General features: G+C 40.3%; 2 protein-coding genes across 2 annotated transcripts in view; both read right to left on the reverse strand.

The window, feature by feature from the left end:
* Positions 1-20,398: 20,398 nt before the first annotated feature.
* On the reverse strand, positions 20,399-53,189 carry chrm4a (cholinergic receptor, muscarinic 4a). The gene is made up of 7 exons (XM_030409910.1): positions 52,636-53,189; positions 30,747-31,345; positions 29,496-29,650; positions 28,456-28,657; positions 28,125-28,211; positions 24,046-24,315; positions 20,399-20,663 (listed from the first exon to the last, which is right to left on the reverse strand). Exons 1-7 carry the CDS (start codon positions 52,688-52,690, stop codon positions 20,418-20,420), a joined length of 1,614 nt encoding a protein of 537 aa, XP_030265770.1. The 5' UTR covers positions 52,691-53,189; the 3' UTR covers positions 20,399-20,417.
* A 13,839-nt stretch (positions 53,190-67,028) lies between these two features.
* gucy1b2 (guanylate cyclase 1, soluble, beta 2) overlaps positions 67,029-72,089 on the reverse strand; it is an 18,038-nt gene continuing 12,977 nt past the window's right edge. The window contains exons 12-17 of the mRNA XM_030410406.1: positions 72,013-72,089; positions 71,787-71,935; positions 71,450-71,596; positions 70,560-70,714; positions 69,473-69,642; positions 67,029-67,228 (exon numbers count right to left, since the gene is read on the reverse strand). The exon at positions 72,013-72,089 is cut by the window's right edge and continues 47 nt beyond it. Coding sequence (XP_030266266.1) covers positions 67,029-67,228; positions 69,473-69,642; positions 70,560-70,714; positions 71,450-71,596; positions 71,787-71,935; positions 72,013-72,089 — 898 coding nt within the window. The remainder of the gene's footprint in view (positions 67,229-69,472; positions 69,643-70,559; positions 70,715-71,449; positions 71,597-71,786; positions 71,936-72,012) is intronic.

Consider the following 72,089-nt stretch of genomic DNA (forward strand, 5'->3'; position numbering starts at 1 on the left):
TTCTTTAGTTGATCTTGGGAAAGCTCGGAGAGGTTTCCTCATGGGATCCTGCTATGGTGCTTTTTCAACTCCAGTCCCTGGACAGGTTATTAAAGCTGCAGTGCATAATTGCCGCCCGGTTGGTGTGTAAAACATCCACTCCACTATGCTCCACCAGCTATGCCAGCTCTATGCAGTACTGATGATGAAGGGGAGAAACTGGAAAAACCTGCAAAATGTTTTCATATGGACACTGATAAAGTATAACACATCATTATGTTTATGATATTTTTATATGTATACATTTGGAAGATTCAGAGCAAGTATATCAATCTTATTCCTACCCCCTCCGATATCCTGTGACTGCATTGGAATCAGCTTTTTCATGATAACAGCATGGTAATCGTTTCTTTGATTGATTGGAAGCACGGAGTGTATCACTAATTCTTGAACATCTAGCCAGTTAAATTGGCTAACGATGTGGGAACACTACCTCACAGAGCTCAACAAGGCTGAATTAAGAATATCTTTAACCAACCCTAACCCCCTGAGATGGTTGAAAACACGTTATGAGTTTGTTTTGAGATATTTGGTTGATCCCTCTGTCTATGATGGTAAGACTGCGAGCAAATTGAAAAGCTTGGAGATGTGCTAGAAAATACACAGTAATACAGTCAGTCTGGTGTTGATAACGGATGTGTCAAACGACCCGTTGTACCTTAAAGCAGACATAGAACAGAGTCAGAACCAGCACGTATCTTATTATAAGGCTTGGGTACTAACACCAACGACAGGACCAGATGCAATTCTGTGCAAAGCTTATTGTCATAATATCACTAATAAATGTACTGAACCAAAAATTCTAATTTGCCTAGTCTGTTGTGGCACCCAACCTCTAATCTCACGGGATTAAATGTCATTTGAGAATTGGTCTGGTGAACTCATACGACACATACGTAAAAGCTTCAGCTGAGGATGGCTGTCTAATAAACTATGTTGTTTCATTCAATTTGGATTGAGAATGCAGTCATGAATTGTGCGCGAAAGTGCGATTCTGACGTGAGAAAAAAGAAACACGTGACTTTGAAAACACCACAGAGCACAGAATGCATATCCAGGCCACCGAGACGCTCAGTGGAACGTTCCATTACCCCCCATTAACTGTTTAAGAACCATGCAGAGTTCATACGCCACAGCAATTCCCAGGTGATGGCCTCGTTTTTTCAGCTCCAGGCAAACGGTCTGCAAACGATCTCCTCCCACTAACTTACAGAGCAGATTTAGATAACAACAAGGCACCGAGTCTGGCCAAAATGGTGTCCACCCTTCGGTGCTGCCAACAGGGGGTGACCCCACTCTTCCCCTCAAACAAGAAACTAGAAAGAGATCTTAGTAGTTTATTAGCTTCTGATCACATCCCTTTCCTTTTATTTCTGACATCTGCTGTATTTTATTGTTTCGTGGTATTTGCTGTACAGGAGTCTGTGAAGTTACTGCTGGTGACATTTTCCTGATCTTGGTTCTTCATAGTAAAACCTTTTAAATCACTAAATAACAGGGCCCTTTTATTGTGGCGTATTTGTGAAAAATTTGCAATGAGCTTAACACCAAATTAGCAGAGCTTTGTTAATGGCTGTGCTTTTAAGGATTTACATCCTTTAACCACTACACAAGACGGGCACATTGTTAGTTAAAGATAAACCTTCAAGCAGGACAAGCCTTTATGATGTCATACTGAACGCAGCATAACACTGACTTTTCTAAGTGCACAATTTTTCGTGAGGCTACGTCAAATTGTCCCTCATATAAGCAGCTATATTGATGGAGGAAACCTGGACCCATGGTTAAGCAAAAAAACCAAAAATAAAATACGTTTCTAAACCACATTCACTGGCAATAGAGCAACACACACGTGACCATGATGTGTCTGGGCCTACAGAGATCCCCGCTGCTCATCAGGACGTGCGAGAACACAGAGGTGGACATTCTGTTTACTAAAAAGTGTTTAGATGCACACATTCAACAGCTGCAGAGATTCTACATTTTAATCATGTTACCCAAGGCTGGCTGTTGATTTTGCTGACTTGAAGATTGATCTCTGCCCAAAGTACCTAGAGCTCTTTGAAATGTAAATTGGGGGTGAGCAGAAGAAAATTAATATTGCCCACTAGAGATACACAAAACCATCAGTTTGAACATGCACTTATTTTACTGAATAATGTTATATTCAACAGACATAGATAATACACTTATAAGAAACAGACATAATAATCTCAAGCATAACATAATGATGTCTCATCTGTTCATCATTTTTTCCAGTTAAGCTCCAGTTAAAATAGGATGGTGGGATAGTTGATTCAGGCAGTTGCGTAGGTTGACAGAAAGTTGGAAGTTAGGAGTAAAACCTGGAATAAATGTGAATAAATTGGAAAATTTAAACCACAATGTTGAAGTCATATGAATTAATGATTAGTCATGATATTATATGTATATTTCCAGTCAAGCAAAAGTTGAGTTATTTCTCTGCAAACCTGAGGCTGTCTCCAAAAGCAAGTCCCTAATCCCTGAATAGCCAATTTTAGAACATCCAATTTTACAACAGAAATAAACATATTTACAACCGAATTTGTGTTAGTGATGTGTTTTGGAGAATATTAGTGAAGATATCAGACAAGGAGTTTGTTTTTTTAAACTTTGTGGACTAGAAACTGATTTTAACTTCACTCTCACCTTCCATAACAAGCCACCAAGGGGATGAAATCCACTGCGATTTACTAAAACATTCTTATCTGTCACACTTGAAAGTATTGGAGGAACTCCAGTTTAATCCACTCACTTAAGTTTAGATGTGTGTACAACCACGAACAGCACGTTGTCCCAGAGCTCCGTAACAGCGTTTAAATCTGGGTCAGCCATTTTTTTGGGTGAATATTTTCACTGTTATTACTGCCTAGCCCACTTAGCTAGCTAACGCTTCCAAAGCCAACCAACAGAAGTATAGCCAATAATTCTTTCCCAGCTACCCAGTGACCTCCCCAGGAAACTTGTGGATACTGTTAAACCAGATTATCACATTTCACAGTGCACAGAGCTTAAATGTTCATGCTTGACATTTCAGCCGTCTCTCATCCCAGATAACTCCTTGACAACTGACCTAACTCCTTCACTCATGAAGGCAGTAGTGAAGGAGTTAGGTCAGTTGTCAAGGAGTTATCTGGGATGGGAGCCACAAGAAGTGGTTTAAAGCCCCTCAAAACACAAGTAAGTGGACCTTGTGACAAAACTGTCATCCGTTTTTGAATTTCAGTCAATTCTGTATCTTCATTAAAATGTACAAATAAATAAAATTCAGGCCTTGGGGGTGATTCAGTGGATCTTTGATCCTGCTGGCAAGTGAGGCAAAGCAAATTAGGTTTAATGATGCCTGTTGGAAAGCCTGAAGTCCTGCTTGAAGATAAAAGCAAAAACTTCTGCTTGTCTTTTTTCCGTTTCATGTTTAAAAAAAAAATGGCTTGAATATATCCAGGCATTTATTATAGGCAGCCAGACTTACAGTGATGAATCTAGAAACATATAGGAGTGAACTACATCGAAATGTAGGCACAATTCTAGTGGCTGTACCTGCAGTTGCTAATCTTTGATTGGCTTTCATGACCACTCTTAATGCTGACTGTATGGCTGATGTCTTGTTTATCATTGAATTGAGTGTGTGTGTGTGTGTGTGTGTGTGTGTGTGTTCTGTTTGGGTACAGTCAGATGGACCCGTTCCCAGGCCATTTCCCACAGAGCCCTGACCCACCAGGCTGATTCCAGAGAACTGGCACTGCCACAGATCGACACCTGCCAATCGAGTTGTTAGAAGTTGCATTTCAGTCATTTTAATACATTTGTTGAAGAGCTACACAATTTTACTTCAGATTTAGGATTTCTAAAAGCTGTATTTGTGAAGCAATTTAGCTGCTCGTTTTCTTGTTTGAAGACAGCCAGCGCATCAGAGGTCCCCTGATGGGTTATTAAAAGCTGTGATGGTGGTGGTGAACAGATAATGATTTCACTTGAAATAACCCTGGGGTGAGGGTCAGCGCTTAATGGTTTGGTTGTGATGAATGTGAACCATTTTAAATGTTGACTTTCCCACTGATACATGTCTGTGAAGGCTGAGGGCTCCACTGCTGCTGGAAGTCACTCTCATCACCACTGAAACTGTTGCTGGAGGGAAAAACGAGAAGGTTTGTCATGATTGTGGACTTTGTTTGGTGTTTTTTTTCTGTATTTCTTGCTTTTGTTTGTTTCTGTGTGATCTAAGATGTCTTGCAGAGGCTGTGCGTAGCTTCCTTGGATGGCTGGAGCTCCTGCCTCTCACACACCTGCAGCCCACCTAATCATCATCATCAAATACTCTGGTCTTCTCTCCACTCGCTGACAGATTGCTTCGACTCGTTGCTATTATTTTCCCAGAGCCTGTGCAACCTCCGAGCTCCAGCTCCGCAGCCGCTCTGCCGCCCAGCCTCCTGTACCTCTGCCACAAGACGAACTCCTCTGTGGATCCACCTGCATCTCACTCACGCGTGCCGCCACCTCAGCCTCTACTGTGCCACTCGCCTGAGACAGAGCCATCATCTACAACCCAATCTCCTGAGCAAACCAATAAATTCCTTTAACCTTTCCCCTGTCTTGGTGTCCACTTTTGGGTTCAAAATACCAGTCTACAGATTAGAGCAAAGTTATGAATTTCTCCCTGTTTTGTCTGTTCTCTCTCTCTCTGTCATATTTTCTTGTACCAGATATGAGTTCCAGTAAATGTATTGCCGCATTGTTTGTTGACATCTAATTTAGCTTCTTTCAACATCCTGTGTTTTTATTTATTTCATAGAAATAACGTATTTTTAGAAATCATTTAGTTTTAGAAATAACGTATTTTTAGAAATCATTTATTTTTAGAAATAACGTGATGGTAAATACCAAGTAACATGTTTGACATTTGTTTGAAATTACCTTCAGTTTACCACAACAATAGCCTCCTAATCAGTAAGAAAAATACCCCAGTATTATTTAATAATAATATTTTGATATTTCCATCGAGCTCTTGTAGATAGTTGGTAAATTCCTCAATACATTTCCTGGAAACATCCAGCTAGTTTCTGTCCAACTTCCTCTCAGCAGGTCACTAAACTTAAGTATATTGATCGGGCTTAACTTGCATATCTATCTATCTATCTATCTATCTATCTATCTATCTATCTATCTATCTATCTATCTATCTATCTATCTATATGGCAGAAACCAGTTAGACGTTTCCTTGAAATGTATGTAACTGCTATTTATTAAAGACTTTTTGGGATGCAAATCAATGAATATAATTATGTAATCATGTTGGGATAATAATGTAGTAATTAGGGGGTAATTCAAAAGAAATCTCAAATATAACTTAATATAGCATTCTATGATATTTGCGGACCTGAAGTGTTACATTATCATTTTATATACCCCCACGTTTAGGTCCATTGTTAGAACATCTGATGATTCATTCTTTCAAGATTTATGAATGACGTTTTTGGTCTTATGCAGTTGTTACAAAACACATGTGTCATGGGCAAAGTGAAGTTTGTCACTGCTTGAAAGTGCACAATAAAAGTAACTCATGATTAGGTAATTAGTCATTAAGGAGTCATCACTCGTTTGAGCCACTCAGTGGCTGGTTCACTGTTAAACCATTAAATTAGACTGATGAACAAAATCATTTTTTTGATTTTCAATATTTGTAGTATTGTTTGTATAATGGCAATGGTCGAGCCTGCAGAAGTGTATCATATGTGTCTCGGGATGTATGGATGAAAACATTTGATATTCTTCTCGAAAATGTTTCAAACCACAGTGGAAGCCAATTACACCAAGATGTGTGAACAGCAAAACTGTTTTTTTTTTTTTTTTTTCCTATTGTGCAGTGCACCAGGCGTGTGCTCCTCCCATGTGCTCAACATTACATCTTTCTTGCAGTTGGAGGGAAAGATAGGGAGAGAGGAAAAGCAATATATAAAAGCAGATTGTCAGCTTTATTGCAGTCTATCTTTTCATTCACAGCTGACAAATTCCTGTCCAGCTCCATTATAATTGTTGTGAGAGGTTTCACGTTGTACTGGTTGTGATCTTGATGATCGGGTGTCCTGTCACTTTGATCCTACTTTAATGAGCTGATTTGGCTGTCACTGTACAACATATATATCAGGATCACCATCATACACAGTCGTTCTCTGTGTCTGTGTCTCTCACACACACACTGACACACACCTAACATGTCCCAGCCTTTGATGTAGGTTAGAGAAGAAAGCCTTCATCAATAAATGAACAGCTCCCTGCAGACGTGATGTATTTCTGTTGTCTTTATTTCATCCTCCCATTCACATTTCAGTCACATGCAATTCATCCTGATATCTGTGAAGTCTGCAAACTTTCTATTGTTATATTGTCTTTATTTTGGCAGTCTTCATTTACTTATGTATTTGTTTGTTTTCAGAATTGTAAGATATTCCAATGTCACTGTATGCAATCCTTTCTCTCTGCACGTTTTGTCTTCTCACAATGTTCAAGTTCAATTCTTTTCCTTGGTTCCACTATTGACTTTTATCATTTGTTCTTAAACTTCCAATTCTGGCGTGAAACTATGGGAACTGTTGGGTGACAACAATACACTTTAACACAATTACCCAAGCTCACAACACCCACAATATTATGTCAAATGTAAGTTCAAGATAATTTCATGATTTTGTTAGAATGTATATCAGGGGAAAAGAGAGGAGTATGTCTGGATTCTTTGATGCACTTTCCCCTTCGGTTATAGCAATAAATAGGTTTGTGACCTAAGGTTAATTCTGGAAAATACAGTGTTTAAGGCCATGGGAAGTGAAGAGGATATCTAAGAATTCAATGAAATATAGGAATTAAAGAAAAAAAACAAAAGAAAAGGGAAAAAAAAAAGGCAGCCAATAGGGATGAGACAGAGTCATGCTCAAAGGCCACCGAGAGAGCCGTAAGTGCTGTTACAGGAGAGCACCCGGAGGACAATTAACTCATTTACAAATGAGCAGAGCCATGTCGATGATTTGAAAAGCTTTTTATGTAGACGCATTTGCCTTCACATTTTCCTAATTGCACTCCATCTAACTTTAGGTTATTATAGATCTACCTATGCTAGCATTAGCCCTTACTTGGGTTTTGCGGTCACAGGTCAGTACACATTTTGATGCAATGGTGAAAAAAAAGAAATAATCCAAACACATAGGCTAGGTTTCTTTTCCGTTATTTCTAACAGACAGTAGTGAAAGATTCAGTTTGTGTTCATTAGTCCCCCCTGAGATAGTTGGTACATTATGTAGAACATTAAGCAGTAAATAGAGAACACACAGTCTTGGTCAAAAGTTTACATACACTTGTAAAGAAAGTGTGTATCATGGCAGTTTTCAGTTCCAATGATTCCTACGACTCTCATTTTTCTGTGATTGTGAAAATATACATACAGTGATTCTAATATTTGGTTAACTGTTCACCTCAATAAGGCACTTTTGATAGCTACTAGCTTCTGGCAGTCCTGTGTCTGATTTGAACCACTCCTACCAGTGGCATTTAGCTGTATTTGTCAGCTTCCTGGCATGGACATGTTTCTTCAGCACAGACCACACTTTCTCAATGGAGTCAGGACTTTAGGAAGGCCATTCCAAAACCTCAGTATCTTAACATCTAGCCTTATTCAGCCACTCCTTTACCACATTTGAAGTGTTTTGGGTCATTTTCCTGTTGGAACACCCAACTCTCAATCTTCTGGCTGATGATTTTAAGTTTTCCTGAAGAATTTGGAGATAATCCTTCTCCTTCATTGCTCCATTTACTTTATTTAGAGCTGCAGATCCACTGGCAGCAAAACAGCCCTACACTATTATTCAACCACCACCACCATGCTTGACAGTAGTTATGGTGTTCTTGGGGTTAAAGGCCTCCTCGTTTTGCCTTCAAACATATTGCTGCTCATTGCGGCCAAAACTCTTTGAGAGTTTTCTCTAGAGGGTTTTTCTCCATGTCCATGTGATCAGCAGCAAACTTCAGTCAAGCTTTGAGGTGCTGCGTCTGGAGCAAGGGCTTCTTTCTTGCACGGCAGCCTCTCAGCCCATGGTGATGGAAAACACACTTGACTGTGGGTACTGGTACCTGTCTTTCAGCAGCTTCTTATTCATTGCAGACTTGTTATTTGGTGGTTTTTGGTTGACTCTTGACCATCCTGACTAATTTTCTCTCAGCAGCAGGTGATAGTTTGTGTTTTCTTCCACAGCTGTGCCATGCACTTTATACTGACAAAAACAGTTGTTGGCACAGTTGATCTTGGGACCTGTAACTGCTTTGAATTGGCTCCAAGTGACTTTCCTGACTTGTTAAAAATCAATAATGTGCTCTGTCAGATCAATGCTGAACTCGTTAGACTTTCCCATTCTAGTGTTTGTGGCTGAGTCTAGTGGGTGTATCAAACAAGCCCTATTAAAATGGGCCCAGAAAAGGCTCCAGCTGCTATCCATCAGAATCACTCAGAGCAAGTTAAGAGGCCACAGTTTCAGAAGACCTATAATAAATTCATTATTGAACCAAACTTCATGAAGGTTTTTTTTGTGTGACAAAGCAGTATGTGTTCCATTCCTCCACAGTAAATAAACACACACACACGCCCACACACACTTGCACGCTGCCACGCACGCACACACTCACACACAAAGAAAGAGAGACGCCTGATGTGTGTGAGAGAGTGACACCTCATGCTTACAACCTCAGAGCAACCATTCCATGTTCCTGGGGATAATTATTCATCGTCATGATGATACACAGAGTTGTTCAGCTGACTATGATGATCATCATCACTCCTTCACCATGGCAACACACTGCCTCTCCACTCCTCTGTGTGAGTTGTAGGCAAGGAAGAAGTGGTGAAACTGCTGAAATCTGTATTGCAGACGACATCAGATTTTGACCAGTACAAGATTATACTGGAAATCTGCTGGAATTCCTTCTAAAAACATGTTTTTTTTCAATATTTGACTGCATCAATTTGAGTAATTAACGATGAGCTTTCTTCCACTTGATTCATTTTTCTGATTCTGACTCTTAATAACCTGCTCCTCCCAATCTAGGTCAGCTGTGATGTTCTGATCTCTGTGTTCCATTTCATCGACACTGTCGGAATCGACACTGGAATAAATAATGTGTGTAGTCTACGTTGCCATGGTTACAGTGTGACATTGACATTACAGTGCAGGTAGGAGGGGCTATCTCTTGTTTCCAACAAAGACGCTTAAATGGACAAAAAGCAGCAACTATAAGTTATGACATTAAACATCTTAATCTGGTTTTACTTCATTCACAGTGAGCTCCACTGTGCAGGATGATGGAGGTTTTCACATGTATCTGCTAAAGAGGGAATGTTTCTCTGTGCTCACATGAAATCACAGGTTGAAACCTGGATGTAAACATATGCGTCTTTAAGAATGGACTTTTCAGTGAAGTGTCAGGCAGTTACATTTTTGAGGGAACAACTGGTTCTAGATTTTCCAATGAGGAATGAATACTTTCAAGAATTGTGTAATATGAGGTACATTTTTGTATGCCTGAAAATGTGCCTGGGAGTTTGAAATGTTCCCCTGAATGAATAATGATGTTCATATCCGGTGCCATTGTAGAGTGTAGTTTGAGACAACACATTGTAAACTTTGAACAGCAGGTTTTTATTAGCATTACAGTTTTGTATCAACACAAGTTAATTCTGATATATCTTTAATACATTTCATTTAAAAAGTAATACTGGATATATTGTGCCAGGCGATGCTCTACGTTGCTCGGAAAATTATGCGCTTATTTAAATTGTGTTTTACATGAAAAAGTATAGGAGAAAGTACAAACAGCCATAAAGCATTATAAAGACAAAACAGTCACCAGTGTGATGGCTCTCGGGTTTTTTGGCTTTTCCTGAAAGCCACCACCGGAACCCAAAGAAAAGAAAAGATCTGACAATAATGGCACTCAGTGTTTTTAAAGAGTAAATCAACCTTAATTCATAAAAGGGCAACAAACTGTTGTTTCACTGCTATATGGCCCATGTGGCATGAATCTCAATACATTTACTGAAGAATTGAACTTGTCGGGGATTGTTACATCACTGGTTAATTTGACTAATTTTGAAAACTTTCTACAAATACTAACACTTCTGCCTAGAAGGTTTTACAAATACTTGTATGATTTATTACTCATTCTAGAAAGTAGTTTACTACTTATGTCAATGAGTAGTAAAAGCCATATTAACTCAATTACATGTCTCATATCTTACTTTTCTGATTAAGAGCGTCAAAGTCTTGTTTTTGCGGAAGTGTCATCAGTGAGGGGCGCTATAGCAGGCAACAACAGGAAGCTGTGTTCTTTGATCTGTGCTTTTGTTCAGTCGACTGCGAGAGACTTGTCACACAGGCCAGTCCGACACACTCAGTATCAGTAATATCAGCAACTGTGTTGTGCTTTTGAAATGCATAATTTTCAATATGTTCATTTGCTTGTAAGCACGACTTTGTATCCACGATCCAAATCCTAGTAAGTAAGGCCTATGCTCTTGGCTCTATCATGTTCTCTACTATGTTTTACAAACTAAAACGTTTCACGTATGTCTCGCTGAAAAGACAGCACCTTATGGCGACAACACTGTTCAGTGGTTGATGTGGTGACGCAGTTCAATTATGGGACAGACAACAATGGAAATAGACTAATTTAGATTTTCTTTTAGACTGATTTTGACTTTAAATATCAGAATTACTAAAGTGGTAACAGACAATGTTTTTTTCTTACTATTGTTGGCGCCGCATTTGCAAAGACAACTAGATTGTTACCATTTGCCTCAGACTCATAAAAAAGCAACACAATAACAAAGTATCATTAACCTTCCTTTTCTGTGTGACCACGTGCCAGGTGACTAAATTGTATGGCCAGGTTCACTGGGAACCAATGCAAACGACGATGGTTTCATAATTCTATATCCATTATATTGTGCAATCAACGTTTACTTCATGATGATATGTTGACACAGGAACATTGTCTATTGCCAGTGTAAATTATTAGAGGAGCCCTACCCACAGAAAGAAGAACAGAATGACAGGAGAGGATGCCAGACTGGCACCAGGTCAGCTCCCACCCTGCAGACACTGCTCCAGTGGTGGGTGTGTAGCTCAAACAGGTTTTAACCCTGTTTTTGTGTTTTGTTTCTGTGTTTTGTTTTTTTCTTTTTGCTTTAAGAGAAAATGAAATAAAGCTACGGGGCACATGGTCGCACTGCCCTGCTACTTAATGGAACAATTAGCTCACTACTGGAAATGTTAGATAATTCTGAATGTACCAACACTAGCCAAGCATTGGGTAATGTACTTAAAGCAATAATGTACTCGAACGCTGTGCGCAAAATCTGCAGTTTGCACTGGAAATGCCTTACAAGGCAGGCATGCAAATTGAGTAAAATATGAATCAGAATATTGGCAATATGCTGAAACATACTTCCTTGGAGATCTTGTCTGAATGCATCCTGCATTATTAATTGCCATGTTTGCCATGTTGGAAAACAGCTGTTGCATTTAATTCCTCTGAGAGCACCTGGAACTTGGATTCAGTACCGCATCTGCAGTACCCAAATGTATGTTCAGGAACTCTTCCGCAAAGTAAAGGGTCATCAGTGGAAACAAAAGAAGAACCCGTGACAACAGCTACACCTTAAGTTCCTGGAGCAGAAAAAGCCTGTTTGTGTGCTTTCAAAGAATCCTTAGAAGAATCCTGAGCTTAAGGATCGAAATGTTCAGCCTTGAACTTTTTTTGTGCACCACAAATTCCCGAATCCAATTCCAAAGCCAGGACACCTGCTACATTTAGTGTTGATTTACCCTTTAAATATTCATATTGTAAACATACACAGCACATATACAAATGGTTACCAACAAAAGGAAACATTACTAAGACATTATAAGTGTTTTGTTTCCTTTCGTTTGGCATATATATATTACAGATTTACAGATCACAGTATAAAATATATGTCATCTTAATGTAGGGATGTACTCTTGACATAAAAAAATAATGAATCAGTTGTGCCTCAATATGATGAAATTGTTTTGTTGTCACTCGACTGATGCCATTGAGCTGCATTTTCAATAGCAATACTCTGACAAATAATAAGACTACAACCCACAATGTCTTTAGATCACTACAAAGTACATGCTCTGTACATAAGGAGGTAAATATATTTCATTTACGTTGAAAGAACACAAGGACAATGTATCTTCTCTTTGGAATGATTCAGTATATGATATATTAGAATTTCAGTGTTGTGTATTTACAGAAATGTGCTTCAAATTAACATTTAAACATATGGTGGACTTTTTTTTTTTTTTAAACCAGTGACAAGTTACTACCTTTGTATCATACATTACATTGACTTTTACATCTAGATAATTTAAAAATAATGTTTGGACAGAGTTTCACGGTAAACTAACAAATTAAACCAAACATCAAGTTCATTTAGCCGAACAAAAGTGTCTCTCGGCAGCTGCTTCAGTCTGTTGGTGGTAGGGTTCATTCCAAAAGTATAAAACAGAAAATGTGATGAACTTGAACTGTCATGGCACAAAGTTTGCTTGTCATATTCTGTTTTGTAAGAGAAAATACATTCCATCTGAAATCTTCTGATTCAAAGATAAAACCTGTCATGAGTATTCAGGTAACACTTGTCAGTCTAGTATGACAATCTGCCTAATCAGAGCATTGATCCAGTGTGAGTGGCTCCTTAACCCCCGTCTAATCATCAAATACAGCCAATATTTGGGTACTACACTGTGCCAGGCATTGGCAACTTGGCTACTGCACCTAAGTGAAAGTCTTATTTTACCTTTGGTCAAAGTGTTCATGATTCTTCATCAGCTCACTGTGGCGTTAAATCATTTAAAAAATTGTCTAAGGGTCCACAGAACCTTTTCTTCAAAAAGGCTGACGTAGTGTTGGAAAGCACATTTCTAAAGTCACTGCCAATCCACTACTGTGAAGCTAAGGCATCTTCAGGACCAAGGACAGTGACCCTTTCTAGTGGGGCTTCTGTTGGGCACAATAATTGTATTTTCAAAACCAAGTCATCTTTGACATCTCAGCATTAGCCTACTTAGCCAAATAAGCAGAGATTAACAAATGCTCTGGAGTTATGTGTTGTCTTTATACAAACATAAAATGCAATACAAAAGTATAAGAAGACTGAATTATCTGCTAATATCTGATGATCAAAGATTAGTTTCAATATTTGGTGCAGTACAAGCTATTCAGCTGATGTATACTAGAAAACATTTGAGCCATCATACCCAGCAGTAACCATAAGCAAGGACAAACAATATATGAGGAGTTGGAGAGTGCTCTTTGGGAGTGGGAGGCAATCTGTTCCATTGTAATAGAATGTGACGAAACCTCAATCACACTTGTTAGACCATCTATATACCCAAAGTCTCAAAGCACTTCCTTTCTTTGGGTCAGTCTCTGCCCTGATCTGTCTTCAGGACTCCACCACACACCTCAGCTGTCTTTCCCAGGGCTCAGAGGGATACTCGTTGACAGAGAACTAACAACAGCTCAACTGAGGAGAATCTAAATGACTACAGCATACCAGGAACAATCTCACGAGAAAGAGTGAATATTTATAATGAGAAAAAAAAGCTGAAGAGTTCAACTTTCTCTGTATGGCAGACCTCACAGAGGTATTGTTCAAGGCTGACAGGTAATGAGGGCGGAGAGAGGAGAGGATGACATGTAACAAAAGTCCCTGCCCAGATTAAACCCATAGACCAACGGAATGTGCTTAGTGTTAAACATGACAATAATAATTCCCAAACTAAACGAAAAAATTTAGAGTTTTTAACCCTAATCATGGCGATTCCCATGATCATCCTCTAACCATAACAACTAGATTTATGGCAAATTTGAAAACATGTTTATCGTAGAATAGTTCATGCTAATTAATCTTGTTAATGATTGGTTACATTAGCCTGCAATGGCACACAAGGATCTTATGTGTCAACATCACAGCAACGTTCATAAACACAGTCTACAGAGGTCTCTTCAGCAGATCGCTGCTGCAGTCTAGCTGATAAACAGGAGTGAAGATAATCCTAAAAGTTGAAAAGTAATCTCTGAGCTCTCCCGTTAGTTTCTTCGTCAGGTCTGGCTTAACCGAAGACACTCCAGTTGAGCAGCAGCTTCTCCTTTTCAATATGTGAAGCGGTCAGGTCGTCAGTTAAATGTCCTTAAACTCCTAATTGTCAATTAGTCATGTCAGCTTACCAACCAATGATTGTTTCTACCAATCACGTCCAGTAGTCTGTTAATCAATGTTTATTTGTCTTTGTACAGTTCCTGTATTCACCTTGACACGCTGTATTTCCTCTCCACTCACTCACTTTCCCTGGTAAATCGGAAATCTCTCTCACTGTGACAACACTTTAGAGTATTTTTTCAAAACTGCTTTCAGAATGTCTGTCTTTCATGATTAAATCTGAAGTCTAAATTGGTAGTAGAATTTGAAGAACACATTTAAAAAGTGGTGATAAAAAATAAACCAAGGTCATAAAGAAATATCATTATGTCATTGTGCAATAATTTGCTATGGCAGCAATCCTTAAGTTGATAGCCTGACGCTGCAGATTGTTTTGTCATGTTTCTAAACACTGTGATCTTTGGCTTATGTGTACATCACAGAAATTTGAGCTCTTTGATTGGGGGCTCTGTCTTACGCTCGGCGCACAGAAAGTGTCATTACTAGTTTCAGACCGTCATTTTCGCATTGTGTAAATAGCAAACGTACGTGCGCCCACCTGTGTGCCCCCGGGAGTGTTGGTCTTAAAGTGAGGTGTGGTCAGGCGCACTGATGGCGGATTGCTATCTTGAGGCAGCAGAAAGACCAACAAAAACCGGTCGAAAGTCAAAAGCGCAGTCAGTTTCCTGCTATCTAAAGGACGCATTAGGTGTGCCTACACAGGCAGGTTCACACAGTTCATACACTCTGATGTTACAATTTGAGAGGCTGCTTTTAGTTATTTTAAACATTTCCATAAAGGCAGTAATGTACTGTAAAAAATATCGTGGCACATTTAATGACCCAATATAAAAGCTGTTCCTCCGGCCCAGATGATCATGTTAATGTCCAGTTGCACATGTCGTTTCTGCTGCTGGAGGATCACTGCAGGTAATGTCGTTCATATTATCCTCATTAAGGACGTATTTCAACCGCTCATCACATCCTGCTTTTGACCAGTCGAGCCTCACTTTGGGCCCTGATTATCTGCCATTTTACTAGCAAAATGGACTTGAGCACGTCCTAAACGCACTAGCACATTGCGTTGTAGACCATGTGCTATCGAATATCTAAGTCTGAAGTGGTAATTAACTTCAAAGATTTAGTTTCAAGTTGGCCTACACACCTTCCACCTTACATTTTTTTTCCTTAACTTGGAGACCTGCCACACTACGACTGAAAACCTTCCAAATTGTTTGCTAGTTCAATGGGAGGATTTGTCGCAGAAAAAAACCTCTCTTGACATTACTTTCAGTTTCTGAGCTGGTAATGTGACATTTTGGCGAGCCGTACTGCCGTCCTCTTTTTTTGACCTTGTTATGAGAAGAGTGCCTTTCAAAGAAGTCCTATCGACCAGAAAGATCAGCGAGGCTGACAAGTTCCAAGAGAGAACTGTTACTAAAAGAGCCTTTAATAACAGGTCACCAACCTCACTTTGAACACAAATTTGACTCGACACAGTGTCCACAAGATTCACCTCAACCCTTTAGGAATCATTCACATTGTGACGTTTTTCTTTTAGTTTAGTATTATCTTTGACATTTTATCACACAAATGGGTTGGGATGAGGTGGAGGTGTATTTCTATGTCATTCATTCATTCATTCGTTGTTGTTCTGGACTTTTTGATTTAGATATTTTGCTATCTATCCATCAAGATTGTTTTTGTGTGAGCTTCTGAGTTTTGGAGGTATCCTCTGTAGAGATGTCTGCCTTCTCTCAAATATAATGGAGCTAGATGACACTAGGCTTGTGGTGCTCAAAGAGCCAATAACATACATTTGAAAACTTCAACAGCAATGTCTCTTTCCAGACATAATGAAGGGGTTACTTGAGATACTCACAAGCCTTGCTATGAGAAGTTTCAAAATGGATGAACTTTAGCTACTGGTGAGGAAAACCAGAGACTCTTCTTCATTTCTGCCTCACAGAGAGATGGCTCTGCGGATCAATATGTGACTCTGCACTCCAGCTGGCAGGCCTCCAACTCTTTAAAGCTGATAACTACAAAGTTTCCAGCAGCAGTAAAGGTAGAGGGTCTGTTTTTTGAACAGTGGCTGTTGTATTGATGTGATATGATCCCGCAGCATTGTTCTCCTGACCCAGAATCATTTCTCATATACTGTAAACCTTTCTACTCCCCTTATGAGTTGCTTTCATTTATACAGGTTGGAGTAGACATTCTACTGCAGGCCAATGTGCAGAACACACAGTGCATGCTTGCCTACCATTTACTGTATGTGGGATGGACAAACCCAGAAATCTGTGACCCTGACTAAAGTTATCTCTATGGAGGACTGAAAGTGCCAACGTCAAAAACTAAAATGAATAAGTGGCTAAATTTGTGGATAAATACGGCATTAAATGCACCAACATTTAAAAAAAAAAAAAACATGTAGGCACTCATCATTTAAGTAATTAATTAATGTTCATGTTTTCTTTACCTTTCTATTCATTCAATTATTCATTTATTTTCCCATTTAATTTTCTATTTCAGTTATTAATTTATTCATTTTAAATATATTCATTAATTTATTTACTTGTTCTTTTCTGTATAATTTTCCCTTCGAGTTATTTATTCTTGTATTTATTTCTACATTATTGTATGCATTTGAGCTTCATTATGCAAATACAAAGGGCTGTCATTCAAAGCCAATCACAGCACAGTAGGGTGGGAGTAGGTGATGCAGTCTCGGGAGAAGAAAAGAATCGAATCACAAAAAAAAAATCACCAAGGGAGATCTGAGCGGATACAAGCAGGCTTCTGATTCAGGTCATGTTTTCAATTATTTTCACAAAGGCAAATTAAAGCAGAAATATTAATTTATGTCACATTTTATACGTTGATTTTATTTTTGCAGCATTTCTGTCATGGTGTCCATTTTGACTGCTGAGCTCAGTTCTGTTGCTCGATGGTGCCCACTCAGCTAACTCTTCCACCTTTTTACTCACCACTTAAAACACATTCACACGCACACATTCACAACCGGGTGGCAGAGGCTCCCATGCAACACACCACCTGCTCATCCGGAGTTATATCCACTCGAACGCACAGTGATGAGTGGATATATATAGTGAAATGGCCAACTGGAGACATTTGGGGCTCAGTATCTTGGCCAGGGACACTTCAACATGTAGACTGTGGAGGCCATGGATCGAACAGGACCCTCTGATTAGGGTGGGCTGTGGCTCACCTCCCGAGCTTCAGCCCAAACCAAAATAACGTTTTCTTCCATGAATTATCCAGTTTCACCAAACTAGAGTAGTTGGTGCTTTATGTCATGTAGTTCCTTTCCGTTTTGTTCACTTAGATCCTACAGTGCAGAAACGTCGTTCAGGGAGAGAGACATCTTTATGGTCTGCTACAAGAGCAGCAAGACACTAGGCAGTAAATCACATTATTATTGTGTTTATTCCTATTATTTATCATCATTATTATTATTAATATTATTATTATTTTACTGTTTGATATCAGAAGGTCAGCAGAATCATTAAGCCATTCAAACATTTGATAAGAAGCTAATAAGATGGCTCTGCAGGAGCACATTCTATCCTGATTTTAGGGGAATTGTTGTGTTGTGTGTCAGACTAAATCTCCAGCCTGAGCATTAGGGGTGGGAGAACAGAACTAAATGAGGAAATTCCTGTACTTCCTCTGTTCTCCTCCCATCATGGCCTACTTTTCTTCCACCAGCTCATCGTTCTTTTTTTCCTTAATTCCCTCTTCTCTATTCCATCTGCGCTGTCTCCTCTTCTACATTCCCATCCAGATCTTTTCACTCTTGCAGGCCTTTTTCACTGTTTTTCTCACACTTACTGGCCTCACCAAAAAGGCAAAAGACCCCAACTGACACCGACAATCCACCCCCACCCACCGACATACACTTAGTATTCCATTAATGTAAGGTCAATGCAATATCATTTACGCAAATGTTTTTGGGATGGCAATCCAATTGCAGATAAATTAAAACCACTGGTTTTTTTTCCGCCACAAATAAAACTGGGAATTGTCCTGAGGTCTTGTTAAAATTATCCCTCACAAATGCCAAAATGTGGACTCAAACTACAGTCAGCAGCTTGGCAGCCTAGTTACCTGCAATTCCAAAACTATCCCTTCCACCTCCCAATAAGAAAGTCAGGTAATAACGTGTAATGTGAATGTGATACAACACATTTTGTGCAAATGTCATTATGGTACATAGCCTGTGACATGTATGTATGTATGGACGTATTTATCAATGGTTTTGGTAGAAACATTAACTGCTAACATTCTACTACTCTAGGAGAGGATCTACTGTGACCCTACCCCACCAACCCACATCTGAGGACTCCTGGAACAGTGTGGAGAATCTCAAAATACCATCATTTGGTCACAAGATGACAATTCATATTTCTTCCAACATGGCTGCCACAGTGTGTGATACACTACCTACCCAAAATCCTTAACTTCCCTCATTGTACTGTTGCTACCTTTTTCTGTCCTACTATCCTGCTCCAACTTTCACTTGTAGTCAGTCATAGTCAAAGTCTCCCAGTCACACCTGCTCTCCGTAAATGTATGTAGATTAATATGTCCTTATATTTTACCAGTCAGTTTCATGGTGCCTAGGGTCTATGCTATTCATAGAATTATAAAAATGACATTAAATTGAAATGAAGTACACTTGAATGACAATGAACAAGCTGTAGTTATGTAGATTATTTCAACGGAGCCCCCAAAAAGCTCATGGCAGGGATTTTTTCCTGAACCTCTTCTGTGTTCCCTTGCAATACTTTGTTTTCCATTGAGGAAGGCTGGACTATAACAGTACACACATACAGCATGTATTATGATTTAGTATCATACTTTGTATAATTACTCTTTTTTCAATCACAACAGCAGGAGCCGTTGCTGGCTCAGCCGCATATCTACTGGACTTCAGATACCTAGTGAGGCTTATTAATATACTTCTCTTCACTATCCTCTGACTGACTGCTGCCAATACTCTGATTGGAACAGACTGTTGTGGTTATGGCTGTAGTGATTATGGCTGTAGCCATGGCTGTGGCATGGACGGTGGAAGTTCCTCTGAACTCCTTGAAGTGGTATTCTGTCATATTCGACAAAAGCACAGTGATTCGTTCCATCTGAGGGGAAGCTGGGCAGGTTAAGGAATCACTATTTACAATCACATTGGATTCTATTTGCACCATTGGAGATGGCAAAATAAAACCATGGCTGCCAATCTCCCACAGATCTCAGATGCAGTCTCTTCTCTTTAGCAGATACCCTTCTACTAGATTAAGTCATTCATTGATCTTCTCCAGCTCCTTCAGCCCCCAGTCACTCACCTCTCAATGATGTTTCCTCTCTCCTTACCTCTGCCCCCCCTTCCCTTTTCATCCCACTCTTAGTCCTCTCCTACTGTCTCACCTTATCTATATTCTTATACTGGCGTCGGAGTAAGTCCTTGAATTTCTTTCGAATGTGGCTAGGTTGATTATTGATTTGACTTAACAAAGCCAGTAGCCAATAGCCCACACAGTGTTAGGGACATGGGACTAGCATGCTTAGATCAACACCAATGCATACTGCCATGTGATGATACAAACCAGAGGGATGGTGAAGAAACTCAACTTGTCTGGCTTGCTCTCTTGGCTAAGTTTAATAAATTGATAGATTTTTTCGGTTTATTACTTTTCTGCTCACACAAATCCCTGTTCTGCCATTGCAGTTATTTTCCCTACTTTTTGAAACCGTGCCTCCACTCAGTGTGTGAAATCTTCAGTTTGAGGCGAAGCTGGGCAGCTTACCGTAATCCTGATTTACACATTTTGATCTTGGTCTACAGATACCAATTGGGACGATCAGAATTTGTATCCAATATAAACTGTAGTTGCTCAACTCCTGCAGATGTCTCTCAATCTGTCATCCATTTCTCTTCTCCGGCTCCTCCAGCCCTCTGTCACTCACCTTTCAACAATATTTCCTCTCTTCCTTCCATTGTTTCCCGTTCTTGCAGTGTGGTTCACCCCTCCCCCACCCATCCCGCCCTCAGTCGTCTTCTTCCATCTCATCTTGTACCTATATTTTTGTACTGGCACAGGAGCAGGTTCTTGAATGTCTTTTTGAATGTGGCGTTGCACAGTGCGTAACAAGCTGGGTTGATAGTAGAGTTGACATAACACAGCCAGTAGCCAATAGCCCACACAGTGTCGGGGACACAGGATTGGCAGAAGGTGGAGATCAACACCATGACATTATAAGGTGTCCATGTGATGATGAAAGCCAGCAGGATGGCAAAGATAGTCTTGGTCACCTGTGGAGAATTGGAAGAAAAGAGAGAGGAGGAGTGAACTAACAAAGGCAGAACAGGATCGAGACAATTCAGACTACTGGTAATCTTTTCTACTCTCTAGGAGGCTATTGGTTTTTCATTAATTTCACTGCGGTATGGAAATCAATTGGCCGCAAGCTAAAACTTTTTTGAAGACAGTTAATCCAAGAGAGTGAGAATGGGTCAAAATATGTTGTTGTAGCATACTATCAGTATAAGTAAAAGTCACTCTGAACAACTGATTCCCTCAAGTATTTTGCCAGGCTTCAGACCTCTGCAGTTTGATGATGATGTTGATCTAAAATGAACTGAAACACTAATAATGAAATACAAATTGTACTTTTACATCGTCTTAGAAGCCTACCTGTCCTGTTTTTTCAAAAGCATCTCAAGGCTAAGATGATGTTATGATTATGATAATGATGATGATACGATAAGATGATGGTATCTAACAATTCTACTTAAACTTTAAGGTGCTTTCAGTTAGTGGTTGCTGCCAGGGATGCCATCTGAGGAACAAACCCCCAGTGGCCTGTACATCACAGCGATGGCACAATCAAAAAGTCAGATGGCAGTGGCTAAGAGCTGTGTGTGGGGAAGTGCTGTATTAGTGATGTTCAAAATCATAGTATTGAGCAGGGTTAAACTATTTTGATGGACAACACTGCAGTTCTGTTGTTGTTTATGTCGCGGAGCCCTCAGTATTGTCATTATCACTAGTCTGATTTGAAAGGATGAGGGGGATGGAGTTCATCCTATAATGCTGTTGTGGGTCTAAATACAGCCTTAATGGTGTGTTCAGACAAAAGGTGGAGGTAAAGTTGATAATTGAGGCAGAATGATTGTATATGAAGCTAAAGGAGAGACACAACAAGGGCCAAATTTGTCTGGCGAGGCATCTCCTGAGGCGATGACGCCACTGCGAATACACTTTCAATATTTTACCTTGGCTGAAAAAATTGCAGTTTCCTGGGGCTCTGTGAACCAGCCTTATAAATGATCTAAGACAAGGGGAAAGGAAGAGAGACATCTGACAGTGTCTTTCATCATCGCCCTCATATGTCTGTACCGGCAGTTCAATTGGACTGGACTTCCAGTAACAGGTATCCTAAGGCAGAAATCAGAAAGCTATGACTGCTGCCTGAAAACATTAAGAGACATTATTAAACATTTCTATTCGGTCATTTACGACCTTTGTTTTATGATTTGCACATTTGTGGCTGGGTTTATAGACAGTTAAGTGTGCTTGGTTAATCTTCAGTGCCACAAACAGCTTGTGTTTGTTTGGCACTTGATCTTAACTGCTGCTTTGGGAAACTCTCTTACAGACTACCGTTATTTGGAAACAGGGCTCTGGGCAGTCAGAATATTGAAAATTTAATTATGTAATGTAATAATTTCCGCTAAATGTAGCTGTCTCAGAGAGCTGGAAATGTGTTGTATTTATAGCTGATTATACTTTATAATTAATCAATGAAGCTCAAAATAAGTGCTGGTTGCTCTTTTCCTGCCATCTTGGATCCTAATGCCAATCCTAATCTTGGATTTTGTGCAGGATACATTTCTAATTTTTGATGCTGTATACAATAACCACTCCAAGCTCCAAACTCCACCTAACTGCTGATGATTTGAATTTCAGGTGTGACCTGTGGTGAGTGCTAAAGACCAAACATTATAGCAATATGGTTAAAGGTGCAGGCAATGTCCTTTTTCAAAAATAAGAAGAAAATCACCGAACACCATCTGCCATTCTGAACAATACTGTAATTAAGTGAAATGACTGCAGCGCAAAAGCAACTCATCTTTGAAAACAGCTGCTCCATACCATTCACACGCTGGTGGACATGTTAGTCCCACCTGTACTCCCGCAGCATATGCTGCCACGCAAAACACCAACGGTAGCTTTGTTTGTTGTCATGATATTTATGTTGCTCTGTTCTGTGTCTAGATGATCAGTGAAGATGTGCTTTTGTCAGCCACTCTTTAGACTGTGCTTTTTCCAACAGATTCTCACGACCAACTCATCAATCACAGCCCGCCTGTTCCGTGGCCTTGAGCTTCAGACTATGATGCTCTACCTCCCAGTCTAGCATCAGTTAAGACTTGAAAGGCTCTGCAGTCAGGTGAGCAATACAACGTAGTATGCAATGTCTGGCAAGACTTTTAAAATAAAGGTGCCACTGTCACGTTTGCAATAATGTGTGATATATAAGTCCTGTCTGACTTGAGCTTGCTGACTAACACTTCAGTTCACATATTACCACATATCATTACTTTTGGACTGTTATCAACATTAGACAGTTTGTGGTTTGATGTGGTTTATGCACCACTTGGTTGGGTTGAGGGCAGATCATACTTTGGGTTAAAGTAACTACATTCAGTCTCATAACATAATCAGCCATTGAACAGGCTGCTATATTTAGTCTCATAACATAAGTCACTTATGTTATCGGATGTAGCTCAAATCACGCAACATAAGTGGCATAATCACATCACTCACATTACATAAGCGACAAGGGGAAGTGGTTGAAATCCCCCCTATGAAATAGGACAACCCTTCAAGACACTCAAATGTCATCATTTGACGTAGATGATGGTCATGACATTAGGACCCGAGATTTCCATCTTCCGTTGTGGTGATTTCTTTGTGTTAGTGCGGCAGTCTTGGTATTATCACAGTGCAATCTGCCTATTATCTGATGGAGACAGAAACGCATGGACGCCAGCAATTCATTCACAAGTTCCAAGAAGTCATCAATTTAAAAAGAAGACTGCTTTGTTACCGGTCGCTAATGTAAGCGGTCAGCAGCCCGTGCTCCTGCAAGTCTGCTATGATATTAGAGGAGCGGTGCTTACTGCTGCAATTAACTACTGGTCCTCGGTTAAATTTCAGGCATCATATGCCATCAAAGGGGAGGATGCGACATTGAAATACGTTAAAATGTGGAACTGTCATGCACATATCAGCATTAACAATGTAATGTTAGCGAGCTAGCTACTTAGCTACTGTACCAAGACATCAGCAGAGTGGTTGTGTTTTATGCCTCTAATAAGGAAAGGACCATGATTCATTTAAACGGCAGGGTTTGAGGGCCATGTGCACTGACCACTTTGCCCTTGTCCTCTTTCATAACAAGAATCAGGACACCCTACCCGCAGGCGTTAAGAAATGACAAGGAGAGAGAGAAAGAAGGCTGGAAAATGGGAGGCAGAGATGCTTATGTTAGCCCCAATGTCAGTTAACACACACACACACACACACACACACACACACACACACACACACACACACACACACACACACACACACACACACATTTATCCAATTAGTGCCTCATGTCTGTGCAGTGTTATATTAACATACTTTCTTTTCTCTGGCAGCCATCTGTCTTTTCCTCTTCACTTGGCTTCTAGCAATGCTTGCAAACTTCCGTGCCACAGTCCTTGGACGGCTGATTGGGATCGAATGTCTCTCAGCTCCCTCTACAGGAGGGACGATCTCTATAGCTGTGATGCATTCGTCTCCGGCCTGCTTTGTTACAATCTTTATCTTGGACCATTTTGAACTGGCGCTGATCTTGGGCTCAGCAGCATCGGCTGTCTCCGTGTCAACTGGGTTGGGATTTGTTGCAGCCTGTAACAAACCAAAGACAGTTTTTGAGGAACTTCTAAGGCCAGTGTGTAGGGTACATGAAGCTCACAAGGGCAGAAAGGTCAGTGAAAACAGTAATGCTTACAACAACAAGAGTGCAAGAATGAACTTCCAGAAGGAGTTCTAAATCATCTAGTGTTACAGTTTTTTCTCAATTGCTTAGGTACATTTTCGGAAACTGGTATGTTCCCTACTCACAGAGTACATTGTGTGTAAAAGTAAAGTGATACATAAAATAGAAATTTGAAGAACAGAAAAATATGGCTCAATACAACAAATCCATATACATAAGGAGGTATCTAGAAATCAAAAACGTGTACACATATTCCTGTCATTTCATTCAATATTTGGTTCATAACAAATATTCTAGCATGTGGCATCCTACATGTGTCTACTGTGATCTCACAGCAACGTGTGATCCACCGCCTCTGTGTCAAACATCCACTATCATCAAATCAACCCGCATTGCCTACATTTACATCTCGTGAGAGGTTTATCAATGGAGAAAGTTAAGAGTTGCACTTGGAAATGCAATTAAATATAAAACTATTCACACAGCCAGCAAAACAGTCAACTGCAAATCAACCTCCAACAAGCGTAGTTGATTTACATTTTATCATGTATACTATTGTAAAAACAGTTAACTTTACAGTCAAAAATACACATAAAACACATATACAAAATAGCCCTTTCATTTAAAATTTGCATTTCTAAAGTTTTGTAAATATACGTAGTGTTCTACCCTTTCTTCCAGTCATAGACCTGTTGAAGGATGGTGTCATTTTTCCTTCCAACTTTACCAGAACTGTTGTTATGAAGGGAACTGTCTGAACAGTTTTGACCTCAGTATAGACACGTGTTTTACCAATTGGAAAAAAACTTTAAAACCCTTTAAAACCCTGTCCTTGACAATTGAGTAAAAAATGTTGATGATAATTTGGAAACGCCAACATAAGGGGCTTTTTTGCACATACTCTCTCTAGAGGCCCTTTCAATGCTGCCGTAATAGAAAAGGACCAGAGGCCTCTGTAGCAGGGTTTCTCACTTCAGTTTCCTCACATAAAAGAGACGTTCTTGAGCTTTCCAATTCACCAAGAATGTGACAGCTCTTTAGTCACCGTCAGTTTCAAGAACTTGACGCTGGTTGCTTTCTCAACCGCCTCGCCATTTATAATGAGTGGGGTGTGTTGTCCTGACATGTGAAAGTCCACTATCACTTCCTTGGTCTTGATGTTCACAGCTAGGTTGTGACTGTGACATCATACTGCCAGTTCTTGTACTGTCTCCTATATGCAGACTCATCGATGAGGCCAAGCACAGCCATATCATTCGCGGATTTAACGATTTGAGTCAGGGGGATAGGAGGGATGTGTGTGTGTGTGTGTGTGTGTGAAACGGGTGTATAGTAGGGGTGGTTAATCGGCCCAATTTCCCGTTTTGATTCGATTCCGATTATTGAAGTCTCGATTTGATTACAAATCGATTTTCGATTATTAACGATTATTGATTCAATTTTCAATTATTAACGATTATTAATCTTCCATTTAACATCAGTCAGCTGCTGAATTATTTTACTTATCTTGGGAGTAACACCTCACACATCTTCAATATTGTACAGTGTAACTGTAATACCAAAATCATTATTTTTTAATTTGTGTTAAATGTAGTGTTTCACTGTTAAAAGAAAGTTGCCAAGCTCAGCAGCCGGACTCATGTTAGAAGCATTGTTGGTGACGAGAACCAGGGCGTGTTTCTCTATTCCCCACTCGTCTGCCTTTGCTTTGAGAAACTCACACATATTTGCGCTTGTGTGGCTATCATCCATAGCTTTCGTCTGAAGTACGTAGGACATTAGCTTCCATTAACTGCTGACATAATGAGCTGTAACGGTCACGTATGAGACTGTAGCTCTGGATGTCCAGGCATCGCAGGTTATTGCTACCCTGTGAGCAGAGTTGAGGGACTCTTGCACGGAAAGCTTTGTCTCCTTGTAAAGATTTGGAAACTATTTAAGTGTGAAAAAGCTCCGGGATGGAATAACATATCTTGGCTCCAGACTGTGGACCATGTAGCGGAAGCCAGTAGGAGGAGGACTCCAATTTGTATTACTATTTTAAAAAAAAAAAAAAAACGTTTTTTTTTTTTTTTTTTAAATCGATTTTTGGGAAATTTAATAATCGAATCATAATCGTCAATATTATAATCGCGATTAATCAATAATCGATTTTTTTCACCACCCCCAGTGTATAGAAGTAGACTTTGTACACATTCCTTTGGAGCACCAGTGTTCAGGGACAGATTGGGCGAGATTTGCTTCCCAAGTCTGAGACACTGTGTACAGTTTGTACCCAGTTGCATAGTGAGGTGTTAACTCCCAGGTCCTGTAGTTTGGTAAAGGGGGAACTATAATCAATGAAGAGCAATCTTAAATATGTGTTCTTATGCTCCAGATGTTTTAATCCAGTGTTAAGCAAAATAGCTATTTCACCTTCCGTCAATCAGTTCTTCCTATTAGAAACCTGTTGCTAGTCAAAAGAAGCTGGTCTGAGGCTCCTTATGTGCTTCATGACCAGTCTCTCCAGGCATTTAGTGGATAAGGGGGTAAGAGCCACAGGCCTATAATCATTTTGTCACGGACCAGCTGACTGTTTGGTCGCTGGGATCATTGTTAATGTTTTAAAATATGCAGGGACACACGGTGAGGACAGGGAGAGATTGAAGATGTTTCTGATGTTTTTTGATTTCGTTTTTGATGTTTTGTAGGCAGCGTATGACTTTGTGTTGGCTCAGGATGGGCGCAGCATTTTTCAAGAGAAGGGGCTGCACCATTTGATCTCTGTTATCTCTATCAAAGTAATTAAGTTCCTCAGCTAAAGTGGCACAGCTGTTCACAAGGGTGGGTTGGGCTGACTTCCTGATCAGCTTCCTGCTGATTACATTGTCCACATGGTAATTAATGTAGTCCATGACTGTGGATGTATACTCCTCAGTGTAGTCCTTGGGTCTCTTGTATTCTCTGGCCTGCAAATATATCACAGTCCAATGGCTGAGAAACAGCATGACGAGATTTTCATTTAATAATGGGCTCAGCAGTAGCGCTGCACAACTAATCGCAAAATAATCAAAATCGAAATATGACTAAGTGCAATATCCAAATTGCAAGAACTGCAATTATTTTATGAAGGTAAAATGTGTCACAAAACAGTGTTTTGATGACATTTTGTTTTGCTGCAGAGATGCTCTGGGCTACAAAGCTCATTCTCCAGATGTAATAAAACATGTTCGGCAGAGACTGGGAGAAATGCCACATCATCGTGACATCATGATTAGTTTTTCAATGACAGTGAAAATTGTAATGTCATCCATAATAATCATGAATTATATCGTAATATATTTCAAAATAATCACATAATTACTTTTTGACATATCGTGCAGCCCTACTCAGCACTCTTGATTCTTGGCTTGTAAAGTAGTAATAGAAAAATCACATCATCTTTGTAGCAACATGGCACAATTTGGCCCTGCACGGCCAAATATATAAAAGAAAAACGTATTTTGAAAAGCCACTTCCTTGTAAGAACATGATATTTATTCTGAAAAGAGATAGTTAACCCACAGATAGAGCTACTGAAGACTAATCCACCATAAAAGAAAATGACTTACTGACAGAATTAAATGGGGTCATCAAATGTCTGTATCATTTCTGATGACACTATGATTTGTTCAAACCCCAAAGACAATGAACGCGTTGGAAATAAAGTAGGGAATGACATCAAAGAAAGCCAACCAACCTCAGATATGACCTCATTCTTGGTGTTGTTCTTTGGTTCTGTGGGGGGAATAAAAGCGGTGGACGAATCGTTGGAGCTCTCCTTTTCCTAGATAGATAGATAGATAAATAGATAGATAGATAGATAGATAGATAGATAGATAGATAGATAGATAGATAGATAGATAGATAGACAGATAGACAGATAGATAGACAGATAACTTACTGAACATAACAAGCTTCTACAGTACTACAGTAAACAGTAAAAAAAATGAAACTGCCGCAAAAGCGAACGGAGTCTGGTGGGAATGCATAAGCTGTGATATTATTAGACTGACTGTGTGAATCAGTACCTGTGTGACTCCTGGACTGGGCTGCGCTAGAGGCTTTGCCTTAGCTGGTTTAGGTTCCTCCACTCTGCCGTTCTTCACAGCCTCCAACGCAGTTGTAGTTGAGTCCACACTAAGTTTGGGAGTAGAGCGGGGACTGGCCTGAGGACTGGTCTCATTGTTGTTGTTCTGCTTTAACAAGTGACTCTTTATCAAGCTGGGAGTTCTGGAAAAAAAAAACACTAGAATGTCAATTGTTTTTTCAAGAAGCACACACAATTTAAATAAAAATCTGTGCCTCAGATGTGTAGTTTATACACAAATGGATATCAATCATTGTGCAGCAATTTGTGTAATTGATTTCTTAATGATAAAAAGCCATCAGGTGGTACTTTGTAATTTATCAGACCACTAAAGAAAAAATATTTTTCAATTTCCAAACCACCTATGATTTACAAAACAGGAATGTATTTGGGTGAAACACACTGTATAAAAATACATATTTTAAATAGTTTTTCTTTATCAGTAGTTCGTCATCATCAGTACCTTAGGCTACGCTTTAGAGTTGCAGGGAGGGTGACAGCGTGACACTGATATTGTGTTTATAGCCGTATTTGAGGGACTATGTTTGGAACATGTAAGGCATTTGGATGATTAACAAAGAAGCATAATATGCACTAGGAGTGCTTGAAGAAATTCTCCAGACATTTTGACACTTTCTTCTGCAGTGAAATTGGGTCATCATTGGAATCCCTTGTAACTAACCAACTTCAGCAGAGTTGCTGTTCTCTGTCTGAGAAAATAAACATTTTACAACCATCTTTAGGTACACAGAGTTTTTGATGGAATATTGTTTAGAAGTAGTATAAAGGAGGCTTCTGATTAAGAGAAACCAACCGAGGGAAACTGTTAGATAAAGCAGAGATTATAACACACATAGAAGGATTATGAGGGTCCCTTTTTTATTTTGCTGCAGCTATTTATTTAATGAAGTAAGAGTTTGCGTTCCAAAAGCAAGTGCCCGAATTAAGAAAAGGTTAGTTTGATCGCACTGAGGCTCTTACTTTATTCCCTTCTTCTCTTTCTTCTCTGGTTTGTGTTTGGAGACCCTGCTCCTGGAGGCCAGGGAGATGTGGATGTACAGGACTGTCATGATAATGACAGGAAGATAGAATGCTGCTATAGCCGTCCCAAACGTCACTGCAGGGTTAGAAAGGAACTAAAAAAAAAGGAAAATGAAACGAAAGACAGAAAGTGGGAAAGAGAGAAAGAAAAGAAAGAAAGAAAGACTTTGATGACACTGCGCTGTTCAACTTGAAATCTCCTATAGAATTAATTTTAGACACTGTCTGTAATTAATACAGAATTGCAACTTTAATGTGACATCTTACTGAAAAAACTGCCGGGAGACTCTTGTGACTCATCACAATTGAATAAAGATTAATTTAGCTTTGCCTAGCAGCCTTCCTGTTATAGCTCCGGGCTCCCACTAGGGGAACTGCTGCATGAGGAGGACAGAGCATAGCCGAGTGTCTTGCTGGAGTTGTAGGTGAAATCACTGCCAAGCCGTTGAAAAGGCTTCTAGGATGTCAGTAAGTTAAACCACTGGACATTTTTAGTGAGACTCCGCAACAGATATCAAGCAATATTTATTTTAGGAAGTTTGTCCATCTTCAGCTTGTTTATGGTTTTGGAGAAACATGTTTTGCCAACATATATTCTAGTGAATGGGTTGCAGAGTTTGAGATATAGCAGCAAAAAAAAAAAAAAAACATTATAGGAGTCAGTAGAGTAAATACCTAAACAAGAAAAATGTGTAATTTGTCATGGCCTCTATATAAGTTAATTCTTGAAATTAAGATCAGTATCTATGACAACCTAATTGTGGTATATGGTGTGATGACAATAATGTATCAACCATTGGAAACACTTATCTTGGACAAGGTCAAACGTCATTGGAGCAGGAGTCAGGGGAGGATTGGAGCAATATATTAAAAAAAATAAGACATTCAACAGACTTTGGATGGAGACAGGGGTTACCTTTCCTCTCCTTTTCACACCACCCTTTTATCATGTGGCGAACGTTCCACATTAATGTCACCTAATGTGACATCTGAGCCAACTTCAGTCACGTATGAAAACTGACTTGTGGTTCAAAGCTACAGAAAAACTGGTAAGGTGACCTTGAGTAAGGACTATTTCGTCACACATTCATCACACATCAAAAGGCCATTTAAAAGGCTGCCATTTTGCAAACAACCTTCTCTTACTGAATGCACTTTTTCAATTATTCATCAAAGTTTTATGCACTCTACCTGGATGTAACACTCTCCGGGTGGCACCGTTCGCTGTCCAACGATGAACTGCCAGAACAAGATTGCAGGAGCCCACAAGATGAATGACAGGATCCACGCTGCTGCAATCATTAACCCCGCCATCTTTGTTGTCCTTCTTGCCGGGTACGTGAGGGGTTTGGTCACGCAGAAATAGCGGTCAAAGCTAATGATCAGTAAATTCATCACTGAGGCATTCGAGACAACATAATCTAAAGCCAGCCACAAGTCACAGACCACCGGCCCAAGTGGCCAGTAGCCAACGATGATGTAGACTGTGTACAAATTCATGCTGAAAACACCAATAATCAAGTCAGCGCATGCTAATGAAAATAAGAAATAGTTATTAACAGTTTGTAGGTGGCGATTTACTTTGATGGACAGCATGACTAAGATATTTCCGGTGACAGTCACAAAGCTGAGAGATCCTGTAACCAAGGCAATAAAAAACATCTCCAAAGCTTTATATGGACTTGCTGTCCCCACTCCATCGTCCACTGGGGAGCAGGTTGTTGAGTCATTGTTGGAAATGTTGCATGAGGTGTTGGAGAACAGGTCAGCGGATTGGTTGAGCGAGGACCCTGATGGAAAAAGGAGAGAGACAGGAAGATAAAGAAAACATATTTCAGTAAAGACAAATATAATGTGTAGTAATGGCACTGATCATCAACATCACAGTGTCTGCTGTCCTGAAATATTCCCTGACTCAAACACATGTTGATTTCCAGTAAAATAAAATGCACTTATGGCAGTATCATCCGTTTATCATTCGTTCTTTTACATTCAATTGGAAACCAAAATTGGGAAATGAAAAAAAAAACAAACATTTGCTATTTCATTATAGGTTAATGAATGTGATACCAAAAAATGAATCGGTTTGTTTCTTCAAACTACAATTTTATGCTCAGATCAAAAAAAAAAGGGAAATGAATAAACTGACTGCAGGCCAGACTTGGTTTTGATATTTAGTTTGTCCAATTTGTGTGACCCAGAAGTTATTGACTTCGTCATGTGTTGCACTTCATGAGCTTGCAGCCAATTCACCCACCAACAGTTCAGTGTGGAAGAAAGCCTGGATAATCAGAATCACACAGTGATGGTAAGTCAATGAATCGACACCATGGTGGCACTAATACAATAAAGACTGTGAAACTGGCAAGACACATATAGAGATTTCCACCACACTGCAACAGACGACGCTAAAGTTAGTATCTGATTCACAGCTTCCTATTGGAATTTTCTAGTCCACCTTAGAAGTGGCACACTGCCTATAGATGCTGTTGTTCTGTCATTTTCCAGACAGTTCATGGACTGAAAAATGTTATCAATATAGGGAAGATGAAATGACAATTAAATACACAATGACACGGTCTGCAACTGGTTTACAACCCTAAGTTTTCATCATTTTAACGCTAGCATTTTTTTCTTATTGTCCTTGCTCATGGTAAACTGATTGTCTTTTTTTCTGTTCCTACCTATTTGCTGTGGTTCTACCTGCTCAGCATTAAAATGTCACCATAACCCAATAATCCAAAATGACAGGGGACATCAAAGGGTTTAATAATCCTGACTGAATAATCCTATCTTTTTTTTCTTTTTTTTTTAAAGATTTTTTCTGGCATAGACACCTTTATTAAGCAGTTGACAGATAGGAAAAATAGGGGGATGTGACATGCAGCAAAGGACTCTGGCCAGAATCAAACCGGGGTCAGCTGCATATATGGCATGTGCTCTAACCACTTGACCACCTGTGCGCCTGAACAATCCTATCTATTTTTACTGTCCATTTCAGTGCTGTTGCTTTATGTCTAGACCACATGAGACCAGGTCCAGATCAAAAAACCACTATACTTAGACCCATAAATTCCGGACTACATTTTCTCAGAGAGGCTAAAGACTCCCAAGATTCTTGAGACCTTTTTTCTATTTGTGAAAATGCAAAATAAAAAAAGGGCTATTTCACAGCTTTTCCAGAATAGTTTTAAAAGTACAGCGTAGCTTTAATCGTCCACTTTAATGCACACACACACTGGCTTGCCTCCCCTTTCCGTTCCCCCTCTCCCTCTATGTGTCTGCTCTGCTGACTGTTTTCATTAGCAGTATGTTTTAAGTCACCATCCAAAAAAAAACACACTGTGCGTTTTTTTAAACCTCCACATGCAAGTGAGCTGCATGTGAAGGTAGCTTGTCATTAACTCTGTAGCCTATTCAAACCAATGTGGTAGCACATGACGTCATAACAACAAGGCGCAGTAACAAACTTGTATGACACAATGGCATAAGTAGGCCTGCGTTAAATTAAAGGAAACATCTCTCCCTCTCTCTCTGTTTCTCTGCAGAACGGATGGCGTCGTTCCCTTGCACTAATTTATAAAAAAGGGCTGCCAAATAATAATAATAACAATAATAATACTAACAAACATGACATCAGACTGTGTCTCTCTCACTGCCCACAGAAATGTATTTTGGTCATAAGAAAACAAAATGATGTCATCTCTGTACGGTGCAGTGCCACACAGACATAAAGTGAACAACGTACCAACTGCCAAACACTCACTCAGGGCAAATGAACAATCATCGATGTTCTTTTATAACCACTGTTAAAACAACACCGAAACATCCATGCAGAAGGATTTTTTTTTTTTATTTGGTTTGTGTTGTGTTCCCTGATCATGACCAGAGTTTATACCACTGAATAAGCCTGACTGAAGGTCCCAGCAATGAGTCATGTACTTGTGCTGATGATTTCAGCCTAGCTAATTTGGTATAATGTGAGCTTCAACTCAGCACTCCCACTGAGCAGAGAAGCTGCTCCTTAGAGATAGTGAAAAAGAACACCTGTCTGACTTCACAATCAGCAATATAGACCACTCATCTTAGTGGCTTCATTGTTAAAATTATTTCATGGAGTATAAGCATTGAGCTGTATTAACTACTTGTGGAATCATTTTACTTGAACAGAAATTCTTGTCACCTCCTCCACTTTTAAAGAATGAATGAATCGATGCGTAAAATCACCTTATATGAATTAGCAATATATTATGTATTTGTTTCTTTCCAAACTGGAGAGATAATGATGGCAGTGTTAGACGTGAGATGCATGTCTGGTGCAACGATGGTGTATTCACTGGGAACTATCATCATGATAATTTTTCTAGACCTAGTAAGAGTAATCACCTTATAACCTGGTGGAAAACATGGATCATGGGATAGAGCAACTTAACTTGTAGCTTGTAATCTGTTTATTATGTCCACACAAGTTTATTACTCCCTTAACTTTCTTCCTTCCCCTTTTTTGTCCCGTCTATCATTGTAGACTTTGGTAATGTTACTTAAAAAAGTGCATACTATGTAACAGAGTTAAGCCAAAGTGACATTTAAGGATTTTATGCCCGATTTTGCCACTTCAGCCGGTTTTTAGAGCTCGTTGTCAGAATACCCAGATCAGAGGCAGATCAGCATGCGCTCCCGTGAATGACTGTCGGTAACTGTGAACTGTTGAAAGACCTGATCCAGCAGCTCAGAGACGGCTTGCCTGCGTGTGTCCTACATCTGCCGGCTAAAAATCTGGATGAGAGCAGATCCTCCTCTCCTCTCTCCCTCTCTCCTCTACCGTAATCCACAGTTGCTCTCTGAACCCAGCCTGCGTACGGAGCAGGTGCAATAATAGCCTAAAGTTTCTATCAGAATACAGACACACAAGCGTTTTAGTGTATGTAACCACAGTAGGAGCAGGCTGTAATGCGATTTCAGTGCAAAAATTAATCCTTGCTGTCCACAAATACGGATCTGCTCTCCTACCCGTGTCATTTTCTTCTTTTGTCTTTTGTCACTGCAAATCAGTGCGCAAAAAAACTCAGACCACATCATTCCTGAGTCACGTCGCATGTGTCGCTGACCAGTCATGTAGTGTGGAAACCACACAGAAAGTTGTGTAGTGTGAGCAGGACCTGATCTGACAGTTGTTTGTCCCTTCTCACTCCTACTGATCACAGTTGGATGCAGATAAGACTGGCTGGTGGCTGTTCTACTGCCGGTCTATCTGAAGTATCTCTGTACAGTGTGCAGAGCTCATCATACTTGGTACATGCCATGGGGAGCTTGCTAATCTTATCTGCATACTGATGAGGATTCTTGCAGAAAACAAACTCGAGAATCAAAAACTGATTGAAGATAAGCAGTCGCATCAGAGTGCAACTGCCTTCTGTGTATACAGCCAAGCATCATTATTCAAAGGCCCATTAGCAGCACTGAAATCAATACATTCATCAAGTAATGTACTGTACTTAAGTACTTAATAGAACTTATTATTTACTCCACATTCATCTGAATGCTTTAGTTGGTTGTGTCCTCCCCTAACCCAGCTGGTCAAAGTAGATGGCTGCCTACATAGAGACTGGGTCTGTTCACAGGTTTGCGTCGGAAGATAACATTTGTTGTCATCTGGTGATATATATAAATGAAAATGTATTGGAATGGACAGTACAAACTGCCAGTTGCATGTCTAAACACTTATGTTCAGTATAAAACTAGCTTTAACACAAGCACTGTACACAGGGTCAGTAACCCAGTTTGCATCACTGTCTGTGCACAGAGCTCCACCGCTATGAAAAAATGCAGATTACAATATAATAAAGCAGTCTATGGCATTTAATAACACAGAATGGCTATCAAACATATCATGTGCGTATTTATGGCTGGCACTACTTCAAAGCATTATGAATAATGAAAATGGATGTATGGCCTCTAACCAATCTGTGCTGCAAATTCAATTTAGGGCTGTGGTTTAAACATACACTCTATTGTTCTTTCAACAATATGCTAAACCAACGCGGTTATTCCATATATATTCAAACTCATTTAATAGAGAGACTGGCCGGCTCCGATAACATTACAGCGGATACATTAAACGCAGGGAGAAACAAACACTGCAGGACCGAGAACCTGGGAGACGTAGTGCAGGGGGAATAGGTGGGGATTCATTTCAAAGCAGAACTCTGATTATATTCAGCTTTTTCACATTATTCGTTTATACTCTTCTCAATATACTGACAAGCATTTTGGGGGAATTCCTCAGCATTCAAGCTGGACATAAAGGCCTTATTTTTAGGCGTATTACAGTCCTGATACGTTAACAATAAAGAGCAATGTTAAGGTTGCCATTCTGACTGTACTTATGTGTAGATATTAAATAAAAAGGAAAATCAACACAAACTACTGTGACATATGATGGACCACAGCTCAGTGATATTGGAATTGTAATCTAAAAGACTGAGAAAAGGCAAGAAGGAGTAAAATAACAAAGAGTAAGGGTGTGAGGAAAATCTGTTGGGAACTGGGCACTGCTATGGGACCAGTGTTTTCTCACTTTACCGTGATGTAATGTTAGCCATCAAATATCGAGCGAGACTAAAATTAGTACTGTATGTCAAACAGGCTGGCCACACTGGCTGTGCGAGCAGCGTGGCTGCGTGGCGTAATGTCCTACTTTTCATCTCGGCGTCCATGTTAACAGGTTAGAGCAGCCACACACTTCTCACACGAGGAGAGACGAGGCTGCAGCGGCGTTTCATTTAGAGATTTGGAATCTTGCCTATATTTTACAGGCTCGCAGCCAAAACAGACTTTAAACAGACCTGTAGACAGTCATATCAACATCACACGAGCGTTTCACTCCAGTTTCAATGTCACAACAGGACTTTTCCCGCGCGTTCTCCTTTTCTTTCTCTCCTTCCCTCCCTTCCTTTCTTCCCGCCTTCCCCGCTTTCTTGCTCTTTCCTCTTGTGACAGGAGGAAGACAACCTGTTGTTTCTTCCTGTGATTACTCATTCTAAATATCAAGAAAGCCAATTAAACAGTCTAGCTGCTGTCATAAACAAGTGCTTATGTCATTTCCGTCAGTCGATGCTGTGATCATAAAATGATTACTGCCTGGTCAATATGTGCCGAATCAGTTTTATACCCATTCCTTTTTCTTGGCAACAAAAAATATGTGAATACGTTTATCCATATTTAAAAGCTGTATAGGTCAATAAGTCTCTCCCGCCTCTCTATAACCACCTGTTTTCACGTCTATGTTGCTGCTGTTGGTCAGGAATTGACTTTTTAATTAAAAATCAAATTTACATTGATCTTTATAAACACAAAATACTTTCTCTGACTACACAAAGCTATTCACAAGATGTGTATCTTCTCTCAGCGACAGCACCCAAATCAAGGAGCAGCTTTGATTTCCGTTGGCTGGGGCCAATATCTGTTTCATTTCCAACGACAAAGCCTATCAGCTTACACTCAGCCAAAATATTTCATTGTCAACAAGGCAAAGTTAATTAGCACATAATTAGGAATTGTTTCATTCCCTAAGAATGACTGATTATGAGCTATATTTTTCTCTTAATAATCTGCAATATGGCTTATATTTCAAAAACTGTAAGTGCTTTATTCTTTGCAAAATAAAATAATAATAATAATAATAATAATAATAATAACAATCCATTTTAATTCAAATTAAATCACACACACATACACAGTAGAATTGGCTTAGATCTTCCATGAAATATACAACACAGGCAGATGAGAGGCCCATTACCACAGATTTCATCACCATCATCTCACGCACTCATATATACATGAACAGCATTCGAGCAACAAGACTGTAGCCAGCACACTGCTGCAACATTTATACCTCCCTAGCATGGCCATATACTCGCACAGTCAACAGACAACCAGCAGCCAGCATTGAAATATTCATCTAAAATTTACATTATATTAAATAATACAACTGTGGATGTTTCCGCCCGTTTCATTCCTCATTTACCCACTGCAGCTTTAGATCTGAAAGAATCTAAATTTATTCTGAATAACATAGTAAGACCTGCTCTCAAACTGAATGAAAAAATAGAGACCTGTGCACACTGTGACACACTGCAGGAATAAAAAGCACTGTTGGCTGTTGACTGGCTAAACTGTATGTCATTGTTTGAGTCTGTAGTTTTTCTCTGTGTGTCTTGAATTGGATGTGTTTTGAGGTGTTTAGAAGGGTATTGCTTTATGCTCTATGATTTCTCTGTCTCTTTTTCTTTGCATTTTTCCTTATCATCACTCCAGGATCTCCCCAGAGAAGCAGGAGGTGAGCAATGGGGTGACCTTCCTCCTGTACCTCAATATACATGTTATATTTAAAGAAGAAGGCAAAAAAATAAAAAATAAAAAACTGCCCTTAAGGGTAGAAAACTGCTCAGTTTTCCAGCGAACAAACCCTGTGGGGCCCCTGTTTCTTTTTTTTTTCTTCATTATTTTTTTTTTTTTTTTTTTGGAAGTGCAGACGTAACAAAAAATAAACACACACTAAACCCACAGGTCCCATTGCAGAAACCCACAGCATCATCGTAATTATTGCTCCATTGTGGACAGCCACAATTTGTGTGCAGGCCTCGGGTGCACAAAAACTCTAAAAAGCCAAGGATGTAACCAAAGCCTGTAATTTCAAGATCACCACCACATGGTTATCTTGCAACACAACAAGCAAAACATGAATACAGTTATATACAAGGAGACACATTTATATGATTATACAATTCATACACACATTTATACATACTATGTACATATAAATGAGTAAATATGGTCTTTTGCACATCTGCTGCCCTGTGCTTTACCCAAGTTATTGGGGGAAACACAGCGAGGTGGCTTTTAGAGGAAAAAAAAGTTTGGTGTACAATGTCACAATGTTTCGGAAGTCAACTTTGAAACTGACAACTCTGGAATATTTTTGCATGTGGTGGCCACTCTCCTTGTCCTTCCTGACTGATTCTTCTCTAGTTTTGTGTTCTGCTAGTGTCCTTGCCACTACTGGTAGCATTAGGTGCAACCTGCAGCCCACTCAGGTTGCACAGGACAAAGTCTCACGAGCATGGAGGAGATACCAGGAGGGGAGGGGAGGGAGAGCTGGACAGGGCCGTCGAAGGTCAATAACAGCACCCTGACTGCTTTTAGGTACCAACGGGGAAATCCTCAGAACCAATGCTGGTGCAGTGGACCCTGGTGCAGGACAATGCCCAGCCACATGTGGCCAGAGTGTGTAGGCACTTCCTGGATGACGAAGGCATTGATGCCATTGACTGGTCCCATGTTCCCCTGACCTAAATCCAATTGAGCACCTATGGGATGTTATGTATCTCTATCAGAATCAGGTGTGGCAAAATGACTCAAATGTGCCCCCTACAAAATTTTTGTTTTCAGCTAAGTGTATGAAAACTTGTAGGCATGGGTAAGTATGTATATCATTATCCAGGTGTACAAAAAGCCTCTAAGGGCCATAACCTTATCCCAACAGGTAGCCACTTTGAAAATTTAGAGGATGTACTTTGAGGACCTCCTTTGAGACAATGAACCAGAATTGATTTCAAATTGGATCAGTTCAGTCTATAAATGTTTGCCATGTCAAATTGGAAAGCTTTGAATTTGTATTGATCGTGGTGTGCCGTCAAATTTTGATATTTTGCCACGATAAATGGAGCCGTTATTGATACTTGTTTGGTTCTTTATCTGTATACTTAACGGTTCTTTTTGATCGTGGAATTACTTTTTTTAAAACTCATTATTGTAAGAAAAAGAATAAACTCAGTAAAAGACAGTAAAAGAACTAAATGTTTTTAAGTATAACCATATTGTGTTAGAGTCTCTTCTTGAGGACATCGACATGCCACCACCAACTTGCACCATGAACTGCATCTTGCGGAACAATTCACAGAAATTTTCACCTGGTGGTTCACACTTCATATACTGAAACATAAGATATCATTGAAACTGCAAGAAGTGTTGAACGGCTCCTCACATCCATGGGGGGCGTGCTGCAGACACGAACACGGATGGTTCTGAAGAACACATACTAATTACATGTTAGGTTCAAGTATATGAAGGGGAGACCACACTGTGTAATTCTCATGTAAATCAAAAGATGATTGAAAATGGCTTACTTCCCATTTTACCAGTAGGTCGTGTAATGAATTTGCCAGGACTAAAACACGTCAAATATGGGGAGGATTGGACAATGTGAAGTCAAGTTAGAACAACTTCCTGTTTCATTCATCACGGAGGCATTGCCACAGCAGTGGGATCCAATGAAAAGTAACAATGTTCACTATACTACGTCATTCCAGCTTTGAAGATTTGCAGAACAAATTTCAGGTGGATCTCGTAAACCTGCCAGAAATAATACATACAAGTACACAAAATTGCACTTCCTAATGCCACTAGGTGGTGAAGTCCGACAGTATGTATTTGTATATTGAGTTTGAATAGCTTGCATACAAAAACGTCCTGTTTCACAGCAAATCATCGACTGTTGCCACACCGGCATGTCACCACTGTTGAACAAAAACTCACAGTCTTTACAATACACCATTATCAAGGTGTATGGTGTTTTGTGAGCATTTTATAGGTGGATCAGGTAATCGGGCTAGGAGGACTCCTTCAATATTCAAAATATAATTTCCTGCTACCAGTAGGGGACACTATAACTGTGACTGGACATGGTTTGGACTCTTAAAATGAAACTCTTGCCAAAAAGCAACCAAGGCTTTATTTGTGATTGAGTATGAGTCAAACCTTTGTTTAAATGCATAATTACGAAGAAAGAGGCACTTTTAAGATTTACCGTAGTTTGTTTTCGGGAAAGCTAATTTTCAAAGGGGTGCAGGGGCACTCTGACGCTAGCATCAAAATCGCTATTTTTAAAACAGTAAGAAGTCTCGACACAACATGAAACTTTGCTCGTAGCATCACCAGGGTCTCTACACATGAACACGAGCATTGAGAACATTGTTTGTGTACACAGAGTTTACTAAAAAGAAGGTTTTTGGACAACTCGTGCGCCGCCGTCATGGCAGACAAAAAGTGTCCATTACTCTCCTGCCTGTTAGGTTGTACTTGGGGATCGACACTTTTTGTCTGCCATGACGGCGGCGTGCCGGAGATCCAGCTCCAACGGTGAGTAGTTAGCTTGCCCGAAAACGTAACTATGGTAAATCTTAAAAGTGCCTCTTTCGTCGTAATTATGCTTTTACACGAAGGTTTGACTCATATTCAATCACAAATAAAGCCTAGGTTGCTTTTTGGCGAGAGTTTCACTTTAACGAACGTGAATATTGGGGCAGATACCACCATAAAAAGTTACCATAATCTTAACTGTAAAGTAAAGTTAGAATAATTCCTTGCATTTCAAGAGGGTCCTCTCACAGTTCAGTGCTCTGACCCTAATCAGAGGGCGCAAAATAATGGACCAAGAATGTGACATTAAACTGCTCTGCACAATATCCGAAATGCTTGATCATTCGGAGCCGGGGGAAATCAGTACGTTCGAGTGACAAGTGGCAAAAAGAGCATCTATAAGTGTCATGGTGCCACGTGTTGTGGAGGGTGAATCTAGAAGCCAGGTTAGTGCCTCTGTGTGGCTTCCTCCTCCTGTCTCAACCGATATATATGTGAGAACCATCAGCAGTAAATAGCCTGTGATCCTCCGCTGCCTGATAATATATTTTATATTTTTCTGATTAAGCTAGCTAGTTTGTTGTGAAACAACTTTGCAATGCTAAGTGTTGGTTTTAATCAGAGCTGCGAATTTCGATGTTTCCCCATTAAACAGGAACCTGTCATGACCTACTGGGATCATCATCCAAGCTTCATGAAATGTTCATGCTATAGTCAACACTTGATATACTGGAATTAACTTAGCTTAAGTGGATGTTCTCTGGGGCCAGTCCGTTCCACTCCTTACAAGATGTACAATGTGATTCAGTTTTAGTGTTTGCCAAGTCAGAAGAGGGTGAAAATGGAGACATTTAGCAGTTTTTGTGTTGTTTGTTAGGTGTTTCGTTGTGGACAGAGGTCTAAAAACGACATGGAAAAGCAAATTTAGATGCAAGTCACCTGAAAGTTTAGGCAGCTTAATGCAAAATCCAGGCTCAACACCCAGGCTTCTTCCCCACCCTGCTCAGCCACTTCAACTCCAACTCCTGCCCGTACTACAGGATGCTATTTAAGTATTGCTTCGTGACAAAAATCAGTACTAACAATTTCAGCAACACAAGTTCTAATCGGACAAAATGAGATGGCTTTTGCTGTATTATTTCCTCCAATGAATTTCCCCAGTGTCTCATCACAGATTCTGCTGCCGAGACACAGTTCTGCTCGAGCTGGCCTTGTCTACAGTTCGTTGTCACAGTGCTGGGTATTACATGTTTGTGTCTCAAAAAAACCCCTTCAGTTTTCTGTCTCCATCAGTGGATATTTCTGTTGGCTCATTATAACAGTGGAAGTTATTAGGCGCCATCAAATGTCATATCTAGCAACTTCAAGTGTATCTCAATAATATCCAGTGTATCGGTCAGGTTTCAGACATCAAAGTATCTAAACTATCTAAATAATACAGGACGAGTGTAGTACAATGTATATTGGTTACCATAAACTCTTATTTCATTCAATTAAGATGGTATTCAAATACTGACTGAGCCTCCAACCAACAGCCTGCATGAAAAATGTCACCAATTCTATCTATACATTATCAGAATTATGGCACACTCACCAATCTTTTACCTAATACATTTCAATTGCAGTTTCAATGAGCTACAAGGTACGTTAAGCTTCTGCTCTACTGATGGACAGTTGGATGTATATATAATGAATCTATTAAACCAAGAGGTAGTCATGCAGTGTTGGCTTTGCATCAACAAATGAAAACAGGGTCAGATAAGACTAAAGGTTTCTTGATTAAATCGTATAAACACATGTAAAAGAAGAAATAACACCTGACACTATTTGAGAATCTACATTACCTATAGTTAAGTTTTCAAAAGATCATTGTGATGGCTTTAATTAGATCTCGTTATAAGCACAGTCTTTTTTTTAATGAATGATGTTTAAAGGGATTAATCAAATACGAGGCAATGTTACCACGATCAGCTCTAATTCTATCAGACTAGTTGTCCTCTCTAGCTTTAAACAGTTGGCATAAATCCCCCTCTGCCTCTTCCCAAACCCCTTCCCTCTAATTCCTCTATCGCCCCTCTGCATCCTCCCCTCTCTCCAACTTCACATCCCTCTGTGCCCATTTTGATGCCAGCTCACAAAGAATGTGAACATCAGGGTCTGAAACATTATAAAAGTTCACACTCAGACAACACATGCACAGCCACGACAGCAAACGCAACATGACAACTGCGGTATCCTCAAAACTAGGCCGTGTAACAGATGATGGCACAACTGCAGGTTGTTAAAGATGTAACGGCACTCCATCAGGATTTTCTGACTTTTCAATACAAATAAAAAAGAATTGGTAAAAATGAATCTGGTTGATCCACAGCCTAGTCACGACCTCTGTTCTCTCCACTGCTATATGCCCTCACTACCAAAGGACTGTGTTCACTACTCTTCATTCAGACAACCAACACTTAAACTCAATCCCAATACACCTCTTGCCCCTACCACTTAGCACTCTTGTTTGGGTCGTGCAAAGTGTTAGGGCTACTTGGCCCTCAAAACAGGAGGTTCAGACGGAGGTTTATGTGAAGTCAACTATCACAATCAAATTACAAATTGGCAATGAATAAAAGAAAAGATTCAACCAACTTTCTATTTGTGTGTAATCTAACCAACTTCTGACCATAAACATGGATAAATACAGCGAATGTTGGGGAGTTACAATGACAACCTTGCAAAGAGACAGTAACTGATAAATAATGATTGGGTTTGTCCCTTTATGCTGATCTGCACCAAAAGCTAATGGGATCTTTTATGGGCAGAGACTGATCCTCCATCCAAGTTTCATGGAAATCTGTTGTTTTAAGTCCTGACAAACCAGCCAACCAACAAACAGACACAGAGGAAAACACAAGCCTTATGATGGCCTTTGCATGGTGTTACCAGCCTACTGCTGCTTTGCTAACAGAAGTTACACACAGTTGCCAAGCAAATTATTTCGTGTAGTTTGACCATTTCTTTCACACACAATATACAGTTTAAATACAGAGCCCTTTGCCACTCATTCACTTTCAGAACTCTGCTGACTGATGACAGTGATCGACATCACATCTGCACAGCAAACTCTTTCCTACCAGAATGCTGAACAATGACACACTTTTCAGCATTGATATGATATATTCTTGGGCGCAGTGTCACTGCATTTAATAAATGTCATCATAAAATTTCGTAAACGTAAATACGAAGAAGCACGGAAGAAGCTGTACTTTTTCTGAAGTGAAAACAAACTAGTACAGGATGACCGAAAATAAATTCAACTGAGTGCTGACCTCTTGAATGTGACAGCTGTCTGCAGAATCAGACAGCAACACCAAACTCTCAGGGCAGTGACAAAACATGATTTAAGCTAATGAGGAGGGGTTTCTCCTAACCCAACAAGACAACAAACAGGTTGTTAAAGCAAAGCAGCGTCAAACTGACATTTCTGACAGAGAATAGAAACCTCTTAATATATGTTTTAATGCCAAATGATTTAGAAATTACCGTAGCCACTTCACAAAGTTTACATTTCTCCTCATGCAACAACTCTTGAAAGCACACAATTTTTAAGGGAGTCTTGGGTTGCTGTTTCCGTTACTAGTTCACTCTTTAATTAAAACACTGTGTTTTCACAAACAGTTTCACACCAAGACTGAAAAGATCACAATATAACAGGGGCAGGAAGTTAAAATTAAGCTGTTGCACCAGACCTGGTGGAATTCCATTTATCTTGCTGTCTAAGTGTAGTATTTTCACAAAACATTTTCTTCATTTGATTTAATTAATTTACCACTAGACTGAAACAGAGTTATTATATTATTAAATGGGTAATTAGTAACACTGCAAACAATAAAGCACAGTGTTGTTATTTTCAGTACATTAGAGCATATATTTAATTGTCATATATTTAATTGGACAATAAGCCTCAGTTTGACTGTTGCTCGCTCACCTCAAGCTACAAGTTATTATAGTGACTGCAGTCAATGTAAAGTCCTTGAGCAGTTGTCAATATGGAAACATGACTGAATTTGAAGAAGTCACATAACGGATCACGACTAACTGATTAACACCTGGCCTTATCGCTTGACTCTTGACTTGCAAAAGAGAGGTGACCATCTCAAAGGTTCCCATTAGGCGAAATTACGTGGGTAGGCATTGCTTTTCATGTTTCATTAATATCTTACAGTTATAATTCATTCTGATGAACAAGGTTCGTTAAAGTAAGTTAATGTGCTCTTTAACATGAAGTATAGGACCACATGTTTGTTTATGAATAGTTAATATTAGCATGATCTTTTCTTCCTTCATCGCTGCATTTGGTATTTAGATTTAGTTTAACATAATTTAGCAATATGTGTTTAATGTTTCTATGCCATTGCCCAATTTTTGGCACTTTGTGTGTATTTTTGTAAGTCGGTATGGCCCTCTGGAAAAAAAATGTCGCCCATCCCTGCCCATATTAAGGGTGTCAGGCAACATAGCTCCAAGAGGCCGACAGCAAGCTCTACGGTACCTGTGGAAGGATATACTCATGATGATACGTTTTTGTAACATAGCAAAACTATACAAATTTAGACCAAGTTATTCTGGTTAGAATGACATGAGAGAAGCCACACATTCTTTGAGTGGAGTCAGAGGATGACAGGATTATCAGTCAGGTCCCCTTTCCATTTCTTGGGATTAATAAAGTACTGTATGCATTCATTCTGGTAGGTTATTCACTGCTCTAAGTGTTGCATAATGCTGGTACAGTTTAATGTTGGAGGTCTCCCTACACTCTTTATATTTCTATTGTTTTGTTGTACACAACATGCTATACATTCACATCTACCCGCACCAAAGCTCCCTTTACACAGATCTTTGATCTTTGTCTCGTCTGTAGTTTTGCGTATGGCATTTTGGCAATTTTCCTATAATATATTGAAGAACAATCCTAACAATGCCATTCTTTAATCAGTCACTAAACTAAAATACGAAAACAATGCTGTACCACAATACTTTAACGAAGAGTTGGCAAACTTCTTGCAAACAGCTCCTGAGAGCTGCAAGCTGCATTTGTAGCAGGCCCAAATAATTTCTCCTCACTGCAGTAACACAAGGTCCTGCCAGTATTCCAGATCAGTTAGCACCAGCGGCTAACTTCACAATCTGAGGAACACCAAGCAAGTTAGCACCATGCAGCTATCCCTGCAAAGGAAAGTAGAGAACTGTTTCCTCATCTGCCGACTTTCATCAGACCATGCTCAGCAAGAAGAGCATTGTTCAACATTGGAATCCCAACCTTTTCCTGCAACCACCTTTATCTTTTCTTCGAAGACTGGTAACATTGAACTGGGCCTAGATAGCATAAGCATAGCACAGCAAAGCGCAGGCCTTTTATCTTTGGTCGATGTAATGCACATTTAGTTTATGTGTTTGTGCCCAAGGGACTTCTGAACCAGCAGCCATGTACCAGAAGGGCCAGTGGGACTACAGCTTCAGCAGGTGCGATGCAATGGGAGGCTATGGAGGATTTTTGATTTGTCTCAGGGAAGTCGAGCCAACTGGTTCCCTCAGTAAGGAAAAACAGGGCTTGGCTCAGGATGTGTTCAATGGGAGTGGAGAGCAGCTTACGCAGACTGGAGATACGGTCAAGCAGTGGAAAGAGAACTTTGAGGAGCTCCTTAACCTGACCAGCACATCCCCACAGAGGAGAAAGAGTCTGGATTTGGACCAAAAGAATACTGTGGATACAAGTGGCCGAAATGAACTTTGACTCAGTGTGACTGGGATAGGCTGAGAAGGATGGACTTCTGGAGGAAGCTTTGAGGACAGCTGCTGCTCCTTCATGTTGAAAACAGCCAGTTGAGATGATTTGGGCATGGTTCAGGGATGAATTAGGATGCCTCCTGGCCACCTCTCTTTGGAGGTTTTCTTATGACTGTGAATGCACCCCCTTCCCACCTCAACCCTGAGGAAAAGAAGGCTCTGGCATCCCTCAAAAGAGACCGGAACATCACCATCTTGCCGGCAGATAAAGGGATATGTACTATGGTGCTAAACACAGCGGATTACCACACCAAAGTCATTTATCCGCTTAGTGATACTACTATCTATGAGATACTAAGGCAAAATCCTACCAGAAGCTATAAAAAGAAGTTTACATAATATCTGCAAAATCTGGAAAAGGACGGACCACAGTATAACCGACTGTACCCTGGGGAAGCCATCCCATGCATCTACGGACTCCCCAAGGTACACAAAGAAGGAACACCACTCAGACCACCAACAGCAACATCAAATCAGTTATCCATAATATATCCGACACTTAGCAAGCAGCCTGACTACTTTGATGATTAAAACTCCACACCACTCATGATTACGCCAAGAAGACTAGAGAAAAAACACTGGATTCAAACAATGGTTGCTTATGATGTCGCCTCACTTTTTACATGCATTCCCACCCAAGGAGTGGTAACCAACATCACTCCAGACCACACTTGTGCCTTACTTGACCTCTGCCTGATGATTACCTACTTCCAGTACAGTGATGGTTTCTACAGACAGAAGCATGGCTGTGCCATGGGCTCACTAGTGTCTCCAACAGTGGCCAATCTCAACATGGAAGTTGAGAGCAGATCCTTGATCAGCTCCACAGGAACTGATCCTTGCCACTGGTTCAGACATGTGAAAGACACCTTGGTCGAAATTAGAAAATGGAAGTTGAAGCCTTCACAAGACACATCAATGCTGTGGGCAATAACATCAAGTTCATGCTGGATGGTGTCAGAAGAGACAATCTGCTCTTCTTACAGTATGCGGTACACATTAAAGAAGATAGACGCCTCAACATCACCACCCACTGGAGCACAAGCTTTGCTTATTGGTAACCTAAACCATCATTTCTGTTACTTTAGTTTTTTTAGTTTTTTATTGAGTTGTTTTCATTTTTGGTTTGAAATAAAGTCATTCATTCATTCTTTAACCATGCCCACAAAGACGGAGGGGAAGGAGGTGGAACAGAAGCACATCAAGGGAGCTCTTAAAACCTGTGGCTACCCTAACTGGACCTTTGTCAAAACATCTAATAGATCCAGAAGGACAGTGAGGAAGAGAAAGAAAAATGGAACAACATCATCATTCCTTGTCCATGTTGCAGGAATATCTGGGAAACTCAGGAGGATCTTCAATAACCTCCACATCCTAGTTCATTTCAAACCAAGCAACACACTGAGGCAGAGACGTGGCTGACCAAACACCCAGGCATAAGCAGAGTAACACAGTTTATTCCGTTCAGTGCAGCCATGATTGCAAGGAGACAAGTACTTTTGCCTGCGATATAGCATTAAGAATTGCCATGACCTGGAAGACTTAAATCCTAAGTATTCGTACATATCTCATCAAGTTTACACACCCGCATCCGAAATTCTTTATCCACACACAAAACTATGTATGTTTTCACAGACACACAAACATGCCTTTACACTACAGGGAGCTGTGTTTCGCTTGAGCAGTGATAAAAAGGATAGAATTAGGAGAGCAGGAGGAGGAAGAGAGGAGACATGAGAGGTGTTGAGGGAGGCGAGGAGAACAGAGAAGTTGCTGATGGAGATGAGGAGACAGGGGAAGAATCACAGAAAATGGAGAAGAGGGGGTTTCTTAAATCAACCCCCCAATGGTTAATCTAAAACTCTGAGCTGCCAATCATTCTATCATGAAAATGCAGTGCTGTGTGTGTGTGTGTGTGTGTGTGTGTGTGTGTGTGTATGTGGGGCAGGGGATGAAGGGAAAACCCAGCTCGACTAGATGGGAGGAGACACCCCCTCTCTGATAAAGAGATGTGTTGGTGAGTTAGAGCTGCGTCTCTCAGTTAGAACCATGGGCACTGCCTGATAGCAGGTCCAGCTAGATTAGCATTAGCTCAACCTCGTCAGCAGCTGCTGGGGAGTTTGTCCCTGCGACGTGGGAGACGGCACCAGAGCAAGTCACGGTTGTATGGCCTGGTCAGCAGTCATCCGTCCCGACTGCTAACCGTTTTTCTGTCCTTGCTAGCCAAGTTGTTAGTCCTTCTGGCTCTCGTGCCTCGCCTGCCCCGCTGACAGTGCTTGTCTCTGGTCCCTTAGGCCAGCGTGGTAATGATGAGACGTACAGTAGGCTGACAGCTATGAACCGCTGGCTGGTGCGTCACTGTAGTGATCAGGGATCACAGGTTCGTGGATAACTGGCCCTCTTCCCACCTCCACCTGATGAGTCCTTCATCCTCCAGGAGTCAGCAATGCAGTTTGAAGCAGGTTTGACACGAGGGATGTAGCATTTGGCAGATCACAGGTGACTAGAGAGCCTGCTAGTGATACAGTCAGTGCTGGTGTGGACTCCACTAGCCGAGTTAATACGGCTTGTCAGGGAAATAGTGCAGAATCCCAAACTGATGGCTTTGTAAAACATTGAAACTCGCCACTCTTTCATTGAATCATCCCCTAGGCTAAATGTGTAAATCACAATAATCAAATTTGGATTTCTAGCACTGACAGTGGGGAAATGTCTCAGCAACCACTTTATATAGTCTTACATAATAAAATACCAAAGCTAATCACTACCTGCACAGGCAGCCAAAACATATTATTACTAAACGGTACCTTGTTCCAGTTCATTAATATCTACCATAAGCTCTGCTAAATGGCCTGTCAATGGAATCTGGTGCTCCCATGAGCTTAAAACCCTCCCATTTGGCTTCATTAATATTAGATCACTGTCCACCAAAACCTTACTGATGAATGAATTGATTATTTAACATGAGCTGGCTTATGTGAAACATGACTGAAACCTTATATTTTTCTGCCATTACATTAAGCCTCCCCCCCTCACAGTAACTACACCCATGTTGCTTGAGCTTCTTAAAAGGGGGGAGGTGATCCAACCAGGATATTAAATTTACTTCATTTGGTCTTCTTTATTTCATTTAAAACCATCCTCGTCAAGTAGGAATGGCCTTGTCCAGGGGACTGGCTTTCACGTGGTGGTAATCTATAGACTTTCAGGGCCTTGCTCTGAGTATTTTGAAGAATTGGTTAATTTGTTGCAGATCTTGTTACGCGTTCAGACAAGATCCTAATTTTGGGGGATTTAGCTATCCACTTAAATAAGCCCTCTGGCCCTCTAAGTAAAGCTTTTCTGGGACTTCTTGAACTTTCTTGCTTCATTCAGCTTGTTCATGAACCTACTAAATCCAGTGGTAACATTCTGGGCTTGATCCTCTCCCATGGGTTAGACGTGTCATCCCTGAATGTCGCTTCCGTCTCTTCTGCAGTGTTGGACCACTTTCTTATTACATTACAAGTGTCATTAGCCTGTCCTTGTACCGGTGACACAAATGTTTTCTCGTCATATCAGCCCGGCAATTGTAGCGGAACTCAGCGAAATATTGCCTGAGGTCTTGGCTTCTTTTGCGACCATTACAGAACCTGCGGAAAAGTTAATCAATGATTTTAACACAGTACTTCTGTTTCTCCTTGATTCTGGGGCACCTGTCTATACCAAAATATCAAATTTTGCGACGTGCATGGCGAAAATCTTAATTGGAAGTTTTCTATCTTGCATGGTGTGATGGTGTACTAAACTATAAGCGTGCTCTCTATGTTGCTAAATCAGCATGTTTCTCGGGCCTAATAAGCAATAATAAACACAACCCTAGATCTCTCTTTGACACTGTGGCTAAACGTACTCATCTCTGGCTTCCTCTGCAAAAACTCCTCTCTTTTCATTCAGGCTCCCTTCTGATTGACCAGGGGCCTCTGGGACTATCTACCTCTCCAGGCTCCTGCCGCCTCACATATTGATGGATCTGGATCGTCATACCCTAGGCTCCACTTGATCATTACTGTCCTCTGTTTTACTATCTCCTTATATCTGTATTTCTGTCAAATTTGATGCCTCTTCATTCTGATGTTTTCTTTCTTTTTACTGCTCATTATCTCGTGCGGCCTGCCCTCTTCCAGGTCACCACGTTGGAGCGGAGGTTGTGTGGCTCGGGCACCACTTGGCGAAGCCTTGGCCTAAATCGTGATTTTGCTGTTCTGTTCTGTACATCTATTGCATGTCTGTCCGTCCGTGAGAGGGATCCCTCCTCTGTGGCTCTTTCTGAGGTTTGTACCATCTTTTATTCTGCCATTAAAAGGGTTTTTTTCTTATAATGGCATGTTTTTCCTCACTTGAATCGGGGGTCTAAGGACAGAGGATGCCGCTCACTTTACAGTTTGTTTGTGATTTTTGGCTACATAAATATAATTGTTCTGATTTGATTTGAGTGACCTGAGAAAAACAGCTATCCACTGTGACACAACCACTGAGGTGTCTTTGATATTTTCTTTACTGTTGAGGTTGTTGTTTTTGTCTTGTTTTAGTGACCTGCACTTTGGAAAAGTATGTATCTAATATTATGCTCTCCAAACAGTGCATGTAAGTGAGTCAGAGAGACTACTTTCAGCATCATGCACTCTAACAAAAAAAGAACTGAGTAATCGCTTAAACGTCAAGAAAAAGTGATGATGTTAAGTAGTGAGTGTTATACACTGAGTGTTGTCTCATGGCTTGTAAACTGCATTTCTCACATTTTTCTCCTATGTCCCCCTCATGTCTCTGCCATATCTTTTAGGTCGGTGAGTCTCTCACATCAGCACACATTCAAACACACACACAAACACTGTGGCATCCTCGAACTAACAAGTCAGACAACTGCGTTGGAGCAAATTTGACGTATGTCCATGTATTTACACTTATAATGCCATACATATTTATATATTGTATAGTCAATTTGTACACTTTGGATTAATGTCTCTCAAATTTTCAAGCCTTGTCGCTTCAATATTCCATGACATAAAAAGAGGCGGGAATGGAGGGATGAGGCAATGAAGAAGAGATGGAAAAAGAAAACCAGCAGACTAGATGGGAAAAATAGGAGAGTGAGGGAGTTTCATCAGGCTCGATAATGAAAACCTAATTCTGTCCGTCTTCTCTCAGTCACTGTTTTGGCTATATCCTCCTTCACCACCTCCTGTCATCCTATACTCCGCTCTCTTCATCTCCATTTTTTCCTCTTCTGCCCTGAGAGAAAGCTGCTGTTATCATTGTTTGAAATTGGATTCCCAAAGACAACATAACCTTCTCCCATGTAGATGTAATCATAAAAAAAAAAAACATATTCTGACTGATGTTTTCAACATGATGTTGATTACTGATTATATGAATATCACATTATCACTTACCTGCTGATCCAAGAGAACTTATCCAGTCATTTATTCGATATAAGGGCACGGACATATCAGTGTCAAGAATTAAGGGTTTCCTTGGATTTTATCAGCCTTGATTAAGTTCATTATAATTTGAAACATTACCACAACACCTATCTACACCACATATTTAGCCTGTTTGCTGTGAAAATGTTGACCACATCATTTCTTTATATAATTTTAATTAATAAAATAAAATCATTTTGACTTATAGCTTGGCATATTGAGAAACTTGTTGTTACTTATCAATAGCCTATTTACTTATACATGTATTTGTACTTACTTGTTTTGTTTTGTTTTTTTTTACATTTCCTTAACATTTATAAAAACGAATGTTTTACATCTATCATGCTGTATTTAACAAAGGGCACGATAATGCTTCAGTAGGTATGTAGTGAGGGGCCAATCAAACTCACTATACCTCGCTTTAAATAGCCTAAATTATTAGTTTATTTCTATTCTTTAAATTGTTGTTACACCCTGGGGTTATAATTAACACATTGTCCTTCACTTAAGATTGATTGTATTATGGTCAAAACCAATATTAAGAACTGTGTGCGTTCACAAAATGAATGGAGCCTCTCACTTACCAGTGAAGTTCCAGGGGGACTGAAGCCCCCCGACTCCGTTACTGTCGTTACTCATGTTGCATGGCGGTGAATCAACAACTGCCAACCTGAGACCTCTCTCCTTTATCCCTCCGCTTTTTGCTCTTATCCACTTTCCCTTTTTCCAAGTTGTCCACTGGCCGTCGCACCAAAAAAATAAAAAATAAAAATAAAAAATGTCCAGTTATCCAGTTCTTTCTTAACTGACTATTGTTCCGCTGTGTGGCGGAGAGTCACAGTTTTCACTCTCTGTCGATGATCCTGTTCTTCTGTTGTGGGTTTTCTCTTTCTGCTGTGACATTAACCAGTGTGTAAATGTGCGGCTGTCCTCACTGGAGTGTATCAGTCAGTCGGGTTGTCAGAGGGATCTGTTATCCAAACACACAGAAAATCAACAGCAACTTATCACTTATAACTCGGTATCACTCAGCGATTGTGTCGGGAAACAAATCTTATAAGGCACGGATTCACGCGCACCACGGAGCGCTCCGTCCATACAGAGTGAGCGAGCGACACACAGAGAGAGAGAGGGAGAGAGAGATGGAGAGAGTCACAGAGAGAGAGAGAGACAAAGAGAGACAAAGAGAGAGAGGGAGGGGGGAGAAAGACAGAGAGACAAAGAGTAGTGTGAGAGACAGAGAGAGAGGAGATCAAGGGAGAGGGGGGAGAGAGGGAGAAAGACAGAGAGGGAGAGAGAGGGGGGGAGACAAAGAGAGAGAGGAAGGGGGAGAGAGAGACAGAGAGAAGTGTGAGAGACAGAGAGAGAGGAAGATCAAGGCAGAGGGGGAGAGAGAGAGCGAGAGAGGGAGGGAGGGAGAGAGAGAGAGTGAGAGAGAGGCTTGTGATGTCATTTTCCTCAACCAATCCTTAATGGCAAAAATCTGTTTTGACTATTCAACATTTCTTCACAGTGCTGGCACTCTGAATGTACACTTACTGTTGTATTTTGCTCACAGTTTTTGTTTTTTCTTGCATCACCAACAGACATCTTGGCCAAACCTTCAGAGCACAAAAACCCCACCTGAGCCACATGTGTACAGAGATATGTTTCTGCCACGACATCCTGGACCAAGTTGTGAGGAGGAGAGACGGGCTTGGTGCTTAAACACAGTCAAAGTTGATGGACCATATTGACACTGATGCCAAACTTTAATTTGAAGACAGTCACCATTTTATCTTATCTTGTTACTGCTGCGTTGACCCAGATGCAGATGAAAATTTTTTTTACTACAGAATCATTTCCTGGGCGTATATGTGATCATGTGTGCATATTAGTTTTCAGCCTAAACCACTGATGCACAGTATGTTCTGTCTTTGTACACCATGGAGTTACAAACTTTTATTCCATTATGCCACCTTGTGTTGCGATGACAAAGAAATCACCATGATGTCTCCGAATAAGCTCAATCGACCAGAATACTGTCAACACTTCTCACTCAGAGAGGATATTTGTCAGTCAACACATGGACCTAAACAACACTAACTAGACATGTCATATAAATGGTTAACTTTAATCTTTGAAGTTCAAATGAGTTTTCCCATTTTTCAGTATTTCATTATGGAATAACAGCTTTTCACTTTACCGACTGAACTTAAGTGTCTGTAAAAAGAATGGGTCAGAAATGCAGCAATTTGCTTAGATATCCTTTATTTTTTCTATATTTTTGCATATTGTCGGAGAAAATTAAAATGAAAGTGCAGAGAGAGGAAGGAGAAAACACTAGATAGAGCCATCCAGGAGAAAATATCTCACACTTGAGGTTGAGAAATAGAAATCGATTTCTAAGAGAGTTGTTGTAACTGTGACTGCAAGTGTGTAAATATAATGGGGAAGGCAAGCAATCGAGTAAGATACCCTGCTAAGTTGCTTTATTAGCAAAGACAAGATGTACTGTGTCTAAAAAGCATGGCTGTGGCCATGGTCGGCAGCACCGCTCCTTTTGATAGCCAGAGCTAGACATGGAAGGAATATTTTGAGGTTCTCCACCATTCTTTTAAGCTAATGAGACAACAGGTTTAATTAGCCAGAAAGCTATTTTGCTCAGTTCGGCAGTCAGACTTTAAGTCTTATGAGGAACCTCGTCAGCCTTGCAAGACCAGGTGACGTTTGATGAGCTGGTTAAGCTGTTAATGGACCATTTCAACCCCAAACGCAGAGAAATTGTGCAACGCTTTAGGTTTAATTCAAGAAACAGGAGGCATGGAGAAACAGTAATGGAACATGTGGCTGTTTTGAGGAAATTGGTGCAAGATTGCAAATATGGAGGTTATCTGAAATGCTACATTATAAACTGGTGTGTGGAATAAGAGATGATTGTGTATAGCGTTAGCTGTTGTCAGAAACTTTTGACTTTCGACAAGGCTGAAGCTGGCCCAGGTCACCGAGACTGCCAGCAAGGATGTGAAAGACCTTGAGCTCAAGCAGTGCACACGATGTCAACAAAACACGTCCTCATGTAGTAAAGCTGAGATCCTTCAACGTGTGCAGCAAGATGTTGTAGGTATTTCACTGATCAGTGGATTTGTCTATCATCGGCTTACACTTCTACCCTTTAGGAAGTGTTATTATTTCCAAACCTCCTCTCCACGACGCTAACTTTGTTTTTGGATTATGGACTATGCTAATCGAGTGAATTTCAGGTTTCTTTTATCATTGTACTTTATCACGGACGTGTCATGTATCTCCAGTGCAGTGCCTTTACTGCGTGTTATTGATAGTGTTAAGTAAGTCATAAGCTGCATAATGTACGCCGCCTGCTCCCGTTTATTACAGCGTGTGAATATGCATTGAGCTGTCGGCTCACCTGCAGGGACAGTTCCTCCTGGATCACCAAACATCTGCAGGCAGTGGGGTCTTAGTGTTCAGAACTGTACGTAGTGGAGAATATTGCATATAGGTTAGAAAGTAGTCTTACCTGCAGCCCATCAACCGTTGAAAGATCGTGAACATAGGTTCAGGGGGATGGGGGTCTCATTTTCTTCTTTTTTTTTCTTTCTTTCCCTTCTTCTTTTTCTTACATTCATGCCAGCGTGTATCTCCCACTGCCTACCTCTTGATGCAATAGACTGTGTTTACTTGTGTATCCAACTACCTCTTGATTGATCACTACTCTCAGCTTTCATTTGAATATTTGAATATGAATATAGAAAGATTCAAAAACAGTATTCTTACAAAACAAACACATTTGTGCACTACAGACCAGGAACAACTTAAAAGGCCCTGGCTGGTTGACATTTTCCACTTAGCAAAAAGTAGTATACTTGAGGTTCATTTTATTAAGTATGCTTGAGTATAAGTATAAGTATAGCAAGTATACTATGGACCATGTACTTGTAGCATACTAGAAAGTATACTAATTTAATACTTCTTCGGACTAAATTGGAACATTTTAAGTTTATAAAAGTATACTTTAAGTATACTTTATAAGGTCATTTTAAGTTTACAGAAGTACACTTTCAAGTATACAACAAGTACACTAATCTATATACTACTAGTGTACTAAGTATATACTTCTAGTCCACATTTTAGTTTATTAACATGTAAGTTTATAACAGGGCTAATGCCTCAAAGCAAATGTGTGTAGTGAAAAACATTTTTATTCTGCTAAATTAAATGTAAGCACAACTCAATGACTCAACCTTTCCCTGTACTTACATCAAGATATTGTAAGTATTACCACTTGCAATGTGACAAGTTCTAGCAAGAGATCCACCATTTATTACCATACATACCCACAACTTAACAGACGGGAAGTCTCTCCCGGGAAAACACCCCTTCACTCATGGTGCCAACATTTTTATCATCTTTTTTAATTCGACACAATTTAACCACAGAACAAGGATGTGAATTAACCAGCAACCGTCTTACACATCATGTTATTCACAAACACATTCACAAACCATAATTACACTAACAACAACAGAATACCCAAGAGTCTTTGCGCCACAGTCCACAGTATACTAAAGTACAAGTATGAGCTTTAATATTAAAGTATAAGTCTAAGTATTAATGTACTTAGTCTTAGACTATTCTTTATACTTTTCAGTATAAGCCAAGTATACTGCACTATACTTTTCTTAAGTATATAAAATGTAGTATATAAAAAGTACACTTCAAGTAAACTGCCTCAGTTTTAGTGTAAAATAAGTATACTTGTTGTACACTTGAATAAACTACTTTTTGCTAAGGGCGAATTCAACTTCAAAATGAGAGGTGCAGTCATCTTGATTTATATAAAAGTTCATTTTGCTCCGTTTGGTACCCTCTGTGACTCTCACTGGCATTACATTATAGTAACTGGCTGCCTCTATCCTTGTTTCTGTGTGTGCCCCATATTGTGACAACATAGATTCCATGAGGACCCTCATCATCACTTCCTGATCTAAATACTCACAGGCTAATGTTTGGAGACATTAATTGTGTGATGGATGCCAGTCTAGACAGATCTAGCTCTGGAACGGTTACACCCTACTACAGGATGCAGCAGGCTCTGGTTGGCTTTATAAACCAGTGTGGGTTGTATTGATCCATGGAGATTCTCACCCATGCTCTGTTTATGTTCACAGTTCTTACTCACATATAGATTATTTTCTTTATAGACAAGACATTTCCTTCCTTCAGTTGAATATTCCTCTGTGGTTAACTCTGAATACTCACCTGTCATATTCAACTTAAAATTTGGAGCCCAACCTACAAAATATTGTACATAGAGACTCTCACGTGGGACATGCCAAGGATGCCTGATTCCACCCCCCCTTTTTGCTATTGTTATTGAGCCTCAATCAATAGCTGTTAAAGCTAACATATTGTTTTCAGGTATCAAAAGAGGCAATCAGGAACACAAAGTATCCTTATATGTGGACAACTTACTCCTTTATGTCTCTAGTTAAATAAGTTCCACTTCATATATTTTAGCCACCTTTTAACCTATTGAACACTTTTTTGAGTACAAATTAAATATACCGAAAAGCAAATGATTTCTTGTAAATCAACTGGCAAAAGGAACACCCCAGTCTAGCATCTCCTTTAAACTATCTGGCACTAGTTTTAAATACTTAGGCATGAATAACACAGGCTCCAGTCACTCCTTACGTGAGGAAGATTTCACAGCTCTAACAACTAAAAGAAAGCAGATCTCCAGAAATGGAACAACCTGCCACTTTCCCTTGCAGGCAGAGTACAATATGTATTAATATGTAATTGGTGTGTTGTTTTGATGCGTAAAAGGAAATGTTAATCCGACGGAAGTAAATCTTTGACATTGTATTATCCCTGGCATGTAAATATGGTTATTAAAAAAAGATGCTCATATATTTTTTTTGTTTATTTACAGTATATAGCACGATTCCAACACAGAAAATGTTACAGTAGAAATTAATTAAAATAAATGACAGACGTATCTTGTTTAGACAGGAATTCTTTAATTATTGCTATGTTTTTAAGGTGGTAGGCGGCTGATTTTATAACTATGTACTGCGTCCTCTGTTTCAACCAAACCCTCAGAACTTTTGTCTGTCTTTCATACAAGCTATGATACCCTGCATTTTAATTGGCGATTTTAACATACATGTTGGCACTCTGGCAGATACCAGAGCCAAAGAGTCTCTAGAATTGTTGGAATGTATGTCGTTTAAACGATAAGTTACTGTAGCAAATCACAAACACGGATAAACTCTGGATTTAATTCTATCATATGATCATATGGTCTTTTTAACAGTTTTAATCATGACTACCATAAAATGCTCATTGTAATGTAATTCTGGCCTCTCGTCTTAAATTTAAGCAGACAATTACAGAATTGTCATCTTTTGTCGGCTGAGTCTTGGATTCAAATTATAACTTTTTAAAGTTACTTTTGTTGATGAATTGAACTGCATCAGTCTGTATGTCAGTGCACAGCGAATGAGACCTCTAGGCTTACATTTATTTGTTTTTGTGCAACTGTCATTAATGCTTTCTATCTCACACTCCTTCTCTTTTAGCCTCTCTGCACTGTGCTGAAATATTGCCATTTACCAAGATACGCAGAAAGTAGACTCTTGTGTACTGTGACTGTCACTTCAAAGCGAAGTGTTAATTAATCCAATTAGAAGAGGAGGAGGAGGACTGTGTGCATAGCATAAAATAGAGTGACTTGGGAGAAGAGGCTTTCACATCAGTTCATATACATACCTATCCATAAAGCAATCCATAGTCAGCCTATTCAAACCAGCTCCCCACAGAGACAGAGAGGTCTTACGCCTAAGCTGAACACTGGAATGTTAGCGCACAAGCTCAAGCTCTCTACCTACACTCAGGTGAACAAAAAAAGGGGCACTTAAGCCATCCTGTGGACTATGTAACCTGCAGTGCTGTCATGGAGTAGTTTTTATTTGTGTGGGTCCCCTGTGTTTATATGTTGGAGAGGCTACAAGTTGTGTTTCCAAGGTGTTATTGTTGCCAAGCAGTGTTGCCAGTGCAGCAGTGTTGGACTGGAGAAGATGCACATAACCTCCTGCTGTGTACACATAAAACAATGCAGTAGAGGATAAAGGGGCAACCTGGTATTACAGCAAATTATGTTATTATGACTAATGTTCAGGAGCAAGACTGCGCCCCACTAATTCAACCACCTGTGGTACTTGCGTAGGCAAGTCTAAACTCTTTCTCCGTTTGTCTCAAATTCTGATGATATATGTTTATTCCCTCGATTCCAAGCTGATTGTAGGATGCTGCTGAAACATGGCTGGCTCAGGTGGGGAAAACATTTTTCCCAGGGGGCTTGTATGTTTCTTCCCAGGTTTCTGACCAACCAGAGGCAGTGAAGGCCGACATCAACCACCTTTTGGAGGCTCAGGTGCTTTGGGAGAGCCGCAGTATTTATGCCTCTTGCAAAGTCTTTGTCAGGAAAAAGGATGGGAACAGGTGCATGTGTATGGACAACAACCTGTTGAACAGCAGAAAGAGGGAGGATGAGTTCCCCCTACGTTGCATCAAAGAAAGCCTTGATGCCCTTTATGGGGCATCCATCTGGCCGCTGTCTTTATAAGCCAGATATGGCCAGGGGTATAACCGGGATACAGTTTCATTCCGGAGGCACCAACCATAGTGGCCTCAGAGCTGGCCCGCTGAGTGCAACATGGCAATTTATAGCTCTATGAAGCTGTAATATTTTGCACTCAGTGACATGCCATGACAGAGAAATTTAAAGAGTATCCTTCGGGGCACAAATGCATGGTCTTCACTGACAGCATGCTGTGCCACATGCGCAAGCTGAGCCAAACTGGGGGCCATAGAACAGCAAATTGGCTGTTCTACTCACACCCCAGAGGAGAGGTGACTTCTCTCAAGGCTTGTTTTCAAGCCGCTGAACCACCATCATCTGGTTGAATAAAATGGCATGCAATACCATCACATTTTCTGTTCAGATGAGAAAGAGGAGATTCTCCAACATGTTTTGTCTGGAATCCTTAAGCAGGACAATTAAAACAGTTGCATAATTAGCTCAGGCACACAGTCATTGAGCACGACGGTGCCCCCACCGTGACCCAACCTTTGATGGAATGTTTTTTCAAATTCTTTTGAGGTCGAGAGTTGCTAATTCTCTGAAAAGTTACAAACATGGCATGATTAATCACCACTCTCTAATACTTGTAGCGTGGAGGGAAAACCCACAGTGCTGGCAGTCTTCCAGATGATGCGAGGTATTCAAGGGATGGACGCTATTAAAGGTTTAATCGAAAGAACAGTATATGTTGAGGCAGTGATAGACTTTTTAACCCAGATGCAGATATGACTGGCGAGTCAAATAAGCAGTTTGGGTTTTCATTACAAAAACTTGGAAGATGTTATGATAAACAAAAAGGACCCACATGTGCACTAGAGGTGTCAGGTGTTGGCCAGGCCAATCAATAGGCCAATGGCCAATGGTAGCAGGAGGTTATGTGAATCTTAGTATCATTACGTATGTAACAATCCAATAAAGTAGATGTTTGCTTATTACCAGTAAGTTTCAGTTTTGGGGACCTCTGTATTAGAGCTAACGTTTGAGCCATGTCTAGTTAACACACATATTTTGCTTTCCTTAAAAGGGGGAAATATGTTTCAGATAAACAGGCAAATGTTATTGCATTGCACTTGCTGGAGAGGTGTAGGATTATCAATTCTGTTATAATCTGAACCATCCTTGAAAAATAGGGTGTCATCACCCGGACTTCAGCTGCATTGTTGCAACAACAGCATGTATGGTGTGCACCACAGGACTGTTGCACCTTTGATTCCTGACTTCAAAAACTCAGGAATTAAGAAACTTAAGACTCCCTGCACAACATGTGCATGAAATGGAGAGAAAGCGATAGATGCAGGACCCCGTGCAAGCAAAGGCCACCTCCCTCGTCTTCTGCTTCCTCTTATCAGGTGTTTCGAACTTTCCAAGGGTTGAATAATGCGGTTGATGGTTTACAGGCTCAACAAGTATAGGTCAGGATAAGACTAACACCAGGTCCAAACTTAGATTTCCTGGTTTCTTTTAGGTTACTTTCAGAACTCTCAGCTTTCACGTTTTATTGTGTTGCTGAGCACAGATCCATTTACAACTGTTCCAACCCATGAACCTCTTGTATTATTCATGTGTTCAAAATGTTCATTTTTGGCTGTATGTATGTCAACAAAAAGAAACAGGCTCAGAGGTTCTCCTAGCCATACCCTTTGGCAGTGTTTCCCAAAGTGTAGCAGGTACTAGAGCTGGGTGGCGAGAGGTCATTCACAAATAAATAAAATGTTTGTAGTTTGAAAATTACCATTAAATATTTTTGATGGTTAAACATTTACATTAAACAAAGAAACTAATAAAACAAGGGAGTTCGATTACATATATATTTTACTTTATCATTACTCATCATTCTTCATGTATCTGACCTATTTTATCTGGTGTTGTGTTGAAGTCTGTTTCCCACTGATATGTGTGCCATGATGTGCGTGATGTGTAGCTACTACTACCAGCCTTACGTCTCTACATGGAGTTCGCCGTAGATAGTGATCAATAAAGTCTGAAGATTGATTCTTTGTTGGACCCAAAAGCGGACAACCAGAAGTGGAGGAGAGTTTAACGGACTTCATTCTAATACTCAAAGGTGCGTGGGAGTCGCTGGCAGAGGAGAAGCACGGTGGGTGAGTCAGAGGTTCGGTGCAAGTGAGTAGCTAGGAGCGATCGGAGGATGGAGAGACTGGTGGCAGAGGATGCACGAGGTTGGGAGGCAGGTGGCAGATGCCGGTGTTCAAGGCTCAACTCCAACACCGGATGTAACGAGGAGAAAACTGGGTTTGAGTTTGAGCAGGGTGATAAATACAGCTAGACAACAAATACTGAGCTCGAGAGATCGTCTTCCACGTAGTCGATAGCAATCTGGCAGCGAGTGAAGAGCCAACCAGGGTATCTGAGTTGAGGCTAATGATGAGACTCGCCATAAGTGTGTGTGAGACAGGAGCTCCAGCCCCCTAGAGGAGAGACAAGCCCAGCCACGGAAACGCACTTCTGAAAAATACACACAGGCAAATGAAAGGCACCAAGCACAGCAGAGCCAGGATGCATTCAGCATGCATGAAAAAAACAACCTGGTCTTTTAAGCCATTAACAAACAAAGGACTGAGGCTTTAGGTGTCCAGTGCTTTATTGAACGCCTCCAGCCACCTCCGTCAAGTCTCAAACTAATTCCCTTTTTCACCCAGGATTGTGTCTGGGGACTTTCATTGTAGTCATTCTATTAGTATTCTGATATCGAAGTCTTAAAAATAGTTTGGGACATTTATCTCTCCCATTTATTTTCCATCAGTAGTGTGTCATTAGTAAGATTAATTGCATTTTCAAGTAATTGTGTTGACTTGGGTTTTAAGCAGGAGGGAGCAGTGAAGTGTCTGTGTGAGTTTTAGCCACAAACCTTACATAAGAAATTCTGACCTCTGCTCACTTTACCTCTGACACACACACAGACACGCAGATACAAACTGACTGACTGACAGACAGGTACACACACACACACACACGCATGCATGCACGTGCACACACACCAAACACACACGCAGCGAGACTCTCTTTACTGTAGTGGGTTGTGTAAGAAGATAATGGCTGAGCCAAAATCAGCCTACTTCAATCCATAATGGCACATGCAGTATGTTTGCTTGAGAGTGTGTATGCGTGCGTCCCGGTGTGTGTGTGTGTGTTCGTGTGAGAGAGAGTGAGAGCGAGAGGGAGAGAGAGCTCTTACATTACTCATGTGCTTATGTGCCATTTCAAGTCATTTCTAAAACGGCACACTAATAAAGCAGCGTGCTCTCTCTGTCAGCCCTCTGCCCCCTCTTTGTCAGCAGGGCTGGTGAGCTCTATTGTGAAGGGTGTAAGTCTAAAACACAGAATTGATGCAGTTAATGTCGCTTTGAAACCCAGGAGACACGAAAAAAAGCTTTTGCAAACGTGATACCAGGTCTAATGATAATTATCAGGATGATGATTGTTAAGTAGGACTGTTAAGCAGGGAAATGTCAAACCTTTCTGGTGTTGTTATATGTAGTGCAGTCCAGTCACCAGATGGTGGTGTGATAACCTCAGGTATCCACTTTCTTAGTCCAAAATATGGAATAGAATACACTTATATTCTGTGTGTACAGACTACAACATAGGTTACCGTGGTAGAAAATGACTATACCATTTATGTAAAACTGATGAATCATTGTTAAATCATCTGTTGAATCATTCAAAAGGGGCATTGCAACCTTTGATGTGCACAGGATTACACAGGACTGTGCAGTCATAGGGATTAGTTTTTTGGTTTATGATTGTTATAATTATGATACAGTTTACCAATACAAGTAACTGTGCTAAAGACAAAAGAAAATGCACAGCTACACGCCAAGGCAAAAACCAAGAAGCCTTCAGCGTTCCAGCACACTTCCAAAAGCCTACAACCTCCACATGCAGAAAACCGCGTTTGGACGAGCCCCCAAATATGTTACGGCCTCCATTATGATAATCTTAGCACTAGGCAGAAAGGGGTTGGAGGAAGCAACATATTAAGGACGCCGCACTCAATGTAAACCATTAAACAAACTTTATTGTACATTTCTCAAAAAAGAAAACCCAAGAGCAAACAAAAGAGGGCTGAAGATGCCGGCCAAAAAGAACAAAAGATGAGAAGATGTGGGACCAGCTGTGCAGTGAGCCGTCGTTCCCACACCTTCCCCTAAACTACCTAAAGGAAAACTAAGCCTAAAACAAAAGAGATGAGATAACTGAACTACCGGCAATCTCCAGCCCAAAAAGGAAATCAAACTAACCCAACAAAACCCCAGCACCAGAGGAGCATGGAGGTTTCCACCAAACCTGTCCAGAACAACGGGGCAAAAGGGTGAGGGGAGAAACCCTCCTCACAGGTGTGCTGCTGCTGTGTGTGCTCCGCTTGCTCCTGCACTCTCTGCTATTTTATCACCTCCCCCGACTCTAGAGCACCAATTACCCTCAGGTGTGCTCAGGTGAAGAGGGAAGCTATGACCAGGCACACAGAGAGAGGGAGACACAGCAGAACCCCCACCAGAGCACACGTAACAATGTTCATAGCGGCTTTGTTATAATATGGATAGTGGAATTTGGTTTGGTATGCTGATTCTATACTAGATCTGATAGGTGAAGTCTCATTAAAGATCTGATATGGCTGTGTTGGTGCTCGTCCTGAAACACTTTAAATAATCTTGCTCAGGGACGATCATTGCAACTGACCAGTCTAGTGTTTGTAATTGCAAGTTTTTGAGACTCAGGTAAAAAGACCTGAAAAATATGCACATGGCAGAAGCTGTTTTCCTAAACCTAGCCAAGTGTTTCTGTTGCCCGAGCTTAACCTAACATGGATAGAAAGCTGAAAAGAAACAGAAAACAAAATAATTGATCAGTATAACAAGATGTTAAAAATGGGTTACAAACCCCATTCTCCTGGATCAGAGTTTGATATTCCAATGAGGTCATATGGAATATTGTTTTCCTCTTCACAGTCATTATATCATCAGGGTTTAGGAATAAAAAGGTTCCTTTTTCAAAACTAAAAGCCTAGCCTAGGCTTTGGTCCTGGACAGCATATGATGGTGGATATGGTATCATTCTAATCCTTCAGCATCAAGACTTTTCTGTGTTATGATGTTTGGTCCAAGAGAAATGTTCTACAATATATAACTCAGCTATGGCAAAAAAAGTTAAATAACTTCCATGGCCTTCATGAGGCGTTTTTCCATTGACTCCATTTCTGTAAATGTGCCCAGCTGTGATCAAAGGTTGCCACTGTGAATTGTGATGGTAACTGCAGTGTGACTCAACTCATCTTTATTCCATAAGAGCTTTTAGCAGAGACGCCGTCTTATACTCCTGCTTCTACCTCAAAGACAACAACTTTACCGGAGTTAGGATACTGTGAGAGAGAGAGCAGACCCTGCTGAACGCAATGATACACTGAATTGTTTTAGGTGTAAAAAAAAAAAGAAGAAGAAGAGTTGTTTCTGTTTTACTCTGGAGGTCCTACTCTCAAATAACACTAGAGTCAATATATAAAACTGGATGGTGCTCCTGCCATTTAGAAGGCATGATCTCTTTGTTACATTTTATAAAAGAAGACACACTTTCCTTAATTTTGATGAAAAAATGATGTATAAGGAACGAAACGTGAGGGAGTGAAAGTAAAAATATGAGAAAACATTTTTTGGAACATTTTACATCTCCTCTCCACTCTGACGGCAAATGACTTGCAAACTCACGCTCAGCACCATTCTGAAAACCTGCCATTTCACACCAATGCGACTAGACTCATCTCAACTGCAGCGCAGATCAAAGCAACCTTAAAGTGGGAGAAATAACAGACCTAGAGGCCTTCATCGATCAACATCACCACAGACCAATAAACATGGAAACAGATGGCTTTACCACAGCACGGCTCCAGCAACCCAAACAAGGCTGAGAATACTGACACATCCACTGATACTGACGAGCTGTGATTCACAGCCATTGTGGTCAGCATTAACTAAAAACAAAACCTCCTCATACCACTACACCAAGAAATAAAAGATGTATGCCCCAGTCTGGAATCGTCCCACAGCCATATATATGTTGTTTACTTCAACATGAAGGTTTAATGTAGACAGCTACTTGCACTCTATCCCTGATCAGGCTCACACACGCATGCACACATGAATACACGCCTCTTCCCTTTCTCGCCATCCTCAGACTCAGACAAACCCACTTTCGACAGAGTTAACACCCAATCGCACAAACTTGGAAGCTGGTAACCTGGAATGTGTGCGGCATCCGGACTCAGGCAAAAAGAAAAGAAAAGAAAATTAATATTCATCAAAATACGCCACATGTCCACATTTGATTTTTATTTAGGTCAGGATCAGTTGGCGATGACATAATAACATTTACTCAATTAATCAAAAACTGTCAGTGTTCATCTTCACTTTTCATGTCTTTGGTGAGTATTTATTAAAAAATGCTCTGTTAACACAACCTGAAAAATGTTTTTTTCTTGCTTCCTTAGAGCACGAGCACTTGCATCCTGAGCTCGGTAGATTTGTAGCACGTTCCTTTCAAGTCAAGTCACAAAATCTAGCAAGGGAGTCTTTAAGCTGGAAACAAAAAGTGTGCATGCACGCGTGAGGTGTGGCTGGGATAGGTACATTTTCCACGAAAGAAGCAGCGCACTGGTTACGCTATAACCTATACATTCTGTAAATGCATGCATATGTGGAGTCCATATGAAAACCAAATGACAATCGTTAAAAACATAATAATAATTCTATTATCAAAATATAATTATGTTTAATAGCAACTCACAACAAATGGATGCAATCACAAATGAACTGTACCGACTGCAGACTCTGCCCTACAGGCTAAAGGTTATTGGTCTATGTTGTAAAATGTTTTTTAGATTAAGAAGAGCCTCAGCGTGCAGCCTTTGGTCTGTGCAGATGGAATTTGGTTAGTGAGAATAATGCATTAACAACATGGAGGGTACATTTGCCATCTCAATCTGCACAGATCGCTGCATGGTATTCTTTTATTATTTTCCTGAGCCATTGTGTGTCAGTACAATACTAATATCAGTAATGTCTCAGTTTGGGTCTGGAACGTATTTAGAGACGACTGGGTAATAACAAATCTTCTTTGTGTTGTGGACTGAGATGCTTTGTAACATAGTCTCAGTGAGGTTGAGTAGAGTTGTCCTTGTCATTAAGCTAACCAATCGAGACACCTAACCAGATGGTATCCTCACTGTTGTCTTGTCTGCTCTCCTTGTTGAGCTCACACACTTCCAAGCTGGCAGAACCTAGAACAGTTAATCACTGAGGAGGTGATCTAAGGTGGTCAGAGCAAGACACAAAGACTGCTGTTGAATTTTTGTTCAGGTTTGTTGTAGCTGTTCTTATTGGTCTCATATGGTGGGGTGATGTCCCAGGCAAAGGGACTGATTGTGTCTGAGGAGCTGGGGCTCCGGGCAATGGCTCCATTTGAGGGTGTGTCTTCCTGCGGGGTCCCAGCTCTCACATCAGGCTCTTTGTCAGGCTCTAAATGAAAGGGACATTTTCAAAGTTTTAACATCATTTTTACTGCAGAAATTGTTGTATTCACTTCAACAGTTGAGAAAGTTTTTCCGCTAAACAGTGTACTCAAGCAATCCTCACGGTGGTAGAATAACAACAGAGGGAAAACAGTGATGTGCACTACAACCAGGAATGGAGAAAATACAATATTATTTTGAATATCAATCTTCAAATCAAATCACTACAATGCATCTCATCACACCAATAAATCACATTCATATTTCACTTCAATAAAAAACATAATGTATTAACGGGTTCTCTGGACCACATACACATCAGTTGTTTTTCTGATGCAATACATAATAATGTATTTATTAAGGCTTCTTGTTCACATTTGTCACATATAATGTATTTCTACATGAAGCTAGTGAGGGCTTCAGTCTTGACAGGCTGCTCTACATTATGTAAACCAGCAGATGTCACTCTACTGCTGAATTTAAATCCAGAGGCCTCCAGTCTTTCTCGGCACAAAAAGAAGGCCCCAAATCACTAGTGAAAACCAGAACGGATTTGAGATAATGGGTGTTCATAGTGATCATTTTTAAGTGACAAGATGTCACGTAGCGCAACAGGGCTTTCTCAGTCTCTATTCAGTTTCAGTGAATACACTGCATAAGCAGCAAAAACAGGATTTTACACATACCAAATAAACCTGCCTGTGCAGAGCCCACTGTGGGTAGCTGTGAGTTTACTGTTGAGCAGTGTGAGCAAGGGCAAATCCACATCAATGCCACATGGGCCCCCTGTGGGGCTGCCAATTTGAGGGCAACAGTAGTTTTGGCCCTTGGGGGCCCCTATTTGATTCTCTGTTGGCAGCCCACATTTGGAAGTCTGTGGAAATTAATCATGGATTAATTACTATGATCCCACATGCTACATATAATTTATATTGGCTATAGCAACACTGTTAGGGGTCACAAGAAAGTCTTTGATGTTGCTCCAGAGGCAACCTTCTACTTTCCTCATCTTCTCAGGAATGGAGAAGATAGTGGAGAATTGTTGCACCTGCCCTCACTACCTTTGTACAGATCACTTTCATTTAAATTGCCGGTAGGTATAGATGAAGCTCCAGGTAGCTGATGTCAGGAGGAGAGGGAAGTTTAACTCAGTGTAAACCAGGTCTTGAGCTGACAATGGCTACAATTCTTCATGGGTCAGCCGCCAGGATGTAATGCCTATAAGCATTGAGTCACATTGTCACAGCAATCATGGTTTCTCAGCTACCTCCCATGTGTGAGGCAGGGTGAACACCCAGCTGCATCAGTTTGCACTTAAGAACTTGAGCAAACTGTGGTTGTTGCAGTTTTATAACAAGAATAGGTCAAAACCTAGTATATGCTGGACCGTGTGTAGCCAAGGTGCAGCAATGTGGCCAATTCATTACTGGGGTAGTCAGTGATTTGAATTCCTGGATATAAATGCATATGTGTACAAAAAAAGGCCTAATATGCCTTTGTCAGCACCCCATAACTAACAAATGAGTTGAGTGGTTATTACATTAAAAAGTTACAGTATACTCATAGATTTCATTTGTATATAAATATTTTACTTATCTTACGACAGATGTAGCCTAAAAAAATAGCTATTGCTAAGAGGTATAAGTTATTTCTCTGTGATTTAATAAAAAAAAATCAATTTAAGCTTAAATATCGCTCATTCTGAGTTACAGTTTCCACATTTCACTGGTCTTATTTCCATTTCTATTACCATTGACAATGTAATTGTCGCCCCTGTAAATTCATTAGGTGTATAGAAGCTGTATAGTTGGAGCATAAGCTCTTTTCAGTATACACCTAACCTAACTCACCACCCATCTTAACCTCTGAGAAGGTGCTGCCACCTGGTCAAACTAGTCTTTACAAGCTAGGCATTTCTTATCTAATGAGATAAGAGATATATAGACTTGGCAGCTGCGTGTCCAGTCCGAAGCAGTGGGCTCAGCGTACTTATCCATCTTACCATGTACCTGAGCCACTTATTTAATTCACCACCTCATTTAACTCTCCCTCTGACTGCATTTCTATACACCTAAGCACCCAGTCTGCTAGATACTTCAACCAGATCAGATTTAGGTTTCAACTAATAACTCATTTCAAACCTACAAACCACTTTTCCTTCTATTATACTTTTATATTCTACTGTCTGTACCACCATGCAAACCTGGTGACAATCTACCCTTTTTATAATTTTCGTCATTTGGTTCATTACCTTTGTTGCTCTGGCACTGAGAGTCCTCCGTGTGAAGACAGTTCCTTCCCATGATGCTATCTTCTGACACCAACAGGTTCCCCAAAAGGAAATAAGTGTTCATCTGGCCTTTACCTTTCACCTCAATCTGCCCACGCTTTTGTATGTTGAACCCTGCATCCTTCAACTCACTGAGGAGGGGATGGGTTGCGAGGGGGCATGCAGAGGGACACAGAAGGGAAGCATGTAAAGTTCTGGCAATAAAATGCTTTCGATTTGATTGCATTTAATGCATATGCAGAGACATTTCATCAAACTATTTTCTTATTGCTATCAATGACATCTATAGGCGACACATACTGTATTGCTATCGTTATATCGCCCAGGCCTAACTAGCCCCATGCTCACAGAAACATTGTTTTAGTTAGTATGTATGCCTGTGTCAGCTTACATGCACATGCATATTGATGTTTGCAATAAAAATCTGACAAGTTATACATTTTCTTCAATAGTTCAGAAGATATGCAAAAAAAATCTTTCACTTTTTCATAAAAGCATTAAACTTAAACTTGTACAACGTTCGGTTGTACAGTTTGGGGCCCTGAACATTTTCAGAGATGGAAAAACACCACATGATGGAGTTCTCATTTTACTTCCCACCATGACTGAATTATGGATTTTGCATCATATCTCCTGAATCAAATATGATAACAGAGAAAATGTGATGTATACCCCTATGTTTTGATGGTCAAGGATTACAATGATACCATATCCTACATCATGAATTGTTCAGGTGAAGAGGTAATGGTGAATTCTGTTACGCTGTGAGAAGGAAACTAGAGACTAGTGAAACTAGAGACTAGATCTCGTGATGGGAACACACCAGCCACGATGGCCATTAACATGTTGACCATCAAGTTCTCAGTTATCATGGGTCAGACCACACCCACCTTCAAACTCAAACTCACAAATACACACCTGTAAAGTTTCATGACTGCATCTTGCACAGTTATGGTGCACACAGGGAGGAGGTGGGATTTTTTTTCAGTTGGATACTTTTAAAATTGTGCTTGCTTTTGCTGGTTTCCTACAGTTTACACACACACACCTGTATGTAGAAGGGCTGAGGTGAATGTGGTCAGGGAGCCCATGACTCTCCATCCTTGAGGCTGTGTTAACAGTGTCTCCAAACAGGCAGTAGCGTGGCATCTTCTCCCCCACCACCCCGGCTAACACCGGGCCGGTATGGAGACCCACTCGGATCTGGAACATAAGCACCATGTCAGCACACACATGCAGGCTGGAGCGCATTAACACAATAGTGGTCTGTATCATGACATGAACCTGTGGTGAGATGCTTCTGCTTCTGTGCAGGCTCTGTTCTTGTGACAGAAAGCGTGTGGAGGCTCATTAGGTTATAGAGTTAATCTCAGCAAAGTACTCTATCGGTTTGTTATTACTATGTACATCTGCTATAGCATAGTCACACAGCTAGTCGACTCACTAACTTTGAAGTCTGTGCAGGGTCTCTGAATAATAAGGAAACAAATATTGAAAGAGATGCTGCTGTTGATTTTATTTCATTGTATCACATATACGATTCCGTTCTTAACTAAACTGAACCAAAACCAAACTGCAGCCAAATGGATGTATAATGTATTCACCATTATACATCCATGTATAAGGTCTGCCCACACGTGATTCAAAGGGACAGGGTTTTAGGTTACACATTTCTGTTTTCCATGTTCAGTCGACCATATCACTAACAACTTGCAACAGAATTAGTTATTGGAAACAATGAACATATATCTAATATATACTCTTGTAAGATAAATATATGTCATGTCTATATGTAGAAACATGGTGATCCTACATAACATCTGTTTCTCCTTACAGTCTCCTTTAATATCTGTCAAATACACTAGCTTTCATTAAAATTGCAGTGGAAATCTTACTCCTTCGTCAAAAAAACCTGCTGTTCATGTAGGACATTCTTACCTGTATGGGTTTGCCTGTGATCGGGTTGGTTACCTCCCGTGCTGCCACCCTCATACCCAAAGCGAAATTCGCCACTCTGACCGCATGTGTGTCCGTAGGGACTGGAACGCCACCCACCACCATGTATGCATCACCGATAGTCTCGACCTTTAGGGAAACAATAACCACCAAAGGTGATTCAAACTATATTTGATGGACCAATGTGATATTTTAAGAGTTAAACACCTTTATCCTTGGTTGAGCATACACAGCCTTCCATAACCTCATATAGAAACATTTATTTCAACCACAGCAATATCCCCCTGTAGAGAGGACAAATATCACAGGTGCAAAATACCTTGTAGATGTCATGTATGTTGGTGAGTCGGTCAAACTTGGAATACATGGAGTTGAGCATGTGGACAATATCGATGGGCTCGCAGGCAGCGCAGATGTTGGTGAAGGTTACCACGTCACTGAACAAAATAGTGCACACCTCAAAGTCCCCTGAAACAGACAGACACGTTGACAGAGGAACGTTCGGACACACAGTGACAGACAGCTGGGTTGACCAACACACTGACCTGCTTCTACGCTCTTGCCATCTTTTAGCTGATTGGCTATGTGGCGTGGCAGCATGGCATACAAAAGAGTCTCTGTC

Source organism: Sparus aurata, chromosome 24 (assembly GCF_900880675.1).
Source record: "Sparus aurata chromosome 24, fSpaAur1.1, whole genome shotgun sequence".
NCBI lineage: Eukaryota > Metazoa > Chordata > Actinopteri > Spariformes > Sparidae > Sparus > Sparus aurata.

What these genes read in the sequence shown, in the direction of transcription:
- chrm4a (XM_030409910.1), bottom strand. Translation starts at nt 52,690, where the DNA reads ATGAGTAACGACAGTAACGGAGTCGGGGGGCTTCAGTCCCCCTGGAAC. An exon ending in GTCCCCCTGGAACTTCACTG is followed by an intron (nt 31,346 to 52,635) that starts GTAAGTGAGAGG and finishes TTTTTCCATCAG; the next exon opens with GGTCCTCGCTCAACCAATCC. An exon ending in TGGCTGCCAGAGAAAAGAAA is followed by an intron (nt 20,664 to 24,045) that starts GTATGTTAATAT and finishes AATTCTCCACAG; the next exon opens with GTGACCAAGACTATCTTTGC.